This window comes from Lactuca serriola, chromosome 2 (assembly GCF_051521515.1).
Source record: "Lactuca serriola cultivar US96UC23 chromosome 2, Lser_US96UC23_V15, whole genome shotgun sequence".
Classification (NCBI taxonomy): domain Eukaryota; kingdom Viridiplantae; phylum Streptophyta; class Magnoliopsida; order Asterales; family Asteraceae; genus Lactuca; species Lactuca serriola.
In genome coordinates, this window is record NC_136409.1 from 192,540,395 (window position 1) to 192,601,342 (window position 60,948).

At 33.1% G+C, this 60,948-nt stretch overlaps 3 protein-coding genes across 3 annotated transcripts; all 3 read right to left on the minus strand.

Moving 5' to 3' along the window:
* Positions 1-32,939: 32,939 nt before the first annotated feature.
* LOC145089895 (uncharacterized) lies at positions 32,940-40,371 on the minus strand. Its single transcript, XM_079028281.1, has 5 exons — positions 40,255-40,371; positions 39,725-40,170; positions 39,571-39,637; positions 33,223-33,315; positions 32,940-33,113 (listed from the first exon to the last, which is right to left on the minus strand). The coding sequence occupies exons 1-5, from the start codon at positions 40,369-40,371 to the stop codon at positions 32,940-32,942; spliced, it is 897 nt and encodes a 298-aa protein (XP_078884407.1).
* Positions 40,372-56,401: 16,030 nt separating this feature from the next.
* Positions 56,402-56,932, minus strand: LOC145089896 (uncharacterized). The gene has a single exon (XM_079028282.1). The coding sequence runs from the start codon at positions 56,930-56,932 to the stop codon at positions 56,402-56,404; it is 531 nt and encodes a 176-aa protein (XP_078884408.1).
* A 138-nt stretch (positions 56,933-57,070) lies between these two features.
* Positions 57,071-59,499, minus strand: LOC145089897 (uncharacterized). The gene is made up of 2 exons (XM_079028283.1): positions 59,475-59,499; positions 57,071-57,639 (listed from the first exon to the last, which is right to left on the minus strand). Exons 1-2 carry the CDS (start codon positions 59,497-59,499, stop codon positions 57,071-57,073), a joined length of 594 nt encoding a protein of 197 aa, XP_078884409.1.
* Between the last annotated feature and the right edge of the window lie 1,449 nt (positions 59,500-60,948).

The window sequence follows — 60,948 nt, forward strand, 5'->3', positions numbered from 1 at the left end:
TGTATAGGGGTGGTGTGCACAAACAATTCTCGTTGCCACGTCAACCACGGAGCCATTCGTGCTCGGTATACCAGAAGGCCTTAGTGTAAAATCAAGATAATTTCGTCAGTCGTATGATGATTTTGAATATAAAAAGAAAAATATGTCAGATTTAAATTTGAAATATTGGGTTTGAATCTAAAATTTTTCCATTAAAGTAAAATATTGATTTTCATGAAGTTTTTTTATATCATAAAAATATCGACGCGTTGATTACTTGATTGTGTGTGTATAAGTTACTGCTGAATAATCGGTATTGGTATTAGTAATATTTTCATAGATTGAGAACAAAAATGAGTTAGGTTGTATTTGATACATGGGATGAAAAAATAATTTGTATCTAATAAGCTAAGTTAGATGATAGAGTGGTAGTTTACAAGGTAACTCATAACTGATACAATATAACCATTTTGATAAAATTGATATATATATATATATATATATATATATATATATATATATATATATATATATATATATATATATATATATATATGGTTGGTTTCATTTGAGACCACCTATATTTTGTGAGACATGAGGACCAAATCTTAGCCCTCGATCAAAATTAATATGTGGTTCAGATTTAATCAAAAAGAAAAAAAATAAAAAACTGGCAGTGGCAGTTTGTGTAAATAACACAAACTTTGTAATTAACTAGAAAACACGGAGGGGTAGAAACGTAACTGGACACATTCACAAACGCATTCATATGCTTTTCATTTCCCAAAACCCTTTCATCGATCGAAAACCCTTCAATCACAAATTTGTTTCGGATTAACCCTAAATCGATTGAAAAGCCGAGCTCTTTATTCTGATTTTTGCTCGAATTTATCCTCTGATTCACACTCGAAAACAAATCCTAACTGATTCATGTAGCCAAAAACGATCAGAAAACCCTCGATCAATCCCGATTATCAACAAATTCTTATTCCTTCAAATTCATAACTTCAACCTTCTTATTCAATCTCGATTACCAACCATTCCTTCACAAAACATGTATTAATTCAAGCTATTCAAATTTCGGATTGTGTAATTGAACCGATGAATAATTCAAATTGTACAGATTCTAAGTTGAAGAGCCCTAGTATATCAAATCAAAACCATAGATCATATCCTGGCTGTTAACCATTCTCCCAATTGAAGCAAAGTGAAGCAAAAAGAGTTAATTTCGTTTTCTTGTTTAAAAAACCCGAAGATCAAATCTAGAAGATCGCTAAGGAATCAAAATCATACATACAGGTTCTTGCTTTCCTTAATCTATCATCCTTTAAATTCACATAAACCCTATCCTTCTAAATAGAAGGAATCAACGACCATTCAAAATCATAAACCTTAATTATGTTATTCAGATTGTTTCATTATAGTTTTTAGAATCGACTTTAGAACTCATACCCATCAAAGGCTTTGATTTCATCTTTCAACAATGTCTTGTTCGAGAGAATCAGATTCCAATTCCTTTTCTCAATATAAAAGATGAATCACCAATGTCATTATATGAAGTAGATAGAGTGATTAAAATAACATGTACTGAAGTCTAGTCTAAAGAACCAAAGAGAAGGAACTGATTCAAAAAGAAAGGACATAAAGCTATTTTCCAACAAAAACTCAATTAATAGCTTTCAAAACAAGATTCTTCTAGTTCTGATTTCGTATAGTACAATATCTAATCATCATGTTTTGTTTTGTATATGAGCTTCTAGTATGCTTTTATAGTAATTTTGAGTTTTGTATGCTAGAGTTAGTATTCTATCCATTCTAATTTTGATGATGAATTGCTAAAAATTGAAATTATTGATGAGTTTTTCATTGATTGTTCTTGCTGATATTTATTTTATAATAGCAAAATTGATGAATAATTGTTGAAAATCGATCATGTACGATAATCCTTTGATAATATAGAATTGATGGTGAATTGTTGAAAATAAATGTTGAAATCTAGAAATTCCTTATCGGTGTATGTAATAGAGAAAATGATCATGAATTGTTAAACATTGATGTTTAGTAAAATATTCTAGTCATTTTTATTTTGTATAATATATTATTCTAATCATTTTGATTTGTGTATTAGCTTCTAGTATAATATTCTAGTCCTTTTGATTTTGTATATTAGAGTTAGTATGGTAGTCATTGTCATTTTTTTGATGAATTGATGAAATCAATTGATTATGAGTTGTTAATAATCCTTATGTAATAGCAAATTTATGATAAATAGATGAAAATTGATTATTGTTTTTAATCCTTTAGTAATAGCAAATTTTTTTGATGATGAATTACTGAAAATCGATGTTCTGATATAACATTACAAAATACCTTGAAACTAGTTATCTCTCTAATTAGGTTAATTATTCTAAATATTCTAAAGATATATATTTGTTTTAAGTTAAATATTCCAAATATTCTAAGAAATTGTCAAATCCTTTATTTTGTTATCATTTAACAGTCGTAGGTTGAATGTAAGTATCTAATTACATTTGTTAAACCTAATACGGAGAACTTATTTTTTAACTGATAATGTCAAGATGTAATCTAACACTTATTATCATATTACAAGGTTCAAGGTACATATTGCTTATATTGGTTAAGAAATGAAACTATGTTGCTATAATAAGTAAGTAAAATACATTGTTTATAGTAGAAGAAAGATTAAAGTATGTTGTTATTTTCTGTAATTCTAGATATTCTGATATGGCATGCTTTTGGTTCATAATTGATGTTTTACTATTCTGATATGATATATCATATGGTACTTCATAACTTATTATTCAAGTGAATATTATGATTTCATTTCATAAGTTATACTTATAATTCTAGTGTCTTATTGTTTTTTCAGTAACATGAAGAAATGTTTACAAAGGTCTTCAAGAAAGTTTTTGTAGAAAAAGAGAATATGAAAGAAATTGTTTCTAATTGTATATCGATGTTTCCAAATAGAAATAGAACATGGAACTGGCAAAGAAGTTCAATGACTTATTTTCGGGTACTAATTTTTGAAGTACCAATAAGCCAGAAATCCAATAAGCGCGGGTTGGAGTTGAAGAAAACCAAAAACAAGGGACAGAGGAAAGGGTTGAAACCGAAGATAGTGAAATGGAGGATAATGATCAAAATGCTTATGATCAACATATATGGACACATTTGTCAAATTAAATGGGAAAATCACTTTGGAGCATATTTTTTTTGTCAAATTCTAATTAGATGTCGAAAGGATAAATACATAATGTAATTAGATGTACACAACATTGTTCAACATATTCTAGTATGAAAAGATGAAAAAAAAAATATATATATATATATATATATATATATATATATATATATATATATATATATATAGAGAGAGAGAGAGAGAGAGAGAACATTGTGCAAACTATTCCTTGAAAATATTGTTCATTGTTAAAGATTTCCTTCTATCATAACCTTGCACGCCACATATTTTGTATGATCTTGATTTTTGTTGACCTTGAATGGTAGTCTTCTCGAAGATAATTTGTATCTTCTGGTTCCACAACCTTTATTCCTCATTATATGTGGATTTTCTTCATTGTGATGAATAACTGCAAGATAATAACACCATGTAATGAAATATGAGTGATGGTATCTAATAATTATAATCAAAATAATATGCATATATAGATATCATTATATACTATTATGAATTTACAATTTATAGTGTTACAAGAATATATAGAATAAAATACAAGAAATCAAAATAAATTATATGTAAAATATTCTAATAGAGTAATGTTCTAGATAAATACGTTAGCATATTAGAATTATATTTTTTAGTCTTGATATATAACAATGTTTGTTATTATGAATATAAAATAATAGAATAATATTCAAATTTACAAATACTGTTAGATTGACAATTAACAATTACATCTAATACTATATTATGTAAAAAGTTAGAAATTTTGGAATAAAAAATTGTAATCGAATGGAATTTGATATTACTAATTACATTCTATTTAGAATATTTGACTAAGGTTAACCTTTTAAATCTTATTAAGATAAGCCCTATCTTAGGTACTTGAAAGAACTACTCTTCTAAATTAACTCTTATTTCACCATTAACATGAACCCTAACTTAATGAAATTAACATATACTGATGATAATCCAATAAATCTAATAAGAATAATATACATTCTCATGAAACTAATCATAAAATACCCTATTTTTAACATATACTAGTTTTAAAAGAACAATAATTGATTTAAGAGCATATGACCTTTTCTTTAGTATAACCCCTTTTCTACAGGGTAACGGGAGCATATTAAAACAAAATTGTGCTAAAAGACACATCCGACAATATGTATTTGAAGAAAAAGACATATTTTAATAAAACTAAGGTAAATTTAATAAGAGTAATCAACATTGAATTATGTTACAGTAACTCCAACTCATATTGAAGTATATTCATATTCTTAAAGAGGACATTATTCGTGGGAATGAGGGGTGATATATAAGACTCTTTATTCATTCAGGACTTTTATCAAACAGGTGGAATGCATGTTTAGTTAAAGAAAATTAGCTCAAGAACAATAATCAATTTGTACATACCTAGTTAATTTGACAGAAAGAGTGCAAAATGACTCAAAGATTCGTTATTTCCACTTGATTCTCTTCAAGTATTATGTGCTCGACTGTGGAGAATAATGTATTCAAATTCTCTTGAATGAACATTGCAACAAAAAGATGATGAAATAAATCAAAGATTGTAATCGATGTCTGGAGAAAAGAAATTAAAACCTGATGCTACTGAAAACAATCTCAATTGACAATCAATTTTTGATCACGATTATAATTATTGAACATAATTTGAAGTAACGATGAATTGCTGAAATCTTCCTCAAATACTAACTAAAGGAACGTGAAGTTACTGAACTGGATCTCAAGTGATCATTGATTCTGAAATCTTGATGCGCCATTGCTAAAATCTTCATTTAAAACATCAAAATTTATGATCGATTTGTTGAATTCTTCATCTTGATTGCTTCCAAACTCCTCACCAGATGAAACCAAAATTTCGTTAAATCGAATTGTACAAATCTTAAACAAATTGTTATGAATTAGTGATTGATTGTTCAAATCGATATATGTTTTATAACATTGAAACAGAATAGATCTCAATCTTAGGATAATATGAAAAACGTAATTCACAATCTAAGGCTTCCATGAAACAAGACGTCATATATAGATTGTCATAAAAAATAAGGGATCAAAAATAGAACAGATACTAAACTACCCCTCATAATTTAGTTAAGCGCCTTAATCAACATTAATCATCACTAATCACGTTTTATTGTTGAACCATTAGATCAATTATGATCAAAGGTTGAAAATTGGTCCCCTTGTCTCACAAATTAATAATGGTCTCAAATGAACCTCTATATATATATATATATATATATATATATATATATATATATATATATATATATATATATATATATACTAGGTGAATGCCAGTGCGTTGCGCAGAAGCATCTATATAGCTGAAATCTTTACAAATATATGTTTTTTTAAATATATAAATAATGTTGTTAAATTTGATATAATAATTCGTATACTAAGTTGATATAGTGTATTGACTATTTTGAATTATATGTTATATATATATATATATATATATATATATATATATATATATATATATATATATATATATATACATCTATTAAAACTACATAATCTCAATATTTTAAATGACATCTACCCGCAGGTGACTCGTGAATAAAATTAAATATAATAAATAGTTTAATGCTATTTATAGTTGTTGTTATTATTAATTATTTTTTTAATATTTATTTGCATAACGTTTTAATTTCTATCATTATAATTATTTAAAACATCAAACATTTTTTTATTTTAAAGGTAACAATATAATCATTTATATAGAGTTATTTTCAACTATTTTTATTGTAAGTTATTTTAATATACTTATTTGAAAGCTTTTAACGATTATAAAAATATCTTTAGAAAATATTTTAGTTAAATTGATATTACAATTTAGTTTTTGCATTTAGCATTACAATTTATCACTTTTAACTATTTACAAAATATTCTTTGGAATTTTTAAGTGGAACTGAAATTTATATTAAAGTTGACCCTGTTATCTTATATTTAAATTAACAATTTAAGTATTTTGTCCAAACTGTTCAAAAGTTGTAGCTTTAATCTGATAATTGTTTACATCCAACAACATATTAAATCTAATAAATTATGTATAATATGTTAAAAGTTAAAGACATAATTTTATAAATAGAAGTAAAAATAGTATTTTAATATTGAAATTTAGTTTATTTATGATTACACTTTAGGTTTGATACTCATTTAACCTTATTAACCAACTTATAATCATCATTAGTAAGACACTATAATTTATCACTTTTAACTATTTACAAAATATTCTTTAGGTTGTTTAAGTTAAACTAAAATTTATACTTAAGCTGATCCTGTAAGATTATAGTTAAATGAGTAATTTAAGTATTTTATACAAATTGTTCAAAAGTTGTAGCTTCAAAATGGTAATGGTTTACATACAACAACATATTAGACCTAATAAATTAAGTATAATATGTTAAAAGTTAAAAACATAACTTTATGAGTGTAAGAAAATATATTCTTTTAGTATTGAAATTTAGTTTATATATGATTACACTTTAGTTTTTATATTTATTTAACCATATTAACCAACTTATAATCATTATTAGAAAGAAATTGAAAAGTCATGGAAGTTTCAAATGAATGTGGTGCAAGGAAAAATGCTTGCTTTATAAGTATATATATATATATATATATATATATATATATATATATATATATATATATATATATAAGCGTTCAATCGAAAACATTTCTTATCGCGAGAACATTTGACATCAAATTTGGACCAAACAATTTTTTTAATTAAAATTATAAAATAATATTTATATAAATCAAAAAATAGTTATAAACAATTAAAAACCCACTAACTAACACCACTCACCACCCAATCAACACCACCCGCCACCACCACCCATCACTAACAACCACCACCAACTACCACCCACCACCCATCACTACGCTCAACGATTATAGCTGAAGTCTAACAATTCTAGATGAAATATAATTTTAATATCATAATAACTATTTTATGTGAACCCGGTACTTTGTATCTGTACCCCTTTTTGTATGAAAACCTGGTACTTTGTATTTGTACCCCTTTTTGTATAAAATTGGTACTTTGTATTCGTACCCCTTTTCGTATAAAACCGATACTTTGTATTTGTACCACTTTTCGTATGAAAACCTGGTACTTTGTATCTGTACCCCTTTTTGTATGAAAACATGGTACTTTGTATCTGTACCCCTTTTTGTATAAAACCGGTACTTTGTATCTGTACCCCTTTTTGTATGAAAACCTTTTGTAATGTAAATGATCATAAACTACACCTATTATAGTTTATTAAAATGTTTGAAATGTACATGCAACCTAACTATACCTATTATATTTTAGTATGTTTTTTTGTGGTGTATAAGAACCCTTTTCTATGTAAGTCGAATGTATAGCACAATATAGCTATGTTTATCTTGCTTTGTTTTGTACTAATGGTAATAATGGAGGATTCTTACAATTCAGTGAATATTTTCTATTACATAATCATACCACTACAAGAAATACATGTAAAATATGAAGTTATCAAAGATTTAACACTTTGCTCAACATGTTACAAAGTGTGTTGAAAGTTATAAGCTGTTAACTTGTTTTTAACTTTTCTACACTGTTTTAGAAAGATCATAGAAAAATCATACGAGGTCGAAAACGGAATCCGTAAATTCTGAGAGTTCCTAAAGTATGTCTAGTTTACTCATAATTTTTATCATGATTTTTAATGACCTCCAACTTGGGTGAAAACGTCCATAATCACAGACTGGTCCGGATTGGTGTTTGAAATGATAGACAGTTTTGTAAAAATCACTATAAATTGTAGAAAAATCGTATGGAGATGTGCAAGTAGTCATTTTAAAGCTAAGAACTGGAGCTACTTGAACCTAGAAACGTTTTGAAAACAAAAATGTTTAAGTTGCCCAAAACAGTCCGTGAATGGAGTGCAACTTTTCTGATGAAAGTTGTTAGAAAATTTTAGTTATGTTCTTGGTGTTTTAACTTGTATTCCCCCCCCCCCCCCCCAACCCCCCCTAAAAACTTGAGAAAACATGAAAATATAGGGGTATGAACTCACCTTGTATGATTTCAGTGAGTGAATGTTGAAGAAGAGAAGTGTTCAACTCAAGAACACTTGAAGATTTGAAGATCTAACAAGAATGTGATGATGTTTGTGTAAGGAATCAATGATTTGAAACAAAGGGAAGTGTAATAATCATAGAGAATGATGAACTTACCAAAATGAAGGAGAAAATCTGGAAAATGCCTTGGGAATCTCGAATTTGTGGGAGGAAGTTGGAGAGAAAAGGTGTTTGATCTTCTTGGTGAAAATGAGGAAAATATGTGAAGTGAAGAGTGTAAGAGGGTTCTCCAGCTCTTTTTGGACGTGAGTTTATTGGGAGAATGAGTGGGGTAAGGCCTTGAGGTGACTAGGAGTAAAGAGGAGTACAAGGATTGGTCAAAGGAATGAGCATGGGGTGGTGGTTTGTGCCAAATATTATGGCAAGATTCACACTCCACCTCAAGATCTGTCTTAAAAAATTTTATATATATATATATATATATATATATATATATATATATATATATATATATATATTCCCATAAAAATATGCCCAAATTATGAATATTTAGGGTCTTATATGTTAAAATATGATTTCTGGAGAAAATCCCACGTTAAAATGATTAAAAACGGACTTAAAACGGAGAAATGATCGAAAACCGGGTGAAAAATGAAGAAATCCGAAGTTCAGGACCGGAGGCGCTAAGGCTCGGTCATCAGCAGTCCATATCCGAAGGGTGGTCTTGGTCGCGGAGGTGGATCTGAAGGAAAAGGGTTGCGGTCCGAAGTCTTGATGCGGTCAGGAGGCGAGGCTCGCTGCGGCTGGACGGCTGCGGTCTCCTTGGCCGCGGCTCTGGATGGCTGCGGCTGGCTGGCTGCGGCTGTTGGCTAGGTGACCGCGGATCCTTAAGAAGACTCCGGTTGCTCAAAGGGGCCTCGGATCCAAGAGGACTTGACCCTCAAAGAGAGGCTTCGGTCCTAAGGGTTATTTTCCTTGGGTTTTCCCTTCTTTGAGTGATTTCTCATCAAACCAAGTATCGGGATGCCCCAATTGGTTATAAAAATTTCAAGAGAGGTTTCGGGAGAGATTTTGGATAGATTTTATAATCTTGGAGAGATTTCTCATACAAAGAGAGATTTGGGAGAGATTTCACATTCTTGGAGAGATTTCTCATACAAAGAGAGATTCAGGAGAGATTTCACATATGGAGAGAGATTAAGGAGAGATTCCACATTCTTGGAGAGATTTCTCATACAAAGAGAGATTTGGGAGAGATTCCACATTCTTGGAGAGATTTCTCATACAAAGAGAGATTTGGGGGAGATTTCACATATGGAGAGAGATTTGGGAGAGATTCCACATTCTTGGAGAGATTTCTCATACAAAGAGAGATTTGGGAGATATTCTTGATAAAGAGAGGTAGAGTGAAAACGATTGAGAGAGGTTTCGTGTGTGACATTTGTAAGTGTTTGGCTCCGCAACGCAAGCTCCATAAACCCCGTTAAGCCTTGTTTAAGGATCTTACACACCCCCGATAAGTATGCAACATTGTTTTATCGGTTTGGTTCGTTACTTACTACAATTTTTGGTTAAGGAGATCTAGATGTACGTACTTTTCAGTTTATGACTTCTTATTAGAATAGCGAGTTGTGAAGTAATTACCTAACGTAAGCCCTAGAACCCACGGGCTAAGTGAGTCAACCGGTTTGACTTGTTGACTTTATTTGACTTTGACTTGACCGAATATTGACGGTTGTCACACACCATCACCACCTAACCACCACCACCACCCATCTCCACCGCTTGCCACCACCACCCACAACCCCTACCTACCACCCATCACCACCACCCGTCACCACCATTCATCACTACCCACCGCCACCACCCGTCACCACCACCTATCACTAACCACCACCACCATCATCACTACCCAATAACATCACCACCCAACCACCACCACTCATCACCACCGCTCGCCACCATCACCAATAACCACTACCTACCACCCATCCCCACCACCCGCCACTACCTACCACCCATCAATACCCACCACTAACCACCACCCATCATTACCCACCACCACTAACCACCACCACCCACTACCACCACCACCCATCACTACCCACCACGCACCACGAACCACCACCCGCCACCACCATCACCGCCAACCACCACCCACCACCTACCACCCATCACTACCCACCACTAACCACCACCAGCTGCCACCATCACCACCTACTTCCACCACCCATCTCCACCTCCTGCCACCACCACCCATAACCACTACCTACCACCCATCACTACCACCACCACCCATCACTACCCACCACCACCAACCACCAACCATCACCCACCGCCACCTCCCGCCACCACCACCCATCACTAAACACCACCACCAAACACCTCCTACCACCCATCACTACCCACCACCACCAACCACCACCTGCCGCCACCACCCATCACTACCCACCACCCATCACCACCCACCACAACCACCACCCACCACCACCCACCACCACCACCACCAACCAACTACCACCCATCACTACCAACCACTACCAACCACCATCCACCACCCATAACTATCCACCACCCACTACCACCCGCCACCACCACCACCTCCCACCTACCATAACCACCACCACCACCAACCACCACCCGCCACCACCATCATCACCATCCAACCAGTACCACTCGCCACCACCACCCACCAAAACCATAAGTCGTCACTATCACCACCACTTGCAACCACCCAGCCATCACCACACACCAAAACCACCAATCACCACTACCCCATCTCTACCACCCGGCACCACCACTCCCACCTACAAATATTTGTTATTATGTTTTTGATTCATTAGGTTTTCTCTTGTATATAATCATATGTGATCATATGTATCGAGTCACATGTGATTATATGTATTGAATCATATATGATGTATATGTTATTAAATATATATAATCACATGTGGTTAAATACAAGTGAAAAACTACTGAATTGAGAATACAAAAATGAATATTGTCCACGTAAATCATATGTGATTAGATACATATAACTACACGTAATTATATGTATTTAATAAAATATTATTTACGTGGGCCGTATTTATTTTCGTGTTTTCTATTTAATAATTGGCATCGTGTATTAAATCACATGTGATTATATGTATTTAATCACATATGATTTACATGGAAAATATTTGTTTTCACGTGTTGATTCAGTAGTTGTTCTTGCGTATTTAATCACATATGATTCATATGGATAATATTTATTCTTGCGTTGATTCAATAATTGTTCTAATATATTTAATCACATGTGATTATATGTATTTAATCACATATGATTTATGTGGACAAGATTCGTTATTTCTTTCTCAATTCAATAGTTGTACTCATTTACTTAATCACATGTGATTATATGTATCAAATCGCATATGATTTATATTGATAATATTCATGAGGCAATATTTTTTCTTATGTATTTAATCATATGTGATTGTATGTATTAATCACATATGATTAATGTGGAAAAAGAAAAACTATTTAATTAAAAACGTGAAAATGAATTTTGTGTACATAAATCATATGTGACTAAATGTACAAGAACAACTATTGAACAAGAATGTGAAAATGAATATTGTCCAAATAAATCATATCTAATTAGATAAATATAATCTCATGTAATTAAGCACACAAGAACAACAACCGAATCGAGAATGCAAAAATAAATATTTTCCACATAAATTATATGTGATTAGATACATATAATCATATGTGATTATATGCATTTAATAACATATGATACATGTGGACAATATTCTGATGGGTTTTATGCATAAGAACACTCATATGTGCTCATACAAACCCTAATGCTTGGATCTAGGTTTCTCTAGTGTACATGATTTGAATCCAAGACTTACAACCCAAGATCTATCATATAAAATTCAAAATTAACATCATAAGAACAGATCTAAGTGTTTACCTCTTTCAAATAGCTTGAAATCCTTGTAGTTTTCTTGATCTTGAGCTTAGAGTCACAATTATAACTCCTCTAATGGTTCACAAAACCCACAAGAAAGTAGGCAATATGAGAGAGGGTGGGAGATGCTAAAATCGGCCCTAGGGTTCTCTTAGAATCAAGTGTAGCCGATTTTCATAGCCTAGGGGTCTTATTTATGCTGCATGCTGCTAGGGTTTCAGTCTAAACCCTAATGGACAGCTTAATCACCAAGCAGCCCAAGGAACCTTCTAGATTAGGGCCTTAGATGAAAATATGATGGATACCCATCATAATTTCGTTCCCCCCTTAGTCTATTAGGTTTCCCAGCCCAAAACTCAACTATCACACATTTGACAGTTTATGCCCCTTTATTCAATTAATCTCTTTTAGTCACCAAATTAATTCCTAATTAATTTATGACTAATACTAATTAAATAAATATGATTTCTCCTTTAATATATTATTCTTATAATATATTAATAAACCATAATATTCTTTATCTCTCTCTCCTTAAATTACCTTGTCAAGTTGCTTTGGTGAAGGCAACCCAAAAGGACCATGCACAACCGGGTCAAGTACATACCAAATATAGTTATGGGCTTAGACACTAATCCAACAGTCTTCCACTTGGATAAGTCTAGTAACTATATCTCACATACGAACTCAGAATCCGGTCAGCAATTGTAGCTCTTATACTTCGCTGTCAACTCTGATCAGCAAATTGTCCTTCAGATAAGGGATCGTATAATCCTCTATTCTAGATATCATGCTGACAATGCTTATTGTCCAGCATTTGTTCCTCGATTCCTGATTCGTTTAACATAGAATTTAGTTGAACACATCAACTTTATTCTGACCGAGCCCGACACATAAGTCAAACCAAATCATCGAGTGGCCAAGATATCACTTTTATTCTCATAGAATAAAAGGAACAGATAAACTTCGACTCATATGCATCTATTATTTACTAATTGAATCATGCACAACAATGTGTTTTATAACATCAAGTTACTGATGCGTTTACACATCATCAATGCATAACCAACCAGCAAACAACAACCACATCTCTAAGTTTTAAGACTATATGATATTATCGCTTTGCGATCACTTAAGGTAAAACACCACGAAGTGATACCAGCAAACGCAGGTTTATTCCAATGCTCAAATCATATTCATAAGCACTCATGAACTTTGCAGCAAACCTTTGTTATGCCCAAAACCTTTTAGACAATCTACAAACAATTCACGACAGTCTTCATTCACATCTACTTCCAAAATATGAACGACCGTAGACTGTTCAAATAATCCTATCATTCAGGAAGTCAAAACATGCAAAATTGAAACAATAGATAAATAACCGAAACAAGATAGTAGCTTTACTCATAAATAACACAACTTTATTTATTCATAAAATGTCAAGTACAAATTATCTATTACACGTTTCCTATCTAATCCAAACTTATATCATCCTTCATCCCAATGCTCCTAGTGTGTTGCAAGTGTTTGACCCTACTCAGTCCCTTTGTAAGGGGATCTGTTGGGTTTTCCTCTGATGATACCCTCTTCACAATGAGGAGTCCTTATTCTACCCCGATGTCTAATAAAATGGTATTTTCTATCGATATGTTGAGATCTACCATGATCTCTTGGTTCGTTGGTTAAGGCAGCCGCTCCTTCATTATCATAGAAAATTTCCATCGGCTCCTTTATGGATGGCATAACTCCAAGGTCTCCAATGAAGTTCTTCAACCATATAGCCTCCTTTGACGCTTCACTCGCAGCAATGTACTCTGATTTGCAAGTTGAATCAGCTATGGTCTCCTGCTTGGAACTTTTCCAAGTCACTGCTCCTTCGTTTAGGGTAAAGACCCAGCCCGACTGTGATCGGTAATTATCCTGATCCATCTGAAAACTAGCGTCACTATACCCTCGTACCCCTAAGTCATTACTCCCACCGAGGACTAGAAACCATTCCTTCGTCCTTCGTAGGTACTTAAGAATATTCTTAACTACAATCCCATGGGCTCTACCAGGGTTCCCTTGATATCTGTTGACCATGCTCAAAGCGAAGGCCACATCAGGGCGAGTACAAATCATAATGTACATGATAGAGCCTACCGCGGAAGCGTAAGGTACTCGGCTTATATCAACTATCTCTGCCTCTGTACTCGGGCTCTGAGTCTTACTCAGCTTAGTATTGCTTTGGATTGGCAACTCCGCTTTCTTGGAATTTTCCATACTAAAACGCTTTAGTACCTTATCCAAGTATGTATCCTGACTGAGTCCTATCAGTCTCTTTTCTCTGTTTCTTACTATCCTTATTCCCAAAATATAAGCAGCCTCTCCGAGGTCCTTCATAGCGAAACATTTCCCAAGCCAGGACTTGACCTCCTGCAAGGTTGGGACGTCGTTTCCTATGAGCAGTATGTCATCGACATACAATACGAGGAAGCTCACTATACTCCCACTAGCTTTGACATATACACATGATTCATCTTCACTTCGCAGAAAGCCAAACTCTTTAACTTTCTCATCAAAACAAAGATTCCATCTGCAAGATGCTTGTTTCAATCCATAAATGGATTTCTCAAGCTTGCATACTTTATTTGGATGCTTCGCAGCGACAAAACCCTCTGGCTGATTCATATAAACATCCTCAGCCAACTTTCCATTAAGGAAAGCGGTTTTCACGTCCATCTGCCATATTTCATAATCATGAAATGCAGCTATTGCGAGCATTACCCTAATAGACTTTATCTTCACAACTGGTGAGAAGGTCTCATCATAGTCAACTCCGGGAGTTTGAGTAAAGCCCTTCGCAACCAATCGCGCTTTATAAGTATGCACTTTCCCATCCATGTCTGTCTTCTTCTTGAAGATCCACTTGCACCCGACTGTCTTATGACTCGGTACATTTTCAACCAAATTCCAAACTTGGTTGTCGTACATGGACTGACTCCGGGCCTGCCATGGCTTCCTTGTAGCTGCTAGGTTCGTCCGAATTCATTAGTGTTTCATCACTAATAAACGTATCCCCTTCACTAGTAATATGAAAATCATAAAATTGGGGCTGAACACTAACCCTACTAGTACGTCTAAGAGGTAAATACTCATTAACGGGCTCAACGGGAGTTTCCTCCTCGGGTTGAGTTCCAGTGTCAGAGGTTCCTTCATTGCTTTGCTCTTGAATCTCTTCAAGATCAATTTGCCTCCCACTGTCATCTTGGCTTATCAATTCCCTTTCTCGGAAAACTCCTCTTCTAGAAACGAAGACAACATTTCCACTCGGTCTATAGAAAAGATAGCCAAAAGACTTTTGTGGATAGCCGATGAAATAACACTTCTCACTACGAGGTTCAAGCTTGTCGTGAGTCTCTCGTCTTACAAAAGCCTCGCAACCCCAAACCTTAATATGTGCCAACGATGGAGATTTCCCTGTGCACATCTCGTGAGGATTCTTGGCAACCTTCTTGGTGGGAACTAAGTTAAGGATATGGGCAGCGGTCTCTAAGGCATACCTCCAGAAAGCTATCGGTAACGAAGTCCGACTCATCATAGAACGAACCATGTCTAACAAGGTCCGATTACGTCTCTCAGCCACACCATTCAATTGTGGTGTTCTCGGAGGCGTCAATTGCGAGACAATTCCGCATTCTTTTAGATAGTCGTGAAACTCAAGACTTAGGTAGTCTCCTCCTCGGTCTAACCGAAGCATCTTGATTTTCCTGCCCAGTTGATTCTCCACTTCATTCTTAAACTCTTTGAACTTTTCAAAGGTTTCCGACTTTTTCTTGATTAAGTAGATATATCCATATCTGCTATAATTATCCATAAAATTCACATAGAAGCGACAGGCATCCCTTGTGGTGGATCTAAAGGGCCCACACACATCGGTGTGTATGAGATCCAATAAACCCTCACCCCTTTCACAAGTTCCAATTAAGGGTGACTTGGTCATCTTCCCAAGTAAATAAGATTCACACATGTCATCGTCCCTAAGGTCGAATGACTCCAACACTCCATCCTTTTGGAGTTGAGCTATGCGTTTCTTGTTACCACGGCCAAGGCGACAATGCCACAAGCATGCTTTGTCTAGACTAGTAGACGAATCAATATTCAAAACATCATTTCCTAAATTATCAACAACCATCACAGATTCATAAATCCCATTACAAGGTAATGCATTGAAATAAAAGACACCATTCAAATAAACATTAATAGAACCATTGCTATTATCAAAAGAATATCTGCAACCTTGTCTAAACAATCCATGAAATGAAATAATGTTTCTTGCCATATTTGGCGAATAACAACAATTATTTAAATCTATCCCTAACCCATTACTCAAAACTAAAGAATAAACTCCGACTTTGGTCATAGGCGACGATCTTCTATTTCCCATAATCAAGTTCATCTTTCCATGTTCCACTTCCCTACTTCTTTTTAGGCCCTACATATCAGAACAAATGTGGAATCCACACCCTGTATCAAGAACCCATGAAGTAGCAAATGATGAGTTGTTAGATTTAATAGAATACATACCAGCAAATGTGGGCTTAATCTTCCCATCCCTTATATCTTGCAGATACTTAGGGCAGCTTCGTTTCCAGTGGCCCTTTTCGTGGCAATAGAAGCACTCTGCTTCCTTGGGATCAGAGGAGGGTTTAGCGGGGCCTGCTTTGGTCCCACTTGAGGATGAACCATCACGGGGCTTCCCCTTTTGGTGGCTCTTACATGGAGCCTTCCTATTTTTACCCTTTCCTTGACCTATTGCCCTCACAGGAGCGGCCACAACAGGGGATGATGCAACGGATTTGTCTTTGAGGTTTCTCTCAGCAGTCCTCAAGAGTCCTTGGAGCTTGCTCAAGGAGACATCCTCCTTGTTCATGTGGTAGGTCATTCTGAACTGGTTGTAGCAGGATGGCAGGGAGTGGAGGATTATGTCGATATCCAAATCCTCATCAAACTTAACATTAAGTTTGAGAAGACGATCAACATACCTCTGTATTTTTTGCAAATGAGAGGTTAAGGATTCTCCACTTCCCATCTTAGCAGTGATCATGTTAGTAATGATCTCATAGCGCTCTTGCCTTGCGCTTTGGTGATACATGTACAGCAAATCCTGATGCATTTCATACGGATACATGTCCTCATAGGACTTTTGGAGTTCGAGGTTTATGGTGGCCAGCATGATGCAATGAACTTTCGTAGCATCACGCTCGTGGGCCTCAAAGGCGGCCAACTCTTCAGGAGTAGCAACATCTGGGATGATCTTCTCAAGCTTTTCATCGAGGACATATTCTTTGTCCTCGTAGCGTGTGATCATGCGAATGTACCTCATCCACTCGCTGAAGTTTGACCCATCAAATGTCACCTTTTGACCTAGGTTCATCAACAAGAATGACCCAGAAGCGTTGTTGTTGTTGTTTGTAGACATCTGGAAAAAAAAGGAACACAGTTTGATTAGAAACAAATCCCTAATTAAACCCCCAAATTATAAATTTGGGCTAGGATCCGACAACATTATTTACAACTTAGAAAGGGATGCCTTACTCTAAAAGTAAATAATTTGAAGGTAAGTGAATGACGATTCACTAATTCTCACCATGAAAAACGAAAAAGAGATTTAGGTTTTAAATGTATTGAAAACTCCTAGATCTTTGAGATTCATTGAACCTTTCAATGGCATGTTTAGAACTCGATATGCACTTCAAATTTGCGACTGGGATACCGAGGATCGCAAACAAGTTGTGAATAACCATGTGAATCAACATGATGCACTCAATGTCTCTATCACCTAATCAATTTACGGGTAAACCACACACGCTCCATTGATCTATGACAAACATCGAGTCACCTTTCGCTACCAATGTCATCCCCAAATTAGTGTGTCGGTTAACCACACGCGCTCCACCAACGTTTGACAAGGGTACAAAGAGTAATTCCATGGATTAGCATCATTTTCACATTTTACCCTAAAGTAACTAAGATTGGGAATTTGTAAAACATTGTAGTTACTTTGTATCTAACATTATATTTTTAATGAGGAGAGGATTGCCCTATCCTACCCGTTCGGCTAACGACCCTCCACCAGTCAAGCAAGCGATGGGTGTGAGTGTACACCCATTAAGCGCCATTTTATAGGCAACAACCTTATACCCACCTTATAGACTGGCTCCGTGAATGAGGCCTACTAACGGTAAGACTAGCATTTATATATATATATATATATATATATATATATATATATATATATATATATATATTAATTAAGCTTGTAATATTATAATAGTATAGGGTTGAATTTTAAACTTGTAAAATTTTAAGGGTTTGAAATTTAAATTTTTTCAAGATTAAACTTTTAATCACAAAATGTAAATTTCAAAACTTGAGGACAAGTTTTGAACTTTTCAAAACAGAAGGGATCAAACAAAAAATAATTTAAATTAAACAATTAATTTCATAATTATCTATATTTGACCTAATCCAATTTTAGTCATAAGATAATTACCAAATAATTTAAATAATCCATATTTATCATATAAACAACTAATATTCAAAAGATTTGAAATTATCGACTGTTTTGGCAGGGATATTCATGCAAATAATATAAAATTCGGATTATATCTTTCAAAAACGATTTAGACATTAATCCCATGTCAAAACAGCAACAAAAACCCAAAAATCTTTCTGCCTGACGTCAAAACTCGTCGAGTCCACATTGGAACTCGTCGAGTTCATCAAACAGTTAGCACAAAAAAACGATTTTCAGCAAGCAAGCAGTTAAAGCATCACATACAATTGAAACCAACCAAGCTCTGATACCACAGATGGGTTTTATGCATAAGAACAATCTTATGTGCTCATACAAACCCTAATGCTTGGATCTAGGTTTCTCTATTGTACATGATTTGAATCCAAGACTTACAACCCTAGATCTATCATATAAAATTCGAAATTAACATCATAAGAACAGATCTAAGTATTTACCTCTTTCAAATAGCTTGAAATCCTTGTAGTCTTCTTGATCTTGAGCTTAGAGTCACAATTATAACTCCTCTAATGGTTCACAAACCCCACAAGCAAGTAGGCAATATGAGAGAGGTGGAGAGATGCTAAAATCAGCCCTAGGGTTCTCTTAGAATCAATTGTAGCCGATTTTCATAGCCTAGGGGTCTTATTTATACTGCAGGCTGCTAGGATTTCAGTCTAAACCCTAATGGACAGCTTAATCACCAAGCAGCCCAAGGAACCTTCTAGATTAGGGCCTTGGACGAAATATGATTGATACCCATCATAATTTCGTTCCCCCTTAGTCCATTAGGTTTCCCAGCCCAAAAATCAAGTATCACACATTTGACAGTTTATGCCCCTTTATTCAATTAATCTCTTTTAGTCACCATATTAATTCCTAATTAATTTATGACTAATACTAATTAAATAAATATGATTTCTCCTTTAATATATTATTCTTATAATATATTAATAAACCATAATATTCTCTCTCTCTCCTTAAATTACCTTGTCAAGTTGCATTGGTGAAGGCAACCCAAAAGGACCATGCACAACCGGGTCAAGTACATACCAAATATAGTTATGGGCTTAGACACTAATCCAACAATAATCACATGTGATTATATGCATTTAATAACATATGATACATGTGGACAATATTTATCTTTATGTTCCGAATCAACAGTTGTTCTTCTGTGTATAATCATATGTGATTGTATGTATCTAATCACATATGATTTATATAGACATCATTATTTTTTGTCCATATAAATCATACGTGATTAGATACATATAATCACATATGATTATATGTATTTAATCACATGTGATTACAGTGGACAAAGAACAGTTATTGAATCAAGAATGTGCCAATGAATCTCATACACATAAATCATATATGATTAGATACATATTATCACATGTGATTATATGTATTTAATCAGATATGATTTATCTATATAATATTTATTTTTGCGGTTTCGACTGAATAATTGCTTTTGTGTAAATAATCACGTGTGATTATATGTATATAATCGTATATGATTTGAGGTGGACAAGATGCATTTTTTCCATATCGATTCAATAGTTGTGTTCATGTACTTAATCACATACGATTATACATATAATCACATGTGATAAAATACATGAGAATAGTTGTTGAATCGACAAAGCAAAAATGAATTATGTCAACATAAATCATATGTGATTAGATTCATGTAATCACATGTGATTATATTTATTTAATAATATGTGATTAGATTCATATAATCACAAAGCAAAAATGAATTACCTCCACCACCCACACCCACCCACCACCCACCAAAACCACCACCCGTCACTATCACCACCACTTGCAACCACCCACCCACCCATCACCACACACTACCACCACCCCGCCTTCACCACCTGCCTCCATCACCCCCACCCCCACCTACAATGATTTGTTATTGTGTTTTTGATTCATTAGGTTTTCTCTTGTATATAATCACATGTGATTATATGTATCGAATGATATATGATTTATATGATATTAAATACATATAATCACATGTGATTAAATACACGTGAAAAACAAGTGAATTGAGAATGCAAAAATGAATATTGTCCACGTAAATCGTATGTGATTAGATACATATAACTACACGTGATTAGATGTATTTAATAAAATATTATTTATGTGGGCCGTATTTATTTTCGTGTTTTCGATTTAATAATTGGAATTGTGTATTAAATCACATGTGCTTATATGTATTTAATCACATATGATTTACATGGACAATATTTGTTTCCACGTGTTGATTCAATAGTTGTTCTTGTGTACTTAATCACGTGTGATTATATGTATTTAATCACATATGATTCGTATGGAATATACTTATTCTTACATCGATTCAATAATTGTTCTAATATATTTAATCACATATGATTATATGTATGTAATCACATATTATTTATATGGACAAGATTCATTATTTCTTTTTCTATTCAATAGTTGTACTCATCTACTTAATCACATTTGATTATATATATCAAATCACATATGATTTATATTGATAATATTCATAGGAAATATTTTTGCTTATGTATTTAATTATATGTGATTGTATGTATTAATCACATATGATTAATGTGGAAAAAGAAAAACTATTTAATTAAAAACGCGAAGATGAATCTTGTATACAGAAATCATATGTGACTAAATGTACAAGAACAACTATTGAACAAGAATGTGAAAATGAATATTGTCCAAATAAATCATATCTAATTAGATACATATAATCTCATGTAATTAAGCACACAACAACAACTGAATCGAGAACGCAAAAATAAATATTTTCCACATAAATTATATGTGATTAGATACATATAATCACATGTGATTATATGCATTTAATAACATATGATATATGTGGACAATACTTATATTTGTGTGCTTGATTCAATAGTTGTTCTTGTGTGTATAGTCATATGTGATTATATGTATCTAAGCACATATGATTTATATAGACATCATTATTTTGTGTCCGTATAAATCATATGTGATTAGATGCATATGATCACATATGGTTATATATATTTAATCACATATTATTTCAGTGGACAAAGAACAATTATTTAATCGATAATGTGATAATGAATCTCATCCACATAAATCATATATGATTGGATACATATAATCACATGTGATTATATGTATTTAATTAGATATGATTTATGTGTACAATATTTATTTTTACGGTTTCTGTTGAATAATTGCTTTTGTGTAATTAATCACATGTGATTATATGTACATAATCATATATGATTTGAGGTGGACAAGACGCATTTTTTCCTTCTCGATTCAATAGTTGTGCTCACATACTTAATCACATACGATTATACATATAATCACATGTGATAAAATACATGAGAACAGCTATTGAATTGACAAAGCAAAAATGAATTATGTCAACATAAATCATATGTGATTAGATTCATGTAATCACATGGGATTATATGTATTTAATCATATGTGATTAGATTCATATAATCACAAAGCAAAAATGAATTACCTCCACCACCCACACCCACCCACCAAAACCACCACCTATCACTATCCCCACCACTTGCAACCACCCACCCACCCATCACCACACACTACCACCACCAATCACCACCACCCCACCTTCACCACCCGCCGCCATTACCCCCACATCCACCTACAAAGATTTGTTGTTGTGTTTTTGATTCATTAGGTTTTCTATTGTATATAATCACATGTGATTATATGTATTAAGTCACATGTGATTATATGTATCGAATCATATATGATTTATATGTTATTAAATACATATAATCACATTTGATTAAATACATGTGAAAAACTAGTGAATCGAGAACACAAAAATGAATCTTGTCCAGATAAATCATATGTGATTAGACACATATAATCACATGTGATTATATGTATTTAATCATATAAGATTTATACTAATAATATTCATTTTAACTTTTTCGATTCGATAGTTGGTCTCGTGTATTTAATCATATGTGATTATATATATATATATATATATATATATATATATATATATATATATATATATATATAATCATGTATGATTTATATAGACAAAAAAATTTCAAAAAAATATATATATTTAATTAGATACAATTAATCACATATGATTAAATGTATTTAATCACGTAGGATTAAAGTGGAGAAAGAACAATTATTGAATCAAGAACGTGAAAACCATATGTGATTAATTTTAAAATTTGAATATTACATGACATGCACATATAAATAAAAAAGTTTTTCATGTTACATTGAAAATTGTTAAAGAAATTTAATTGCGATAGAGCTCATTAAATGTCAACAATATAATTGTTACCATGATTTTATTTGATGGCCATTCAAATATTTCCATTTCGATTGATTTTAAAATTTGAAATCACCTAAGTTTCATTTCTTATATAATTCAATTGATTTTAAAATTATTCACTATACTTTAAATGAGCACACTATCCCAGTTAAATTTCTTATAATTTTGAATATAAGATGGAAACCACTTTATCGATTAATAAAGTTTTTTATTATAAAATTAAACCACCATATCAATCATACTTTATCAATTTGACCATGCTTTTGCATTTGACCATAAATAAAACTCCCACCGTCATTTATATTCTATCAAAACCATTTAAAACCATTTACCAATACCAGTGAACTGAAAGGAGTTTTCGATCGATGCATCACCAATTCACCACTCATTGAAAAACAAAATCATTTAGTTTAAAATATGGTAGACAATCCCAAGGTCGGAGCTATGAGACAGGGTGGAGTTATCCTTCAGAAGGAGTCTACATCAAGTAACACCAACATCAGACAGTGTCTCCGTAAGGTTGCAGATGGTCATTTTACCGCAACAGTGAAAGTGTTATGCTCATCAGGTGTTGCACCATATAATGGTGATACTATTAAAGCTTTGGAGGACAAACACCCTTTCAGGCCACCCCCATCCATGTCGAGCCCCATAATCTCTGAACCTCCCCTTGTAGCACATTTTGACTGTGTATTTGGTTGCATTAAATCCTTCCCTAAAGGAACTTCTTGCGGGAGAGATGGCTTGAGGGCTCAACAATTACTAGATTCCCTTTGTGGAGAAGGGTCTGTTCTTGCCACATATCGCATACATGCTATCACTTCAGTGGTTAATTTATGGTTAGCGGGAAGATGTCCAACCATTTTGGCAGAGTTTGTTGCGTCCGCTCCTCTCACGCCTCTACTTAAACCTAACAATGGGATCTGTCCGATTGCAGTAGGCACTATATGGAGACGTCTGGTTTCCAAGGTTTCTATGAAAGGAGTGGGTAAAGAAATGGCCAAGTACCTTAATGATTTTCAGTTTGGGGTTGGTATATCTGGTGGTGCTGAGGCTATGTTACACAGTGCCAATAGGGTGTTGAGTGAACACCATGCTAATGGGTCTCTTGTAATGTTGACTGTGGATTTCTCGAATGCCTTTAACCTAGTGGATCGACCAGCATTGCTCCACGAGGTTAAGAAGATGTGCCCTTCCATTTCTTTGTAGGTGAATTTCTTGTACGGGCAACCAGTGAGACTTTATATTGGAGACCAACATATATGGTCTCCCACTGGGGTGCAACAAGGTGACCCTTTGGGTCCTCTTCTTTTTGCCCTCGTTTTGCACCCGCTTATGCACAAGATTAGAGACAGTTGTAAGCTCCTTCTCCATTCTTGGTATCTAGATGATGGGATTTTCATTGGGGATTCAGAGGAGGTGGATAGGGTGTTTAACATTATTTGGTTGCATGGTCCCGACTTAGGACTTGAGTTGAAAATCAAGAAAACATAGATTTTTTGGCCCTCCTGTGATGGTAGGAAGATTCGTGCCAATTTATTCCCAACGGATATAGGGAGACCTTCTTTGGGGGTGAAGCTCCTTGGGGGGCTGTTAGCAGAGACCCAGGGTTTATTAGCGGGCTGGCCATGAAGAGAGCAATCAATGTTGTTGATTTGATGGGCCTTCTTCCACAACTATGTGACCCTCAGAGTGAGCTACTTTTGCTTCGATCATGTATGGGCATTGCAAAACTTTTCTTTGGTTTAAGGACATTCCAGCCGATACACATAGAAGACGCAACTTTGTTCTTTGACAAAGGATTGCGCAGGTCTATCGAGGATATGGTGGTATGTAGAGGCCCCTTCTTTGAAGACTTCCAGTGGCGCTTGGCCTTCTTACCTATTCGTTTCGGTGGTTTGGGTTTATACTCGGCATACGAGGATTCCTCCTGCACATTTGTAGCCTCTAGGGCCTAATCTTGGGCATTACAAGACCACATCTTACGTGACAGTGGCGTATGTGGTATGGACTTGGATTACCTATGTGCTATGACTCGTCTTCACGATACGATTCCGGGATTTACTGTAGCTGTTTCACTAATAAGGACACCGCCCCCCCCCCCCCTAAATCCCAAAAAGCTTTGGAGTGTGCCCTTTTTAGCAAAATCGTCCAAGATATGGAAGTCGACTTCGACATGACTGTCAGACAGAAATCCGTCTTTGAGTTTTTGTGTGCACCTCATGCTCAGGATTTTCTGTTAACTATCCCTATTGATGGTCTTGGCCAGCATATGTCTCATGTGGAGTACCGAACTATCCTTCGTTACCGCCTCAGGATTCCCATATTCCCAATTGACGAGATATGCCTACGTTGCCACAAGGCATGTTTGGATACCTTTGGGGAACACGCGGTTCATTGTAGAGAACTCCCTGGTTTCAAGTACACACATGATGTGGTTCGCGATGTTCTCTTTGATGTTTATCGGCATGCTGGTATTTCTGTGAAGAAAGAAGCGCCAGTGAACTTTTTACGGACCCGCAGGATGGAAGGTCCACACTTAGATCAGCTGACATTTTGGTCTTTGGATGGATAGGAGGGAAGCATGCGTGTGTGGATCTTACTGGGCTTTCTCCTCTCGTTGGTTTGGGGAGCAGGATTTTCACAGCAGGGAATGTCGCTTTGAAAGCCATTGCGTGCAAAGTGGTAAAGCACGAGAATGCATGTATAGAAAATCAACATGTGTTTGTACCTTTTGCATTCGATACATTTGGGTTTCTTGCACCAAAGACGGTGGAACTCCTCAATAGAGTCCAACGGGTCATGCATTCTAATGTCATATCTCCTAGATCCACAAATGTTGTTTTCAAAAGAATTGGTTTTGCCATCCAGAAATGGCTAGCGGCGCAGCTTGTTGCCCGTTTGCCTTCAATCGATATGTATTGAACTTTATAAATTGTTCATCTTCTAGAATTCAAAGAATCATTTTTTTACTCTTAAAAAAATCATTTAAAATTATCATATTTTATTTTATCCATTGAAATCAAAGTCGTGGATGAAAGAAGCAAAGGACATAAAACCACCATTAAATTTTATCTCGGGTTCATCTTCACAGAAAATCTAGTGAATAAAAAAGGACTCAAAAATAGAACCATAAATCCGCTGTAATAGAGCAGATTTAACCAGAAATAGAAATTGATTTATGATAATATGATTACAGTTTCAGTCGATTCTACTCCATTCTTTCGAGAAATTAATTGTAATTTTTTGTGGAAAACAAACTCACGGTGATTGTGTGACACGAAGAAGAACATGTTGTTGGCGACGACGAGGTTGGCCTGCTTGATGGATAAACGGAGAGACACACAATGAACTCGTGAACAAGTAGATTTGGAGGGATAGAAAAGGCTACAGTTTAGCGGTCTCTCTCGGTGAGTTATTGTCGGAGGTTGGAGATCGAGAAACCAGATCCATTGTTCTGGTGAAAGAAGATTAAAAAAAGAGATCGTTCCGACAGTGTTTCAGCATCTTTTCGATCGTTTTGGTGGCGCTCCAGTCGTTCCAATGGTGTTTTGACAGCTTTCTTGTCATTCTATCGATGTTCCGATCGTTCGGGGGGTGTTCTGATCGTTTTCCAACAACGATCTAATGGTATTCCGGTGGTTCTGGCAGTGGTCCGGTGGTTTTGGTAGTGATTCCGACAATAGTCTGGTGGTCCAGATCTAGAGAGAGAGAAAAAAAAAAGTAGGGAGAGAGAGATTGTATGTGTGTGAGCAGAGGCGAGTCTACATGCACATAAAGGGCGTCCATGGACACCCTTAACTTTGAAATTTTATTTACTAAATATATCATAAATTTTATGGGACACCCTTTGACAAAACAAATTGGACACCCTTTGGAGAAAACCTTTGGAGAAAAGGAAAGATAACAAACAATTTTGATCTTTTATATTTGCTAATCATAATCTATTTTTAATCTCTAAACCTTATAAAAAAAACGTAAGAGCAAAAATCTAGGAGTTCGTTAAGTAACAAATATTTTTCAAAAATATAATAACAGCAAATAAAACCCTAAAGATAATTAGGAGTTTTGTGGATTGGACGCTGCCAAAGTGCCTTCGTCTACTCAACTTCGAATTGCCACCGCCCGCATACGATTTATTAGTGTCGTCGACGATCATAATTTTGGCCGTCTCCGTTTTCCGTCGGTTGCAACCTATCTAAAACAATTCTTGGTGTTAAAGTTTTTGATTTCTGGTCGTCTCCCAACTCCTTACCTCCTTGCCTCCACTTGCATCGATACCATCTCCGCCGCCAGTCCGTCATCTGACCGGACCGAAGAATACCAGCCGTCGGCGCTACAACGTTTGTGTTGCTTCTCGTGCATTCAGTATACTTTTGGGTAAAACTTTTTCTCTATTTTATGTCTGGTTTCATTACTTTGTTAACCGGTCATGTGTGTAAAGCAATAAAATGGGCATAGGACCATAGCCTACTATGTAAACGAAAAGTCATTGTCTATATAAACTTAAAAAGTCATAGTCTATACTCTATGTCTTTGGTATAATAAACAATTAGAACAATAGAGCTACCAGCTTGCTCATACGATTTCATATACATATACCTATACATTTATAGCATTAGACGTGTTTGTTTTAATTAATTATTTAGATTGGTAATTGTTTATTGTATTATTCTAGACAATATGTTAATGGTTTATAAACAAAAAGGTGAAACTAGCTCTTTGTGACATAATCATGATAACCCACAATGAAATAATGAAGTTAATAAAAAAACCATTTGTTTAATAAGATGAGTGGTATTACTAATAAACCGATCCGATAACCAAATTTTTTGACCCGTTAATTTTATTATTTCATTTATATGGGACACATGTGACTTTGAATCCTATATTCGCCACTGTGTGTGAGATGTTGATATCAGATTTTCAAAAAAATATGGATATAATTAATTTTGTATTACCCAAATACCTTGCAAGGCAATTAGAAAAACAAAGAGGCGTGTTTTTAAACTTATAAGCTAAAAAATGTTCTCAGATGTTCTCAATCTTAAAAATGTTCTCATTTGAACATAACCCTATATATATATATATATATATATATATATATATATATATATATATATATATATAGGGTTAAGATCGGTTGAAAACTAAAAGTTTCCCGAGAACCCGAGAGCTAAAAGTGGAGCGTTAGATCAAAAGTAATTCGTTAAGGACTTGATCGTCATCTTACCGATCTCATTTAATGTTTAATTTTTTTTGTGTTATTTAATATATTAATATAAATGTCTAAAAATTTAAAAAATAACTCAAAATTTCAGATTTTTTTTAAATAATTTTTGATTTATTTTTAAAAAATGGAGATTTTTAATTTTTTTCAAAAAACATGAAATTTTGAAAAAAAAAATGAAAAAAATATTTTTTTTAAAAACTGCATCTTTTTTAAAAAAAAACTGCATTTTAAAAAAGAAAAAAAAAACTGTATTTTTTCTAGAAAAAAAGTGTATTTTTTTTTTAAAAAAAAATGCGATTTTTATAAAAAAAGTGTAATTTTTTTTTTCAAATTTACATTTTTTAACAAAAAAAAATCAACATTTTTAGGTGCAAATATGCATATTTTTTCAAATGTATATATATATATATATATATATATATATATATATATATATATATATATTTCTTATACTATAATATTTGTAACTAAATTATAAAAAATCTCATTTTTATTAATCAATCTATAAACATAATACAAGTATTTTATTCGATACAAAATAAAATATAAAAAAACTACAAAGATTCACAGTGATATCATTTCTTCATATCAAGATTTTCATATTTTCTTCAGTTATCACTTTTCACCTATTCAATATTTTCTAAAAATTCTTCAAAATCTACAGGAAAATAAAAAAAATTGATTAATGCAAGAACACGCACATGTATATATCATTTAAGATTCACATGTGATTATATAATGTGATATTCATATGTGATTGTATCTTTTAAGATTTAAATGTGAAATTCCCAAGAAAATTTTAAAAAATAATTAACGAAGAACACTTATACAAAATGCATGTGTATATAGACCTAATTGTGACATCCCCAATTTCACGGTCAGAAAAGACCGATTTGTTTATGCTTTGTTTTATAAATCAGAGTGATCGTTTAAAGAAAACGGTTGCGGAATTTGTTCCCAAAATAAAATATGATAACCATTTATCAAAACATTTCTCGAAAAGAATGTATTTTCATTAAATAATAAAAACTCGGGATGTCATGTTCGTTACAGACCAAAAGCATAAACAATATAAAATAGACCTTACAATAGTTATTCAACTACTGATCTATAATCCAAAATCTCTCGTCAAGTCCACCAACTTATACCCTTGTGCCATTACCTGTAATGAAAAGAAAACTGAGTGGGTCAGGCTTGGGAGCCTGGTGAGCATATAGGGTTTTCAACCCACAATAATATAATTATTATATGTAATCAGCAAACAATCAATCCAATTACCCATCCCCATTATCTTCTTAAGGTTTTACCCTAAGAACCAACTATCCTTCATTCATTTATTCATAAGGAATTTGGCACGAATTCCATTGCTGCCAAAGCTTATTTATCAAGTACTAAATCCATAGTTATCTGGCGCTAACTCCATAGTCACCAAAGTTCACTTAACAAGCGTTAACTCCATAGTCGCCAAGGTCTACTCAACAAGTGCTAACTCCATAGTCGCCAAGGTTTACTCAACAAGCGCTAACTCCATAGTCGCCAAGGTTCATCAAATAGGCACGAAGTCACATCGTCGCCAATGTTTATACAATAGGCGCTAACTCCATAGTCACCAACTATTCCATCTACCTATGTTCTACCCAACAATTTTGTAGATATAAATACTTACACAGTTTAAATCATTTAACACCTGTATAAAACTCCAATTTCCATACCCATCTCAAATAGACAAATAACATATAAACACATAGCACGTATTTCATAGCAAATACTTCATATTTATGTGTTAGAAGAAAGTAACTACACACTCACACATATAAACAACAATATTCTTAATACACTCAAACCATACTTGTATTATTATCGTGTTTATGAAAGGTAGTATACACTCACTTGATCAGAAGATGATCGGACAGCACTACGACTTGCAGAAGTAGTATTCTTCGGTAGATCTGGAAGATCTCCACAAAAATCGAACTTCTCGCGGGCAGAGCTTCGGCTCGGGAACCGCACTTCTCGGGATATTCGGGATCTCGGGACTTGCTTCGGGGCTCGAGAATAATACCGGGGCTTCGGGGTATTTTTGGCACGCAAATCGATGTAAAACGGGAGAGAGAAGAGAGAAAATGAACAAAAGAACCGGCTGCCCTCGTATCCTATTTATAGGAGGCTGGAGCCCCGGAGTACGCGGGGCGTACAGGCGTACGCGTCCGAATTCGTCACTGCATGCGTCATCCGAAGAACTCGAGTGCGAAGGTCATCATGCTTCGCTGTACGCGGGGCGTACTTCGGATAAGTCCGATGACTCGCCTTCGGATAATACCGGGATTTAATAATTAAATTTAATTATTAATTCATTAATAAACTTCGAAAATTCATATCTTCTTCATACAAACTCCGTTTTCGATGTTCTTTATATCCACGCGTAGGTGAGACTACGCTCTACGACTTTCGTTTAGACTCCGTCGGCTAATTTTGACTTTTATTTTTATTATTTATTTTTAATAGGTCGGGACAGAAAATTTCGTTATAAATTCATAACTTCTTCGTCCGACGTCCGTTCTTGCCTAACTTTTCGTCGTTTCGCTACTAACAACGAGATCTTCGATTCTCGTTTAGATCTCTAAGGCTAAATATCACTTTAACATGAATTCACTTTTTACGTCATTTAGCGTTGTGTCGGTTCTGTCGCGAAACTTCAACAAGTCATAACTTCTTCGTTATAACTCAGATTTTGGCGTTCTTTATATGCACAGAAACCTTGTAACATATACTACAACTTAGTTAGGATTATTCATCCTAAATAATCTTCTATCAAAAAGTCATTTTTGACGCTTATTGTCTCTAAATTGACTAGCCCTGATCTACGGGCGTTACAGTAATTCATATGTGATTCACTTGTGATTTACATGTGAATCACATGTAATTCACTTGTGATTTACATTTGAATCACATGTAATTGATATGTGATTCACTTGTGATTTACATGTGATTAATATGTGAATTACATGTGATTTATATGTGAATCACATATAATTCATATGTGATTAACTTGTGAATCATATGTAATTCATAGGTAATTCACTTGTAATTTACATGTGAATCACAAATTAATCATATGTGAATTACATGTTAATCACATGTAATTTATATGTGAATTACATGTTATGTACATGTGAATCACATGTAACTCACTTGTGATTTACACGTGAATCACATTTAATTCATATTTACATGTGAATCACAAGTGAATCATATGTGAATTACATGTGATTAAAATGTGAGTCACGTTTGAATCATATGTGAATCACATGTAATTCATATGTGAATCACATGTAATTCATATGTGATTCACTTGTGATTTACATCACATATAAATTACATGTGAATCACATGTAATTCATATGTGATTTACTTGTGATTTACATGTGAATCATATGTAAATTACATGTGATTTACATGTGAATCACATGTAATTCATATGTAAAGTTTGCAACCAAAATACTTCAATAAAATTATATTTTCATTTATATATTATACTAATGGATTAGTTTATTGGTCACTAAATCAGAAATCAATGATGGAACAGAAAATATCCCAAAGATTAATTAAAATATACTTCTTTCCTCAATGTAAAATGACCAAAATCTAAACGAAAATGACTGTTATACTTTGATGAGGCATTTCATCTTATAGGAATTCTAATTTTTGGAGCATTAAGGTCAATATCAAGAGCAAATCTGCAAATGCAAGAAGAAATACATGAAATTAGCAAACTTTTTTTTGTAATAGTTTTATCAAAGAACAAGATATTAGTTTCTCATATAAATAGTTGAATTTAATAAAATTCATCCAACTATACCTGCAAAGCAGTTGCTGTTTCATAAGCAACTTTTAGGGCTAACAAAATTGTTCCTCTTCATCAATTCCAAAAAATGGAAGGAATTACATTCATTTAAGATTCATCCATTCCAATGGAATGATACATTCTACAAGAAGAAATACAGGAAATTAGTAAATCTTTTTTTTTTTGTAATAGTTTTATTACAGAGCAAGATATTAGTTTCTCATATATATATATATATATATATATATATATATATATATATATATATATATATATAGAGAGAGAGAGAGAGAGAGAGTTAGATTCAAATGTTTTCACTATCTATTGTGTGCCTATATGATTGATTCTGGACCAATCATTTTAGTTATTTTAAGAAAGTATTTAATGCATATTAAATGCTGAAGATGTAATTAATACCTATTATATCTTCAACATGTAATATGCATTAATTACTTTCTTAAAATAACTAAAATGATTGGTCCAGAATCAGTCATACATGCACACAATAGATAGTGAAAACAAAATAACCTAACCCTATATATATATATATATATATATATATATATATATATATATATATATATATACATACATATATATAGTTGAATTTATTAAAATTCATCTAATTGTACCTACAAAGGAGTTGCTGTTTCAGAAGCAACTTTAGGGCTAACATAATTGTTCCTCTTCATAAATTCCAGAAAATGGAAGGAATTACATTTATTCAGGAATCATCCATTCCAATGGAATGATACATTCCATTCCTTCTCCATTATACCAAGGCTGAGCTCTTTGAGGGTTTCATAGATCCTACATGGCATTTTCCTTACAATCTTCGTGATCATGTAGTATACACCTAAACAAGACCCCACTGCAGCCATTGTCAAAGGGGTGTCTTTCGTGCTCTGAAAAAAATAACACAAGCCTCAGATATAAGCAAGTAAAACATAGACTTCAATAAATCATGAACCAATTTTGGAAATATGAGTTTAATTAATGAATATAGTAACCTACCAGGATAATACATGTGACTGCAACTTGAACATCAACTTCTCCATCTTCAGAAATAATATATTTCCTCACCAGCCAATCTCCGAAAACCAGCTCCTAACAAAATGTTCAAAACACAAATTTTATTTTTGTTACAATATCGTCAAAATTTATACAAAATCAAATGTTTTAACAATAAATATAAAAAGACACAAATAAAGTTTACTTGGAATCTGCCATAAAGGAGGAGGTTGATGACACAACATATAAGATAAAATGAACTCATAACGAACATTTCTATTTACTCTGATGACTTGGAGTGATTATACAAATAAAAAAAATTATTCTACCTGAAAATTAAAACTTTGTTTAAAGATTTTCTTTCATCAAAACATTTAAAAAATATAGGTAGAGCTAAATTAAAATATATATAAAAATCAATGAAGACGACATTTTCCTGTTCCCACACAAAATGCACACTCATCTGCATCTCCATCAATATTTCCTACTAAGTGTATAACAGAATGTGTATTCACTGTTGAATATTTATATTTATATTAATATAAAATACTTTGTCCATATGGGCTGTGTGAATTCACTGTTGAATATTTATATTAATATTATATTAAAAGGAATGAGCAGGAATTGAGAGACAAAACATATAGTCAAATAACATTGCATGTTTTAACGAGGAAGCGCCCATTAAATTAATTGCTCTCTTGCCTCTTTGAACTTCTTCCTGCCAATATTGTTTGACAAAAAAAAGATTATTAAATATTTGAGAAAGGAGCTCACAGACATTTAACAATTTTAGTTCTATATTAACTATTTACTAACAGGAAGTTTGTTCATCACCAAGTACAGACAAAAACCATCATTCTAACAAGTTCCTAATCTCTTTTACTCATAATTCTAACATCAAATAGATATTACTAATTACCATGAAGCAGGAGGATCTTTTGTTGTAGCATGTATATCATAAGAGCAAAAGATGACAACGGAAGAAGTAAATAAAATTAAAACATGTACCCGAGGAGCATGTAATCCATTTAAATTGTATTATGAAAATTTATTTGTGGAAGACGACTAGTTTCAGACATTATATTCTATGCTCAAAAGGTTGCAGTCTTCCACAAATAAAAATATCTCCTGCATTTCTCAATATATAACCAAAAAAATTCTTTAGAATCCTAAATTGGAATTAAATCATCATTCATGAAGTCAAAGTGAAGTTAACATGTGATATTTCTCATTGAGGCATTTCATCGAACATGTTGAGTGCAAACAAATATCTATATTTTTCAATAACATAGGTGTCTATTTTTATACCTACAATCAACACAAGGATTTAACACTTTTAAAAACATATTGACTAAACAGGTTCAACTTAATGATTAGGCAGAAAAAATTCATAAAGGTCAAACAAAGGTTAGGAGTCAACAATAGAAACAGATGATACCTAAATTTTGATCGACAAGGGATCATCTTCTTCGTTCAGGTCTTCAATCCATAGTGGAGGCCGAGATGAAGTCGGCGATTATGGTGTACTCCAGGGAACGAATTGATGGAGGATAAAAGATTCAAAATCAAAGTATCTTTAGTGGAGTTTTTTCTATGAAGAACGTGAGATCAAGGAGTTCAGCAACAATGAACCTTCGATCATTCGTGGATTTCAGATTTCATATAGAATGATGATCGATGATGATAGTTTGATCGATTGGGATATGGAAATCGATCGTTTATCTTCATTGTGTTCGTGTGAGTAGAAGCAATTTCAGAATAGAAAGCAATATATATTAGATGGAGGATTAGAGGCAATTCGACGGAGGTGAGTCGTCGGAGGATGGATCGTAGGCTTGAGAGAGAGAGAGGAAAATGGGGAGGAGAGAGATGAAAATTTATTTTATCAGACATTAGATTTAAGAAATCATTTACGTATACTTTTATTCCTATAATACCCCTGACTGAATTAATTAAGATACCCCTCCTTCCTTTTTTGTCTACTTATTTACAAAAACGCCACCTTGCATCTCAACCCTTCATTTTTTTGATCCAACGTTCAACCTTTAGTTCTCGGGAAACTTTGAGTTCTTAAATGATCCTTGCTATATATATATATATATATATATATATATATATATATATATATATATATATATATATATATATATATATATATAGAGAGAGAGAGAGAGGGGGGGGGGGGGGGAAGGATCATTTGAGAACTTATAGTTTCCTGAGAACTAAAAGTGGAACGTTAGATCGAAAAAAAGGATGGCCAAGATGAATTGTGGCATTTTTGTAAATAAATAGAAACTTGTAGGGGTGGAGGTATCTTAACTTAAAAGGGCAAGGGTATTATAGGAAACACAAATATTTCTCTATACGTATCGGCTTCCATCGTGTTCGTAGTGTCCCTATATCGCATCGTCATACCAATTGCCTCCATCTCATCCGATCGCCTCCATTTGCAAATCAAAATCAATTTCTCGCCTTTTTTCGATTTGAATGCTCTGTTCGATCTCTTTTCTCCAAATCAATCTAGTTTTTTGAAATCGGAAACACATCAATTTAGTGTGTTTTCAGGTATAGTGATTTGGATTATTCAACTGAAATTTTGTCTCTCAACACTACGTCTTCATTGTCGTTTTCACCATTGTTTTCATTAGATCAGGATGTCAAAGGAGATCGAGAGACAGATCGATACAAATGATAGATCTTAAAGTATTTTTATTATCGAGATATGATGAAGAAGTCGATGAAATCGATCAGTTTTGTACTTGCCTAGGAGGAAGCTGTTTGACTTATCACAGATTCATGTAGAAATTCAGGTATAGTGATTTAGATTATAGCATTAATTTGTTGCTCTAGTTGATGAGAAAGAAAAATTTTAGTTGTTCTTTTGATCAGATATGGAATTAAGTAGGGTAAATGGCACAAAAAACACTATTTTTACACAGAAATTCGATTTTGACACCGTGTTATTTTTTGTGTCAATTTTGACACTGTGTTTTCCAATTCGTTATAATTCTGACCACTTGACCGGTTAACCAGGTTACATGCTGACGTGGCATGATGACGTGTCAGTTTTGATGACGTGGCATGCTGACATGATATGCTGACGTGTCAAAATTGATTTTTTTTCCACAAAAAACACTAAGTTTTCACTTTTTTTTGATTTTGACACTAAGTTTAATTTTTTATTTCAATTTTGACACTATGTTTTTTTTGTTCCAATCGAACATCATTTATCGAATTTTGTTCAATTTTGTCTATTTTCCATTTGAAACCGTATAAATATATTTTTTTTATTACATTTTAAACCGTATAACATATTCTTTTCGTTTAAAAACCACATTTTTATTTAAATACAAGGTGTTTTTTTTTTCTTACATTCAAAGCATTAGTTATATCATGAGAATCAAACTAACCATAAGCTTCTAATAAGATGTAAAAATTTGATGGGTTGCAAACTTGATATCCAAATTTTGATCAACTATACGCCTATAAACCTTCAAACATATTTTAAAGTTGCATATTAATATAAAATACAATTTTTATATAGTTAATACATATTTATACATAAAAATATGATTTGAGTGTAAAAAAAATGTATTTATACAAAACTATGGTTTTTAAATGAAAAAAAAAACATATTTATACGGTTTAAATGTATTAAAAAAATATTTATACGGTTTCAAATAGAAAATTGTCAACATTGAACAAAATTGGAAAAAATGATGTTCGATTTGGAACAAAAAAACATAGTGTCAAAGTTGAAAGAAAAAATTAAACATAGTGTCAAAATCGAAAAAAAATGAAAACTTAGTGTTTTTTGTGAGAAAAAAATTCAATTTTGACACGTCAGCATATCATGTCAGCATGCCACGTCATCAAAACTGACACATCATCATGCCACGTCAGCATGTAACCTGGTTAACCGGTCAAGTGGTCAGAATTGTAACGAATTGGAAAACACAGTGTCAAAATTGACACAAAAAATAACACGGTGTCAAAATCGAATTTCTGTGTAAAAATAGTGTTTTTTGTGCCATTTACCCAATTAAATATGTGTCTTTTTCTATGAGAATGTGTCACATTGGTGGAGCATTCTTAATTCGGTCACATCTGATAGGTGTATTGAATCTAATCATGCTTCATGTCAATTAAATCCCTCGGTGGATTTATTCAAGTATTCAATTGGATTGAGTTTATCGATATTAATTGAATCTCTTACCAGTTACATCGAATGTAATTAAGCCTATTATCAATTCATTTCATTGGCGAATTTTTATTTATCTTAATCATGTTTATCGACACTAATTTTGCCTCTTATTAGTTTCATTGATTTTAATTGTGCTGCTTATGAATTGATTTGATTGATACTTGAATTTATGAGTAATTAGTTTGATGTTTTTATGCTCTGTAGAAGATGATGTTTAAAACCAATCACTTTATCGCATTAGTTGGAAATATACATATATTTATGCTAATTATGAATGAGCTAAGATCACATGTATCAAGATAATTATACACTACATCCTTATCTAGTCATCGTCAACAAATAGGGCTCTCAAGAGTATAGAATTGATAATAGTATTTTAACAATTAAATGACTTGATTATTGGGTGACATCCAGAAAAGAAATATACATGAATCTTGTAGGTTAGGGAAAAAACTTAGGAATTTAATATTATAAGCTCAAAACAGTAAATAATGGATTTGAAAGTATATTCTTTTGATATGGTAATATTATTTTTATATCTTGGTATGTGTAAACCGGTCTAAATTTGATTATTTATTATTATTGCAATACTTTCATAATTTGGTTTGTGCAAATCAATGTTTTCTTACATTTTAACTCATTTATTGTCTAACTAATGCATACACCCATTTGATTGTTTAAATGGGCTCGCATATGTCAGGTAATACCATCTGTGGTTTTTTGACCATTTTTTAAACTGTTATGGGAAATGGACCTTGTTGTGAGTTTTGAAAAAATTGACTTTTTTCAATTCTATGACTTTTGGGAAATTGTTAAAAATCGTTAATGTTTTGTTTTTAGTTTCGTTTATGTGTGCTATCCTTTATATATGTGGTTCATCTTACCTCAGTTTTTGTTGTAGAATTTAGTATTAAAAATTTGTAATTATTGTTATATTCAAACTCAGAATATGCTTATTATTAAGAAAATGAAACTCGATGGCATTCCACGAATTGAATGTAATGATCCATTTAATTCCCTTGTTTCATTCCATTTCTCTCTGATTCCATTCCATCATACCAAGCAAACTCTTAACTTTGTGCTTATTTTTCGTAATATATATATATATATATATATATATATATATATATATATATATATATATATATCCATTTTCTTATTTCAGTATAAGTAAGTTTTCCGAACTTCCATGAAAGGAGTTGTGTTTATTGATTTGGGTGTAAGATACAAGATTATGGCAGAAGAGATATTACAAAGATAGATACAGTTTATTAAATATAATTTAATGGAGGTAAATTTATTTTTATCTTTCAAAATTCAAATTCCCATCTTAGTTTTTTTTTTTCTCTTAAATAATAAATTTTGTTTTTGTTTTTTTCAGACGATGGATGGGGATGACGGATTTCAAAATACCCATGAACCAAAACGATGTGAATCTGCAAAATTTAAGATTGATCAGGTAGTTTTTATACTGGGGAAAGTTCACATAATATGGAAAAATTCACAAGTGATTCACATATGAATTACGTGTGATTCACATATAAATCACATGTGATTCGCATGTAATTACAAGTGAATCACATATGAGTTACATGCGATTCATATGTAATTTACATATGAATCACATGTAATTTACATATGAATCACATGTAATTTACAAGTGATTCAGATATGCATTACATGTGATTCACATGTAAATCACATATAATTCACATGTAAATCACAAGTGAATCACATATGAGTTACATGTGATTCATATGTAATTTACATATGAGTCACATGTAATTCACAATTAAATCATAAGTGACTCACATATGAATTACATGTGATTCACATATAAATCACATGTGATTCACATATGAATCACATGTAATTAACAAGTGAATCAAATATGAATTACATTCAAATATAAATTATACTAGATTATAACCCGCGTTAAACGCGGGGGAACGTATTAAAAAAATTACCAAAACATTTATATATATTGTATAATAATTATAAAAGAAAGTTTATGGCTATTTTTATTATTGAAAGGTGAAGAAGAAACACTGAAATCGATAAATAACTATAAATGTTGCAGGACCTCTTTGTAGACAACGTTTTTTTGTTTTATTAGTTGAACGACCTTCATCGTCACATATGAGTACCTTCAAATCGTTTTTTCTTGTTACACAAGAAACAACTACATATAACTGACTATAGGTGAAGACAGGTCTACACATGTATAATCCAATATTTGATAATGAGTGTCTTTGACTTTTGTTAATGGTCAAAGCGAAACAAACTGCTACTGGGAATTACCTACGTTGAAAACAAAATGGAATTTTTTTATCGGATGGGGTGAACTTCATGCGAGGTATATAAGTAGTCTCGTTGAAAAATCTACTAGATATGATTCGTGCTTCAATGACGTGTCTTCCAAGCCTTATGATTTGTAATTTAGTACCATTGCATAGTCCTCTGGTTTGGTCGATATTACGAAGCAACATGATCGGAACACCTATTTTTAGTATAAGTTTATGGTTAGGAATTCCAGAGGCCTTAAAAGCGTTCAACACATCCGGAGAGTATACTAATTCCTCAAAAGAATCTTCTGTCTCGGTCTCACATAAGGAATATGAACTCAGATATGTTTTCCCTTCATCTTTCATCAATTCTAACATGTAGTCATTGATAGCATCAACTTCTTCATTAGTAGGGACCAAAATATCTTTATCTTGAAAATACGATGGATCATCAAGATTGTTCTAAAAGATGAATAAATGCAGTATACAATTGAATGAATATGGTCACCCGTAGAGGGAACAATCACATCTTTTGGAAAATTCAACTTCAACTTCGCCATCATTAGGACCACCGATAGTACCTTCACCAATTTTAAGAATCCTATCAGCAAATGATTTTGTCTCTTCGAAATCATGTTTTGGACAACCGAACTGAAGCCTCATGTTTACAGTCAAATGTAAAATTGTACATTCACGCCATAATCATGATGAATGCAATGATGTCTACACAATATCTGAACGATTTCCTCTTTGTATTACTAGGAGAATTTGTCAAAAGTCACCTCCAAATACAATGGTCTTGCCTCCAAATGGTTTATCATTGTTCTTAGGAAGGATAATATCTCTAAGTGTCCTATCAACTGCTTCGAAACAATGACGATGCATCATTGGGGCTTCGTCCCAAATTATAAGGCTCACTTTGTTCAACAGGGCAGCTACATCGTTACCTGGCGTAATAGAACAAAACAATTTCTCATTCAAGTTAATTGGTATATGAAATCTTGAATGTGTTGTCCTACCACCAGAAAGAAAAATCGGCAATGATAAATGTCAAATAATCATAACTGCTAGATTTATTCGAGTTTTTCCATTTTTTGAATCTTAAGGGTATGAGGAGCTACACCTTCTTTTGAGGAAGACCATTCAAATGATTCAATGGTGGTAGCAATCTCAATAGGGCATTTCAGTGAAGTAGATGTCGGTGTCACCGCATCAAGATAAACAACATTAATATTGTCACCTTCAACAGAAACACTCTTTTCCTGTATATAAAATTAATAAAACAATGTTAATTAACAACATTAATATTGTCACCGTATCAAGAATAAATGTTTATTAACAATGTTAAAATGCTAAATTATATGAATTTAATTTTACGTTAATAGACTTGTTGATAGGACTTAGGAGTACCATCAGAATGAATATTGTTTTCTTCGTATGCAGGTGAATGTTTGAAAACTGCACCAACTACAAGTTCATCATCAGTCATCTTATGAACGGTGTAGGCATGATAATTGTTCTCGAGATTAAACTTTGAAATTTGAACTTTAAAAACAAACTTCCTATTAAGCATTGTATTGAACTCATCGGGGATCTTTTGGCATCCTTGATCCTAAAGAATATTATAATAAAACGTGTGAGTAGTTAATAAATCCCGATTAAAATAAAATGCAATAACAATATACAGTTAACTTGTCGTGTGTACAAATTAATATAATAGTATAATATAACGCTACCTTTGATATCTTTTCCATCAACCAATGATTGCAGCGGTGAATAAGATCTTTAACATGACGGTCAAACAATATAAAAGAAGCAGACCCAGTTTCATCTTGAACATATATTACAACCCTTACCCTAAATATTATTGTATGACACGTTAATGGACAACGAAATAAAAAATTAAACATTGTAATAAAGATTCATGAGACAATAAGTTTACAAATGTAAAATTATGAACTTACTTGCCGAATACATCAGAAACTACTCTGCAACCATTACAATTAAATGGTTCACCATCACTATCATCACCATTTTTAGTTACATTTTTTGAACAGTCATGACAATAAAAAGAAAACCATCCTTCTCCAAATCGAAACCGATTATAGTAGCAATGATAGACAAACCAATTTCCTGATTGGTAAAAATACATACATATATATATATATATATATATATATATATATATATATATATATATATATATATACATACATACATATATATATATATATATACACACACACACATTAAAAAAATTGTTATATATAATGGGAAAATATTAATAATATTAAGTATACCTCATTGTAATCTGGAATATCATCAATGTTGTTGGGTAGTATTAATGGAAGACTCAACATTCAAATCGATATCAACAATGCTACATATAAGAAGGAAAAATGAAGAAGATCAACAATAATAATGATTATTAATTAAGAATAAGTAAAAATAAAACAGTAAATAATTATATCATAGTCATCAAATACATACGCCTTTTTAAATTCTGAAATATGATGCATATCATCATTAATATGCAATCTCGACCCAAATAAATAGTTACCGACTTGTGGCTGACCTATAAATAGCAATTGAAGTAATAGATTATTTCTTATTATAAATAAAATATTAATGTAATGAGCATAGACATCTAAAAATAATTATTCTTACCACCCCAAGTCTTGAGCTTTGTCATACGTAGGAGGATGATCACATGAGCATTTTCATTTTAATGTTCAGTATGTAGTTGTTCAACTTCAATGCAAAACCATCCCATAAAGCAACTTGCATTTTCCTACCACTATAATTGATTGTTTGGGTTATATGAATAAAATATTAAACATGATAAATTAATGAAAAATAAAGAAAACTACCTCAGATCTTGTGCAACAATACTCATTAGCCTTGTTTCCCTTGCGTTCTCCTTAATCACTCTCATGGGTTCAGTAGATACAACATGACCAATAAAATCTACAAAAAGTAAATTTGAATCAATTATTATAATATAAATTGGTTTAAAAAATATATAATATAATAAATGCAAAACTGTTAAGGGAAAAAAGCTCACCAAATGCAACACAAGTGTCAAAATTTATGGCTGTCAGATCTTGAAAACTCACAAAATTAAAAGGATTGATCCTATCAACAAAAGGAGTTGATACACGATTGTGGTTGTTTTGTAGTAATTTATCTTATGCTTGTGAGCAACCAACATGTAATCTCCTTTGTTTCTTGTCATACCAAAGTTAGTGATTTGCCTTACAACTCCTTATTCCAGGAGGGCTTGAAATGCATTTATGAGATTTTTTTGATTGTTGCATGTATTCTAGTGCCATGTAGGTGATAAACAATATTATTATATGAAACAAAAATAAAACATAAGCTTTTTTCATATTATTTTAATTTTACCTCCTGGTCCATTAAAATCATGTCCAAGTTGTTGATCATGTTTGAGTTGTTTTTGTATGTCTGTTTCCAAATCATGACAACTTGAACACAAATATTCCATGATTCTTTGGAGGCATTCATGCCAGCCAACTTAACAATGACGATTTCACTGTCACTGTTATGTACCATTTCGCTTATGCTATGAGAAATAGAAAAGTATTAGAGATAATTATGAGATATAGTGAAAAAAGTAATTCAAAGATTTACAAGGTTTTTGTTTAATGTAAATATGATGTTGTTCTTTTAACATAGACATTCTTGGTTCGCATACTTAACCATGAAAAAAAACAAAAATAAACATTAATTGTATTTTGCAAAATAATAGTTTGTTGCAATTATGGATTAATAGAAGTAGGATGGTATCAAATCAAAACATACATAGTATGTTGATATATTTCTTAGGCTCCACATTTAGTTCTTAATAAGTTAATTTAATTCTAACATTCCACATTTAGTTCTTAGGTTCTCGAGAAACTATGAGTTCTCAACCGATCTCACCCGTATATATATATATATATATATATATATATATATATATATATATATATATATATATATACGGTGAGGTTCAATAGAGAACCATTAGTAACAAGGAACCAAATGTAAGCGTTGCAAATCATAATGATCAACGGCCAAATGATTGGATGTACACTTCTACATTGAACGCACATACATCAGATTATGCCATAAAACTCACTTATTTACCAAAAAACTCAACTCTTTTTTTTCATTTAATTTTTTAAACCACGTTTTTTATCGAAAAAAAACGAATATACCGTTGTTCACGATTTTTCCTCCTCTTTCCATAGAGATCCATGTTGTTATATAAAGATCAAAAAAATTTGAAAAAAACACACTTCGTTTTGTTGTTTTTTTCAATATTTAAGTTTATTTTTATCTAAAAAGATTAATTATACCAAAAAAAATCTCAATTTTTATCCTCTATTAATAAACATCATCATCGATAAAAAAAATAATAACAAATCAATCAATTCAGATTCATACCGTGAATCTAAATTATAAATATTTCAATTTTAATATTCACAATGTAAATCTGACTTACTATTTCAACTCTTTGATCATTGACAAATTAAATGAAATTTACATATAAATTGAAATATATTTCTATGTAGTTTTATATTATTTTAACGTTTTGATTATTCATAAATTAGTTTTGTAAAATCAACAAATAGATTTATTCATATTGTGAATCAAAACTGTATATAATTTAGTTTTTAGAATTTACAATGTGAATCTGACTTACTATCATTCACATTGTGAATCTAAATTGAAATTTCAATTTTTTTAATTGTCAATAAGAATCTATGTTTAAAGAATACTAAGAAAATGAATTTTGATATATTTATTAATTTTTTTCAATAAAAAATAGACTTTAACTTTTCAAAAAACAATGAAAATGAAGTGAGTCTTTTTGGAAAAAAAAAGTTCTTTTATTTATATATCAATATGGATCTCTATGGAAAGATGACGAAAATTCATGAACAACGGTATATTCGTTTTTTTCCGATTAAAAACATAGCCTAGAAAAATTAAACTAAAAAAAAGTTGGTTTTGTTATAATCTGGTGCATGTGCGTCTATTATAAAAGTTTACATCCCTTCATTTTGTCGGTGATCGTTTTAAATTGTCGTTTTGGATTAGTTCTTTGGTTCAGTGGTTAATAATGGTTTTTTATTTAACTTATATATATATATATATATATATATATATATATATATATATATATATATATATATATATATATATATATATATATATATATATATATATATAGGTTTAGGTTCTATGGAAATCAAAAAACCCTATAAAAAACCCTAAGAATCATTAAAATGCATAAAAAATACTTAGAGATCACAATTTTTTTTTGAATTTTTTTATCAAAAAATCGCAACTTGTAGGTCAAAATCCCTAAAAAAAATTTTGAAAATTTTATTTTTTACAAAAAAAAAATGATGTTTATTATTTTTTTTCAGCGAAATTGTAAAAAATGCTACGATTTTTTGATAAAAAAAATTCAAAAAAGGTCTTGTGATGTCTTGGTATTTTTTATGCATTTTTATGATTTTTAGAGTTATATATATATATATATATATATATATATATATATATATATATATATATATATATAAACTAATATTATATTTTATGATTCATTATTAAAGTTAAAACTAAAATTTCATGTTCTGGTTCTTTGATAGGATCTATTTAGGGGTATTGATTGGAGGATCTATGGTTGAATCAGCAGGAATAGTTCATCAGCGAAGTCGGGGTTCGGAAGTGATAACATTCGTCCAGGTAGGATCGACAGTAGTCTAAAGCAGGACCTTTGGGTCCAATCACTACCGTTGCTAGGGAAGGAGCGGTAGCAAGAAGATGTGGATGGCAGACACATGAGTTTGTTTAGTCATTGGAAGTGCCAAGGGAATTTTATAATCATAAGGGTTGAAGATCGTTAGAATTCAAAGATTCTTTTTGAGGATGGGAAGTTGGAGTGAAGATTCTTCAGTTGAGGTCAATGGTTATAGTCTTTGTCACCAGCATAAAGGACTTAAGGATTTTGTGCTGTATCATGGGAAGCGATTAGGGTTATCGGACTTGCTGAGATTTCGGAGAGTATTCATCTGGATTTTAAGAGTTGTGTGATCATCGAGATTGACTAGTAATGGAACGTTAGTAGTAGTAAGAACAAGTCATCGGCGATTCAAATTATAAGGAGGTAAGATGGGTTGAGAATCCATCAAATTTTGTGGGTTGGGAGAGCTTCGACGAATCCAAGTGGGGGAGAATCGTTCAGATTTCCGGGAGCTAAATCAGATGTGAAACTAGGGTGAGTTTCACATCCTAGTCGGGAGGGAAGACAACTCAAGTGGTTGTTTGGATTGAATTTGTGTAAATCGGGAGTTCAGGAAACTTCCAACAGCTGGTTGGCATTTTCTTTGTGGTATAGCAGGCATGTGGATGGATCCAGGTGTGGGTTTGTTAGAGTCTTGCTGATTATTCTTGTTTGATGAAGGCTTTGGGGTTCGAAGCATGACCCGAACACCTGATTAGGATTCATTTGGATGTGGGTTCGACTCAAGATGATTGGAATTGATGTGGTAGAGATGTGGTAAGACCATGGGTGGTAACAGTGACGGGATAGTCATGTCGTAAGACTGCGGGGTGGCCGTAGCATTGACTAGACTGGTAGATAGCATGGAAGTGTTGTAAGTCTGCGATGGGATCTTAGCATTCGCCATATTGAGATAGACCATCATTTGGGGGTCGTTGGTATAAAGAAGTATCAGTTCGTGCCTTGGGCAAGTCTGACAAGATTATCGGGGATCATTTCTCTGTTATAGGAGGGGGACCATTGGGGTCCGAGGCGGGTCTGGGCCTGTGTAGCTCTCGATGGGGTGAGACCCGTGGGCGAGCCCCGTGTGATTATGGCAATGCAGGAGGGATATGGTAAAGATCGGTAGGGTCAAGGTATTGGATCTTGGTTTTAGTAGGGATGATTATATGGTCAGTGAGTGGAAAAGGGTGATACATAGGCTAGGGTAGCCTTATCGGCTCGACTCTCAGGAACCTGGTGGTTGGACCAGGTGTGATACTGGCAGTCTCAGCAGTGGTTTGGGGATCTTTATATCCTGGTTTAGTGAATGGTTGTCTTGAATCATAAGATTTCGGGTGAAATGCAAGTGTAAATCCTTGGATCTCCAGTTACGAATTATGTATCGTGATGAGTTTTGGTTGAAACTCGTGTTGGGAATTGTGAGTGTATATGTACAAGGTCTTTATTTCAGTAAGACACGAATTAAGGAATCTGTCTGCCAAGGGAATCAGCTGAAGGGTTCAAGGCAAAAAGGGATTTTTTCAGCGTTGATGGTATAAAAGGCCCTTGTGATCATGCTTTGGAATGATTCTACCTGTGCGTAGGTATGGGACTTCAGAATTATAGCAGTAGCGTATCGGTTCGGCAGTTAAGGAATCATTGACTTGTTCAACACTAGAAGGTTTAACTCCCATATTGTCCCTTGTTGTGCATTATGTTCATGGATTCGTTAACTTCATAATGGTCTTTTACTTGAAGGATTATCTAAACCCTTTTGTCGAGTGAAAAGTTTTAAGCAGTGGTGAATGGTCAGTGATTCTGTTTTCTAGTGGAAACAACAGGTAATCAGAAGTTGGGTAATCATTTTGGAATACAAAGTGGATTTGAATTAGTAGTGGTTCAGAATGGATGTGGAAGTCGTAGGATAAGATAAGAGAGCATTACCCATAGTTATTTGGAGCAGCGGACTTTGAGGACGAAGTCTGATTCAAGTAGGGGGGATTTATAACAGTCGATTCTAGGTATGAAATTATTTTCGATTGTGTATGATATTTCCTTTTGAAGGCCATGTCGTGGTGAAGCCTCACCACGACGTGGCAATAAGCTTTTGGGTTGCGAGAGTTTAAAGACCCACCATGATGTGGTGTTTTTTCCACGACGTGGTGGCAGCTGTTGGAGAAAACCCTAAAGTTTAAGGTTTGATCCCTATTTAAACTCCTTAACCTCTCATAGCCTCCCTCTCGTCATCCTCCATCTCTCCAAATCGTCCCTTGAAGACCATAGATCCCTTGTGTGGGTCTTTTAGCCTTAAAGTGTGTGTGTTTGGTGCTAGTGAAGAAAGAAGGTGGTGGAAGATCATATTAGAAGTCCAAAGCAACGTAGATCTAGGATTTTATCTTCCTCAAGCATCTCAAGGAGGTATAAAGTCTTCATCTTGATGAGTTAGTTAATAGATCTTTGGATTTTGTCCACTTTTCTCTATGCCTTGTTGCTTTGGAAGGTTGAACTTCATAAATCTTGCAACTTTATGAATCTCCGGGCCATTTGGAGCATTTGAATCTTTGGATCTGAATTAGATTTGAGTTTCAAGGTCATGCATAGAATCTTGGCGTTTTTTTCCCCTATTTTGGCCTAATAAGATTTCAAGACGTGATTATTGCTTAAGCCATGTAGTGTTTTGGACCTTAAAGTTAAGATCTATACACTTTGGAGGGTTCTATTGGATAAAGTTGGAAGCTTTATCCATCTAGACCCTATTATGGACCATATCTGAGTTAGAGACCCTTTAGAAGTGAAGTGTTGAATGTGTTAAGGTGCTGAAAACCCTATTTCCATGATGTGGTGGTGGGGCTGGTCGCGACTATTTTATCGTTTTCGACACCACGACGTGGTAAAGGGCTACCACGACGTGGCGGCCAACTGAGCTGGCTCTTCTTGACTTTTTTACCGTTTAACCTAGTTTGACCCATGGGGTATTTTGGGTATTCTGGATTATGTTTGAGAATTGGTCTTTTTGATGGTTAGGCGTCGGTTAGAGTTAAGATTCGGAGTCGAGACATCATTAGCTATTGTTCAGATTCAGAGGTGAGTCTTCCTCACCATGTTTAGTGGGTCAAAGACACCAATGCGGACCCATGGTTTATTATGATAGGATGCTAGATTTTCTGTGTGACTCTTGCATGTGTATGTGTTTGTATGCTTAGTGGGTTGGGCCCAATGGCAATTCTGAATGTTAGTACTTGTTATACTTGTATGTTTATATGTTGTACAGGACTCGTTGTGCGATTTAGGGCGATGCGTGTTATACTCATTGGACGAGGCCCGTTATACTCAATGGGCATGGCCCGTTATGCGAGTCAGGGTGGGCCCATTACACTCATCGTGCGGGCCCATTATATGTTTGATATGTGTGATATGCAATATTTAGGGGAAACTTACAAAGTTTCGTGTAATAACCTGTTCCAGGTGATTCTGTGATTCAGGGTCCTGGTTTGGAAGTCGATTGTATGAGGACATTTAGCCTTAAGGAGGCGACGTTAGACCTTGTAGAAGGAGGCAATGAAGGTTATGAGACCTAAATCCTCTAGATTGTGCTTCGGGTGGAAGGGTAGAATGGGAATAGTCGCACGTCGGTTTCTTGCATGCAAAATGGATTTTTGTTTGAAGAGTCCTTAGTCCAAGATAAATATATATTATTGTGGGGCCTTTCAATACCTTTCCGTGGATAAAAAGAACATCGAAATCGAAGTTAGAACAAAAAAGTTATGGTCGTTTGAAGATTTGAGAATTCTTAGGTTAAGCTTAGTATGTTGGGTGTATAGGGTGTACGTCGGGCATACTAGGCAAAAGATGATCATGGAAGTTGGACCTAGTACACTGGTTATACTATGAGTACGCATCATACGTGATCTGAACCTAAACCCTAATTTTTAGGGTTTTACCCCTATTTAAAGGCATTAACTCTCATTTGGACCTTCCATAGTCAGGCTCCACTCCCTATTCTGCCTCAATATCGAACCCTAGACTTGAGTATGAAGATCTTGGAGTTTTGTAGGTGGTTTTGTGCACCTTTTTTGTGGAAGAAGGTCCTTGAAGAAGGTAGTGTTGCATGCAATCTTAGAGATCTAGGAACTCCTCCATCTTGTGCTTCTTTTGAAGGTATAAAGTCCATACCTTGCTAATGTTCTTCTCAGATCTCTTTAGATGGGTTTTTATGAGCTTGTTGCCCCAAAGCTTGGACCTTTGTGTGTATGAGGTACTCCATAGCATTGTAGTTGTCCTTTCAAGTGTTTTAAGTCATCTAGATTCATAAAAATGGTTGCTTGATGGTCCCTTTTCCAACCATGCAAGAATTTGGTGGTGTTAAGTATGGTTTAAGTTAGGGTTTTGAGGTTTAAGCTCATTTCAGCCATGCAAAGGCTTAAAGCTAGAGACTTTATGTGTTAATTCATGATTTGGAATCAAATTTGAGAAGTGGATTTAGTGACTTAACCACTTAAGCCCTTATTGATGAGTTTAGGTTGTTGTGGAGTACGTTAGGTGTACCCATCTCGTACGCAACATGTACTGGCCAAAGGAGGCGTAGATCAAGTACGCTGGGCGTGCGCAGGCGGTTGACCGCCATTGGCTTTTGTTGACTTTTGGGTTTGGGCCATAATTGGACTATTAAGTTTGTCGTCTTTTTCTTTGGGTCATTGTTTGGCCTTGGGCCTTCTTGGATTTAGGCCCATAGTGGGATTTGGGCACCAGACAGGATTTCGGGCCATTGCAGGCTTTTGGGTGTCTTTGGGCACGGCCCGATTGTGGTTTTTGACCTAATTATTAATAAGGATATTGCCTAATGATATTTAGTGCAGAGGTGAGTCTTCTCCCGGTGCTCGTGAGTCGAAGGCACCAATGTCAGATCACTAAATTATCTATGTAGGATGCTAGTTGTCTTTGTGACTCTTGCGTGTTTGTATGAACGTGTGTGGTAGAATAGTTGTATCTGTGATGACCAGCTAGGTCTAGATGTTGTTATTGTGGTACGCTATATATATGTGACTGAGATTGCAAATTGTCTCCAGGGTTGCTGATAACCCACCGAGCGTGCTGTTAGCCCACTGGGACTATGGATAGTCCCCAGGTTGCTGATAACCCATAGTTGTTTAGTTGTGTTGTGTTGTATGTGGTATTTTGGGGAACTCACTAAGCTTTGTGCTTACAATTTGTGGTTTACATGTTGTAGATTTTTCTTATATTCACGAAGGGGCACGACTCGATTGCATCGCATCAATGGGGGACTTGTGTACATGATAATTTTTAATGATACTCTGATAAATATTTTAATATTTGTCGCTGTGATTTGACCAAACACTTAAATTTTTAATTGAAAATTCCAGGTTGAAATTTAGGGGGTTATACTTCGTCCTTACGTTTCAGTTTATGCTTCAGGTACTTTTGGTGCAAAGGGGAAGAGCTCAGGGTAATTGCAGTGCACACACGATATTGTTCCACATTTTTATGATAACTCCGATATCCCATGATGTATTGTTACATTTGTTCCATTTGGAATTTATGATGATGTTTTGGGATACCTAGTTTATTTATTTAAAAAAAATGAAATTTTTAGGTCTTATTTTTGGGATGTTACAGTTTTTTTTTTCAAAGTTGACATTGTGTTTTCTAAATTTTTTTACAATTTTTGCCACTTGACCGGTCAACCAGGTTACCTGTTGACGTGACATATCAATTTTGATGACTTGACATGATAACGTGTCAAAATTAAAATTTTTTCCCATAAAAAACACTAATTTTTCATTTTTTTTATTTTGACACTAAGTTTATTCTTTTTTTTTTTTTTCAATTTTGACACTATTTTTTTTTACAAATTTTCATTTGAAACCGTATAATATATTTTTTATCAAATTTTAAACCGTATAAATATATTTTTATCGTTTAAAAACCACATTTTTATATAAATACAATGTTTTTTTACAATCAAACCATAATGCCATGCATAAATATACATTAGTTATATCATGAGAACCAAACTAACCATAAACTTCGAATAAGATGCAAAAATTTCACGGATTGCAAACATGACCTCTGGGTCTTGATCGACTACATACCTTCAAACCTTCATACTCATTTTAAAGTTGTGTATTTAATATTTAATAATGTTTTTATATAACTAATACATATGTATACATAAAATTATGGTTTGAATGTAAAAAAATTGTGTATTTATACAAAAATATGGGTTTAAAATGAAATATATATATATATATATATATATATATATATATATATATATATATATATATATATGTATATGATTTAAAATGTATTAAAAAATATTTATACGGTTTTAAATGGAAAATGGTCAACATTGAACAAAATTGAAAAAAAATGATGTTCGATTTGGAACAAAAAAAACATAGTGTCAAAATTGAAAGAAAAAAATAAACTTAATGTTAAAATCGAAAAAAGTGAAAACTTAGTGTCTTCTGTGGGAAAAAAAAATCTAATTTTGACATGTCAGTATGCCACGTCATAAAAAATAAAATGTCATCATGCCAAGTCAGCAGGTAACCAGGTTGATCAATCAAGTGGTCAGGATTGTACAAAACTGGAAAACACAATGTCAAATTTAAGATAAAAAAACAGTGTCAAATTAGAATTTTGATGTAAACTTAGACCCTGTTTGATATGCGTCTGACCAAGTCAGGTTAGACATTTTTTGCTGACTTGGTTAGCTGAAAGTGTTTGATAAACAAAATTTAGGCGTCTGACTCGGAAAGTAAGGTATGGTCGAGAAAGAAGTCGGCAAGCTAAGAAAGGAAGTAAGGCTTTCCAATAGTACCTCTGCCATCGGATAAAATTCACAAGGAAGTAAGGCTTTCCAATAGTACCCTTGCCCTCAGATAAAAATTTACAGGAGGAAAAATGTGTACTAAGAGGTTACAAGAATCGAACTCAGCTTTCCCTTATACAAACAATGGTGTTTACTAGCAAGTTAGAGAGATTTTGTGTTTTAATCCCTAAAATAATATATTTAATGTCTATTATGCTGGAAGTTTTTGTATTTATTATCAGGGCCGGTCCATAGAATTTTACTGCCCGGGGCAAAAAAAACTTAATAATGCCCCAATACTTGTATCTTCAAACTTAATTGTTAGTATATCCCACAACTAATGTCTTTTTTCAGACAAATTCATCTTCATATAATTAAAAGTTGCAAACATCAATAAAACATTGTCTTCAAGCATTCTTTGAATCAAAAATAATAATTACAATATCATAGTTAACATTAGTACTTTCAACAAGCTCATTAGATTTACATTACTCCTCCTGTAATTGATTTGCAAAAAAAAGTAAAAACTACAAAGCCAAAAAATCCCTATGTAAAATGTAAATATAGAAAATTAGAAAACAAAAATGTCATTCTCTTCATTATTTGTACTATAATCATAAAATTGAAACAAATACTCATGGAATACACCATCGAAATTGGGAAGGAATTTAAGGAATTTCGACAGCAACGCCACAACATTTTAGAAATGCAACATAACCTAATTAAGGCAATCAACCTAACATGGGCTTCAACTCCAAGGGCATAATCGTCCAACACAGTTATCCCTTAATAAGCTTTGAAATCAAACTTCGTATAACTTGAAATAAACAATATAAACTACATACACATCTATAAGAAGGGGCTAGAAGAGCAACAAGGGCATAATCGTCCAATTTGGCAAAATTCAATATGTACAGGGCCGACATCTTTAAAAGCCAAATCGACCAAAACAAGGAAAACGTTATCCTACACCTGGGCGAAACTCTAAGCCAGAACAATAACATCGTATGAGAAAGCATGACATCAAGAAAAGCTAACAAACAAATTGAGAACATGGCAATTCAGTAACAATAAGGGCACAATCGTCCCAAGCGATCGAGAGAGAAGGCGAGAGAAGGCTGAAGCGGACGAGAGAGCGATGAGAGATCGATAGAATGATTTTAAATTCTAATAGAGTAATCGATCCACGGTCCATCTCCATTCTCCAGAAAGGACGCCTCGTGTTCTTCATCTTCAACTTTTAGGCGGTGTTTTAGATTGAAGAGTCATGCGAAATTGATAAGTTGGCGCTAATTAGGTCTCCATCGGCCCTGACGTTTTGACTGGATTTTAGTGGACTAACTGAACAGATGTAGCCCAATATACAATAATATCTATAACAAGCTTTAAATTGATGCCCCACTATAATTTGATGCCCTAGGCCATGGCCCAGCTCGCCCTGGGCTTGGGCCGGCCCTATTTATTATTATTATTATTATTATTATTATTATTATTATTATTATATAGAAGATCATGGTAAAATGATTAATTTGCATCATGCAACACATTCAGTCAGATGTACAATCAAACAACATGGTTTCTTACTCAGTCAGAATTTATTATTCAGAAATATCTTGCTCAATCAGCACTTTTTCAGTCGGTAACTTTCAAACGAGACCTTAATGTCTTTCTTGTTATTTACCTATTAACGAATTTTAATAAAATGACTGAAATGCGAATCCCCTTAATTGGGAATGTGGTGAGGGTAATAAATAGGGATGAGTATATGGACCGGAGAACCGGCCGGAACCGGTACCGGAACCGGTCGGGCCGGGACCGGGACGTTATTTTTGTGGATTTTTGGAACCGGGAACCGGTAAGAACCGGAACCGATATAACCGGACCCGGTAGAACCGCCGAAAATCGGCAGAACCGGCAAAAACCGGTACCGTATGATACTATTTTTCAAGGAGCGGTTCCAACATTTGAAGACACGACAAGAACCGGTAGAACCGGGAACCGGTAGAACCGTCGGGCCGGTTCGGTTCTTGATTTTGGCCGAAGCCGGTTCCCGGGTCCGGTCCGATTCGGGCCGGTTCGGTCCTTTTGCTCATCCCTAATAATAAATTATAACACTCAAAAACAAGACAAACCTTCTTATCGCCCTTAATTAATTAAATATTCGCAACTTGTGTACGTGTTAAAATGGAGGGGATCAAACGGATGATCTAACTTTTAAAATTTAAAGTATGAAAGGAAGATTTAAGTCTTAACAATACTTTTAGATATAATCAGTAAAGTAAAAGAATAAAATAGTAATAGAATTTGAAAAAATGCTTATACATGTATGAGTAAGTTGAAAATGTTTAAAGGGCGACGTGACGCGTAATTTACTATGCTGTGAGGTTTTTTTTTTTTTTTTTTTTTTAAATCCAAATCAAACATCATTTTATTAAAGCAAAAATGAAATTGAACATCTTTTATAAAAAATTAAAATTGAATTAAATATTGTATTTTTTTTCGGAATCAAACATCACTTGATGTGTGAAAAACTAGAAAACCGAAAAGATACCGGTAAAATGATAGGCCTAAAAAAATGATGTTTGATCATTTTTTTATAAAGTGATATTGGATTTGAAACAAAATTGCAAAAAGATAATAAATAAATAAACTAATAGCATAATGACTTTTATACAACTTGTATATGTTTTAGTAAAATAATAAAACCTTCACATAGTTTTTTGATTTTGTTAAACATGTTAAATACACAAAACTTTTTTCGCATAATGTAAGATGTCTGTAAGACCACTTGTTATGGACAACGGGCCTCAACGTTATTCCGATGTGACAATCAAATAACGGCGTTATAACGCCGGAAACACTGCCCATGGGTGGCGTTTTTTTTAGTGTTATGACATTAGCTGTGTTCGCGGTAAAGGGAGGGAATGGTAGAAATTGACTTGCATTTTCGTCACAACGTTCGTTTTTTAGACCATTGTTAAACGGTCATAAACCCAATAAAAAATCTCATTTATATCTACTATAAATACATATATTTTATCTCAATTTTACCTACAAAATTCATCAATTTCTCTTAATTACACATTTCTTTCACTTTCTTTTTCTTTTCTATTATTCTATTTACAAAAAAAAATTGACCATTTTGATTTGTTACATCCATACAACAATGATAACGAGGACGATGATATATTTGTGAGTATGATGTACCGATATTCTACGGACATGCTACCGCCAGAGCTAGTTCCACTACTGACAAGACGTGCGACGTCAAACAAAGATCGTGCAAAATGGCATAGACGGCTAGTACACGATTATTTTGCGGATAATTGTGTCTACTAACCTAGCGATTTCAAAAGAATGTTTCATTTGCGAAAAAATGTGTTTCAATGGATAGTCAATGCATCGGAAGGCAGATATCTTAAATACATTTTTTAGATAACATAAGTACACATTTTTTACAAATTAAATATATGTTTAGTAATGAATTTTTCCAAATGAGGTATTTGTCGAAACCTTCGGTGACAAATACTTGCGCAACCTTTCATTGAATGACATGCAACAACTATATGCAGTGCATGAAGAACGACATGGTTTTTTTGGGTATGCTTGGAAGCATTGATTGCACAAAGTGGATATGGAGAAATTGTCATGTGGAAAGTGTTGGGTTTTTATTCAAAAACTAGTTTCAAAAACATAATATTTAGCAACGGAAGACTTTATGATTTGAATAACATAAAACAAGTTTATAACCCACCAGAGATCATATTGCAAAGTGTAAAAAGATTTAAACACAACCAGGGTCGGTTCTGAGGATTCAAATGCCCGGTACAAGGTGGATAAAAAAGGCCCTTAGGCCTTAACGTGTAACGAATTAAATTACATAAACTAATTTTTTATTAAAATGACGATAAATTTTATAACAATAAACAAAGCAAAATCATAATATTCTAATGAGTAATTACATATCCTAATAGCTAACTGACAAACCGTTAAGCTCTTCTAGCATTCTTGAGTGCAAATTTGTTGATCAACTCTTCATAGTGTATACTCTCTAAGATTTCGTTCTTGAAAGATTTCGTTCATAGTGTATACTCTCTAAGTCTTTCTTGGGTCATTGTGGAGCATAAATAAGATTTCACAAACTTCACTTTCGAAAAACTCATTTCTGCAGATGCAACCGTTACTGGAATAGTCAACAATATTCTATATGCAATGCTTGCATTTGGGAAATAATCAAGTTCTTTCAAAAACTTCAAAACATCTATAGGCTTGCTAAATTCATTGGTTTCCAATTTCTCAAATAATTTCAACTCCGTATAAAGTTCCTCCGCATCAATATCCGATCTTTCTTCAAACTTGAGTGATTTTTCAAGACGATGGCAATACGACTTAAGATCTTTATCTGTAATTCCTCTCAAATTATGTGGAAATAAAAAACCAAATACTTTGTCATACTCTTTGAATTGCTCAAATCTCATCTCAAGAGAAGAAATATTGACTCTGAAATTCTCTTCAGGTGTAAATGAAACTTCTTCGCTAGTTGAACTCTCATCAAACCTTTTTTTCCTTTCAATCAAACGTTTTTGTGGAAATACTCGATCAATACCCATTTCAATAGCAATCTCCTTAGCTTTAACAATCGCTTTTGAAAAAACAGCTTCAAAAATCTCTATTTGGTGGAATTAGAACAAAAAAATTACAATTTATAGTTACCTTTTTATACAACTTTTCATTGGATCCACGAAATGCTAAATTATTTTAGCAAGAAACTTCACTACTGCAATGATTCTTAAAATGACTTGTTTCCAGTAATCTCTTTCTTTCTTGAATTGCTCATAATGAACTTTATCAATCGTTTCATTCAAGTTCAATCTTTTACGCATATCAAACCACTTATTCCTATTTGTAAGATGATCCAATGAAATTTTGTGTTCTTTAACCCTAGTGGTAACATGATGCCAATCTGCATAACCTTCACCATCCGATCTACCATTTGAAATCCCTTTTCTAAACACTTTACAACAGAAACAAAATATCTTGTGTAGCTCTTTCGAATATACTAGCCATTCTCTATCACACTTCTCCAAATTTGGTAAAGTTCTTATATATAAAGTTGTAGAAAATCGTCTACCAAATTTATCATAGGGAACATACATAATACTATTATCTCTTTTAGGACCTTTCTTGACCAAAAGTTTAATCTCCTCAGAATTAAGTTTTTCCCATCTTCTTGGATCATATATCTCAACAAGCTCTTTAACGGGCTCTTGCTTATCTGCCTCTTCTACTTCTATATGCTCTTGCTCTTCAACATGCTCTTCAATATATGCTCTTCAACATGCTCTTCAATAGGTTATCTATGGATAAACTTAACTAGAGCACCGATGTCAGCCTTCCTCTTTTCTTCATCTAGTTTTTTTTTTTTTTTTTTTACGTTTTTGACTACCGGATGGTTTTTAGACTTCATCTCTACAATTTTCCAAACAATAAACATAATTTTATTCTTTAAACACTTTGGTTTCTGAATTCTGATTTCTGATTAAAAAAATATATATAATAAACATAATCTCATAATTTAATTTCACTTTCTAATAATCTATTTCAGAATCATTCATTCAACATTGTGAATCAGTCAATCAGATTTCAATCTCATAATATGACAATATAACATAGTGGTAAACAATTAAATTAACATTCTATGAATCTGAAAAATTAAACAGCTAAAGATAAACAATTAAACAATTAAACATACCATGAATATGAAAATTTGATAATTTATCTATTCTATAAGACTATAATTCATTCACACATTTAACTATTCAAGTATGTAAATGAATTGACAATTATAATTTACAAAATCATTATCCTTATCCTCATTAATTCCTTGATTCTCATAATCTATTACATATTTACATTATCTGTATTGCTGATTAGCACCAAGAATCAAGAACGAATATTGAAGAATCATTCATAAAGTGCTAACAGGATAAATGGATAATCGATCCTCACCTATCTGCTGTCTCGAGCCGATTTATTGGGGTATCTATTGTCTCACAGTCTCACACGCTGAGGCTTGATGTCTGATGCCCGTTGATTTGCTGATTGTTGTCGCTGCAGTCCGTAAGGCTACAATCGATTTTTTTTTAATGAAAACGAACACAACGATGATTGATCGAATGATCGCTGCTAGGCACTGGCTTCAGTTTGACACTAGTCGTTTAATCTTTCCAATGATGTTAAATTGATTGGGCAGTTGGGTTGAACGATAATACAACTAAAAAAATGGGCCCCTTAAATTTTTGGGCCCTGTTCCATTGCCCATCTTGCACTTTCCTTGAATCGGGCCTGAACACAACCAAAGTGAAGAACAACAAATCACAACCTTTGTAGTTCTTTGGATCCTCTTGGGAGGCTTGGAAGTTGATGAAGAATGATGAACTTAAGAGACACCACCAACGACTCAACTTGATGTATAATGCTAGTTCTTTTGTATAAAACTCTTAACCTCTTAAGCTTGAAGTTCATAACTAATATGAACTTCAAGAGAGCATCAGATATTGAGTAATCTTCAAGACTTGAGAGGAAAATAGAAAAAAAAAACCATGCTAGAGAGCATGTTACGGTTTTCATCAAGTGTAGAAAAACAAGAATGAAAGCCTCGTCTCTCTTAGTGCATAAAGTGAATTCATTATCCAATAGTTACTTCCACTTTTTACAACAATGTCCCTAAGTCTTAATACATGCACACATAGGCCTAATGCTTTTAAATAAACAATTCAAGAAGCCATTCTTTTTTATTAAACAACTAGAAAAGCCCATACTCTCTTTTGTCTAGCCAAAATTCTAAATTATGAAGCAAAAAAAAGACAAAAGCTTTTATATTTTATAAACCAAGTTTATAAAATATAAACTTTAAATTTTTAGTAAAAGACAAGAATTTATCTAATCCAAAATGTTGTGCATGACTTATTAATTCATACCATATGAATTACATAATGTTACTTACTAATGAAAATAATTATTTCCTATAAATAAATAATTTTCAATTTAATTACAAGAGTTTATTGAATATTTATTAAAATCAATTTCTAATAAATAATCAATTATATCAGGTTCTTGTTAGTGTGACCCATTAGGGCATCTACAACTCACCCCCAAACTCCATTTCTTCCCCCATTTCTTCCCTTATTCTTCTCCAACCCTACCCCATTTTCACCTTCATTTTTAGAGATATGAATAGTATTCCCCCATATATGGGGGAACACTATTCATATCTCCAAAAATGGAGGTGAAGTTTGGTTGCCAATTTTAGTCTCTCTCATTTTTATTTTATACATTTCTAGTTTATTTTATTTACTAATTATAATTTAAATGCAATATTTAATATTTATAATATCATGTTATATACTAATTTATATTAATTAATCATAAATATAAAGTTTAATTAGTAGAGGGGTGTATTTGACAATATAAATAAGTTATAAAAATGAAATATTCTAGGAATATACTTTTTTGGGGTAAAAAATGGGGCAAAAAATGAAGTAGGGTTGGAGATGAAACACTATTTACTTCATTTTTTACTCGATTTATAGGGGAAAAAATGGAGATGAGTTGGAGATGGTCTTAGTATCATACGTTAATTAGCAATTTTACTTTAATATAATTCTTGAGCATACTAGATCTTTCAGAAAGGTCAATCCACAAGTGGTCATCTTGGATCGACTTGTTGGTATTAGAGGTTGTTGCTTTACAAGACTTATGGATTTGGCATGCTTTTTTTGGAGTTGCGAGTTCTAACAACAATTTAAACGTTCTTGATCAGTCACCAATATTTCAGTACCTTTTGTCAAGAAAGGCATCGGATGCTCATTTCACAGTGAATGTAAATGAATATAAGTTTGGGTATTATGTCACAGATGGAATATATCCACCATATTCCACGTTTATGAAGGTGTTTTGACACTCAATAGAACCAAGAGACAAATTTTTCAAGAGAATACAATAAGGAGCATGTAAGGACGTGGAATGTGCTTTCGGAGTTCTGAAAACAAAATGGCACATACTTGAACATGCGACACGACCATATCACTTTGAAACTCTATGAGATATTATGTATGCATGTATCATAATGCATAACATGGTGATTGAAGATAAATGACGAAATATTGTGGAGTATTCGCCTACGCAACGTAGACACATTATATTTCAACCAGAGACAACATAATACTTAAATAGAGTCGTTGATATTCAAGACTAACGAAAACACAAGCAACTTCTAGAAGACTTGGCAGATCATATCTATAATGGTACCGAAGATGAATAATTTAAGGGAAAATGTAATTTTTCTCATATTTTATTGTTTTTTAGGGTTTTAAATGTTTTTGTCCTTTGTTGTAAATTTTTTTAATGGTATTTTTAATTTAGGATTTATTAAAATTTTATTTTTAGTTTTTAAATGTTATTTTTAATTTATGATTTAATTTATATGATAATTATAAATATTATGACATAAATAAAAAAACAAATGGGACAAATCGAAATTAAAAACATCAAAAAAATATGAAAAATAAAGGTGTTATTGTTGGATTAGTGTCTAAGGCCATAACTATATTTGGTAAGTACTTGA

Bases quoted from the DNA above. Each gene is read 5' to 3' on its own strand.
- LOC145089895 (XM_079028281.1), bottom strand. From the start codon at position 40,371: ATGAGGCTTCAGTTCGGTTGTCCAAAACATGATTTCGAAGAGACAAAA. The intron at 39,638-39,724 runs GTAATTCCCAGT...ATACATGTGTAG, and splicing joins CCATTTTGTTTTCAACGTAG to ACCTGTCTTCACCTATAGTC. The intron at 33,316-39,570 runs GTACTCATATGT...ACATTTTGTTAG, and splicing joins CAAGAAAAAACGATTTGAAG to GAGCTGGTTTTCGGAGATTG.
- LOC145089896 (XM_079028282.1), bottom strand. From the start codon at position 56,932: ATGGGTATTGATCGAGTATTTCCACAAAAACGTTTGATTGAAAGGAAA.
- LOC145089897 (XM_079028283.1), bottom strand. From the start codon at position 59,499: ATGGGGGAAGAAATGGAGTTTGGGG. The intron at 57,640-59,474 runs GTGAGTTGTAGA...CATATATTGAAG, and splicing joins GGAAGAAATGGAGTTTGGGG to AGCATGTTGAAGAGCAAGAG.